This window comes from Camelus bactrianus, chromosome 13, assembly GCF_048773025.1.
Source record: "Camelus bactrianus isolate YW-2024 breed Bactrian camel chromosome 13, ASM4877302v1, whole genome shotgun sequence".
NCBI classification, from domain to species: Eukaryota; Metazoa; Chordata; class Mammalia; order Artiodactyla; family Camelidae; genus Camelus; species Camelus bactrianus.
In genome coordinates this window covers 42,800,595-42,872,683 of record NC_133551.1, presented here as the reverse complement: position 1 = coordinate 42,872,683, position 72,089 = coordinate 42,800,595, and the positions used below count along the sequence as shown (strand labels likewise).

General features: G+C 34.5%; 2 protein-coding genes and 1 pseudogene across 2 annotated transcripts in view; 2 read left to right on the top strand and 1 right to left on the bottom strand.

The window, feature by feature from the left end:
- The window catches only part of FAF1 (Fas associated factor 1), a 376,835-nt gene extending 372,806 nt beyond the window's left edge, over positions 1–4,029 (bottom strand). The window contains exon 1 of the mRNA XM_045514318.2: positions 3,673–4,029. The gene's annotated coding sequence lies outside the window, so the exon portion shown is untranslated. The remainder of the gene's footprint in view (positions 1–3,672) is intronic.
- Positions 4,030–4,340: 311 nt separating this feature from the next.
- CDKN2C (cyclin dependent kinase inhibitor 2C) lies at positions 4,341–10,339 on the top strand. The gene is made up of 3 exons (XM_074376510.1): positions 4,341–5,554; positions 6,010–6,149; positions 9,587–10,339. Exons 2-3 carry the CDS (start codon positions 6,021–6,023, stop codon positions 9,962–9,964), a joined length of 507 nt encoding a protein of 168 aa, XP_074232611.1. The 5' UTR covers positions 4,341–5,554; positions 6,010–6,020; the 3' UTR covers positions 9,965–10,339.
- A 21,348-nt stretch (positions 10,340–31,687) lies between these two features.
- On the top strand, positions 31,688–56,247 carry LOC105066464 (large ribosomal subunit protein uL23 pseudogene; annotated as a pseudogene).
- Positions 56,248–72,089: the final 15,842 nt, after the last annotated feature.

Below are 72,089 nucleotides of genomic sequence, written 5' to 3'. Positions count from 1 at the left end.
ATATGTCAAAGCCCATTCAAATCCAGTGCTGCTCTCCTCCCTTCCTTCTCTCCATCTGGAAATTAAAAGAAATTGATAATATAGAAAGAGGGGAAGAATACCCTAGACATTCAGACATATGGGTTCTAGTATTGCTTTCCCAACCAATTAGCTGGGGGAACTTAAACTCTCTGACTTCAGCTTCTGACATGACTATTTCAGGTGATGAGAAAATTATTTTGAAAATGCATCAAAACATAAAACATTTTTACAAAAAAAGCATAGATTTCATAGTCAGTATTACTAAGCTTGATTTCTAATTCTGCCCCTTGACCAAAAAAAAAAAAAAAACTCTTAGTCTCAATTTCTTTATCTCTAAAACGGCGCTTATAAAACTCAGAGTTATTCTGAAAATTGAGTGATATAATTTAACCCTCCATGCTATACAGTTCCTGAAGAGACTGATTCTTCCCTATGATCTAACTATTTATGGTTGGATACCCAGAATCCAGAGTAATTTCCCACTACGGAGACAGGAATGAAAGAAAAATAAATACTGAATTAAGAGAAAAAATAATTCCCCAGAATATATTCCTTAAGAGAACAATTTCATTCATAAACTGAGAGAATAAGAATGTATAGAGTCTCTGTACATAAGCATGAGTAAAGAAAAATCAATCCATTCTCTTAGTTGGTCTACTGCATTAACTCATGGAGCTCAGTCTAATGCAAATATAGATCTTTTTCCAGAATCTCCATGTTCTTTGATCTTACCATTTCTCTTTTAAAAGGAAATTTTATTTCATATTTTTCAAATATATATAACAAAGCTTATTTGTAGTTATTTTGCTGAATTTTTATTTGGAATAATTTTAGATTTACACATTACCTGCAAACATAGTACAGAATGCTCCTACTTACTTATATCCAGCTTCCTCTAACCATGGTACTACTATCAGAACTAAGAAATTAACATTGGCATAATACTGTTAATTACAGTCTAGAGACCCTATTTGGATTTTTACCTTAAGGTGCTTTTTCTGTTCCAGGGTCCAAACCAGAATACCACATTACTTTTAGTGGTCATGTTTCCTTAGCCTCTTTCAATCTGTGACAATTTCTCGGTCTTGACTTTTGAAGAGTAGTGGTCAGGAACTTTATAGAATGTCCCTTCGTTTGGGTTTGTCTTATGTTTTCTCAGAATTATGCTGAATTTATGGACTTAGGGGAAGAATACCACAAAAGTGATGTGTCCTCATCACATTGTATCAGGAAAACATATAACCAACATGATTTATTACTGGAGGCGCTAACCTTGATTGATTAAGTTAATCAAGATTTTTAACAATACTACTCAATTATGTAATTTGTGAGAACATTAATGCTACTATAGAGTTAGATCCACACTTAAGTAATTAAAAATAGATTCCATATAATGATTTAATGTTCTTTAGGAGACTAGTGCCTGATCCTGGACTCTAAAGTAATGGAAAATGAATAATATTTGGGGACCCAAGATCTGAGTTCAAATCCTATATCCACTACTTACCGGCTTTAAGTCACAATCTCTATAAGCCTCAATTCCTTCACCTGAAAAATGGGGATAGTTATATTTCCCTCACAGAGTTGTTGTACAGATTAAATAATGTGTGCATCATATCTTATAACCATGAAACACTATACAAATATTAACTGTTGCCATTATGTTTAAGCTTTTTAGTTGCTTACTGGGCATTTTTTCTTACTTTCAAGAAGACTTTCATAAGTGGTGTGAGTACCGATATAAAAAAATCTGCTGAGTCTCAGAAATAAAGTGCCAAAGCTACAATAATAAAGTGATAAAAAGGTCCCCTGATGGTACCAGTCTGTTTTCTACCTCTGATGGATCTATAAATACAACAAAACGAAGGCTCTGAGACTATACAAAGAAATTGTAAATACCATATACGCATTTCCGTAAGTTAATCATTCAGAAACTATGCATACTTGAGTCAATGAGGGAAAAGAGCAAAATAATTTCATTATAGTATTTCTATAAACTCTTTAAAATTAGTATGGACTGCTGGGAAATAAAAAGATTTCCATGACTGTTAGTATTTTATATCCAACTAAAAGTCTCTATTTCAGAGACATGTCATTAATGTGTTAAAAGACAAACCACTACTTTCAATATAATAGATGTTGAACTGTGAATTTTTCTTGTAGATCATGTTAGAATGTAAGCTTATTGAGGGCAGGGATACTAATCTTTGAATCTACTACAGCGAACTAGCATGAGATTTTCATTGGATGTCCTTCGTATTGCTTACTTATGCTCTCTGAACTAAGATTGTAACCTCTGTGCTGCCAGATCTGGGGTACACAATAAGCAAACTAACATATGCTTTAGGATACCAGCAAAGCCAGGTTAAAAAAAAAAAAACTTCCTTAAAGAATTTAATATTTCAGCAAGAGCACTGAAGTAGTCATCATGGGAAAAATCAGAACTTCGTTGGACTTCCTTACATTTATTTTTTGGTTTTGTATTATTTTTGTTTTTATTTACATATGAGATGAGTTGGTAGGACGTCAAAATCTTTTCAGTGCTTAGGATCTCCAAAAATCTTAATCCAATTCTGCATGCATCTTAAGTTACCATAGGTTTTATTTACTCAGTTATTCAGCAAAAAGTATTTTATTTCATGAAAATTGTAACACATGTATACCTATACTTTACATAATGAGTAAACTCTAAGATTCTTCCTTATTTTATCTTCCCTTAGCAAGAAACCATAATAAATGCCAGAAAGCAACTCTCATAAGTTGGACTGATACCAGTTATTAGCCAGCAGTGCCACTATATCATCACACCCTCCAGTTGTATTCAAAGATTACATAGTAATTTCCCAAGATAATCATAAGTAAATTACATTATTTATGGTATTTACTGGTATATATGAAATCCTAAATGTTCTACTTGAAACGTCTAAATATATGTAAGAAATGAGCGGAGTTCATTTCTTGGGTTGTAGTTTAGGTTTGATTCACATTTCAAGTTTAGTTACCTAAGAAAAGACCACTGGTTATTTTTTTTCTCAACAATTCAGTTAAAGGAAACACTGTCAGATTCTTCCCAGTTTCAGTTCTCCCTCTACCTACCAGCCAATCTGTTGCTAGATGATTAGCCAGATGTTTTTGGTGTGTTTTGTTGCTAATATTCCCAGTACACTTCAAGGAGCTGGGTACAGATGTTGCTTGAGGATATGCTTGCTAGCGGCTGGTAGTAATTAGACCACCTATCATTTTTTTCTTGGTTTCATTTTGACCACTGGGTGCATCATACAACCGTGTTGCATATTTTTAAGAGCAAGAAATACAGAAAGCAATAGCAGTTAATTAGCCTTACATACCTAAAAGAGGAAGTTAAAAGTACAGAGAACTGGTGTCTCAGATGACTGAAATAAACGATTAGGGAAGGGACTATTCCTTTACATTTAGACATCCTCCTCCCCCTCCCCCAATTCAAGTCCCATCTAAGTAGTCAAAGAGAGAACTTTGACAATAAAGAAATTGCCTTGTTAGAAAACCCTCCCCAAGACTTATTTTTACTTTTGTTTTAAAGTTAATTGCTTTTCTCCCTTTCCCCAAAGAAATGGAATATTTGTTTCAAGTCCCTGGAACATTAAGGCTTCAGGGTTCGTCATGATTTCTTACCTATACTAAGTCTTTAGTTTTCGTAAAAATCAGTCTGTAAAAGACTTTAGCTTTTTCTGGCACTGTTTTGGCTGTCAGTCGGATCTCTCCCTCCACCCCCGCGGCCCCGGGCGTTGATCTGGCAGGTGCGAGGCCGAGGCTCTGGGCTTAGAAAAGGAGGCCGAAATTACACAGCGCGCGCCCCAGAGGAGGAGACGGCTGCCGCAGGCCTGGCCGCCCAAACTTCGACAGCCTAGCAGGGGAGCGCGGAGGCGGGCTGGTCTGACCCGCCAAGGCCGGGAAACAGTCGCTTCGCTCCAGCCTTCAGCAGCCAACGCCGCCGAGCCTCTAAGGCCCTGCGGCTCTCCGCAGCCTTAATTAACAAGCCTCTTTCCCCCACCTTCGCCCCGCCGGGCTCCGAGCAGCTTGGGGTTTCGCGTCTCAGAGTCCATCCCGCTCGCCAGCCGGAGGAGGCCAAGCCCGGCTCCAAGGAGCGAATGCCGCTCCGGCGGGGTCCTGGCAGCGGGTGGGAACCAGCGCAGGAGACTGAGGGACCGAGGAAGGGAGCAAGGAGGCGGGAGAAAGGGCGCGGGGCGAGGGGCGGGGCGAGCCCGGAGGAGAGCTACAGCGCCACCAGGGCGGAGGGCGGGGCGTGGGCGGTGCCCGGCCTTCCCGCTCCCGCCGCGCTGCAACTCCGCGGAGCCTCCTTAAAACTCTGCCGTTAAAATGGGGGCGGGTTTTTCAACTCAAAAAGCGCTCAATTTTTTTCTTTTCAAAAAAAGCTGATGAGGTCGGAAAAAAGGGAGAAGAAACCGGCACCGTCTCTGCAGCAACAACAGAAGCAGCAATTGTTTGAGCGAAAAAAGAAGCAAGAGAGGGAGGCGAGGAAAAGACCAGAAAGGGGCACGACGCACAAGTGTCTGTAGGGGTGAAGGGAGCAGGGACCGGTGATTTGGGGGGGATCAGCTACAAAAGAAACTGTCACTGGGAGCGCTGCGGCTCGGGAGGAAGCCGTGCTGCCCGGCTCCGTTCCAAGGCAATCTGGCTGGCGGCCGCTGCCCTATCGGTGGCACAGGCTGGGGGCACAGGCTAGGGGACTGCGAGAGGTTGGCGAAGTGACACCGGGCGCCGAAGCCGCTGGGTTGTCGCCAAGAGGGCGGCGGGACAGGCTGCGCCCTGAAATTGTGGCAACTACTCACACTGAGAGCTGACCTGAGACTTCCCAGGACCCTCCGATCTCCGGAGGCCCTCAGAAAACCGGGAAAGGAAGGAAAAGAGGCGGCGGCAGTTCAATGAGGATCTACAGTAGGAAGTCTGAACTGGCTCGGTCGTAGGCGGGAAGTTACCGGTGGGCTGCCCTGTGCAGCCGCGATGCTGCAGCGCGCTGCCTCATCAGCCCCGGCCCCCTAGACGCTCGCCGCATCGCTCTCCCCTTTCTTCACGCTGCTGGGAGTCCCGGGACCCGGTGGGGCCGGCATGACCGGCTTGCCGGTGACCCGCCGCGCGCCCGGCCGTCTCCGGAGACGCGCGCCGAGCCTGGCTCCCACGGCCTCTGAGGCTCGGCGGGGCTGCGGTTGCGCGGCGGACGGGCTCCGGAGCCCTCCCGCGCAGCGTTAGCCCGCTGCTCGTCCCGGACGCGAATAAAGACTCCTCGGGAGAAGCCGAGGCCACTGGGGAGTCGTTACGACCTGTAACTTGAGGGCCACGGAACTGCTACTCTCGTTTGCTTTTGGCGATCATCTTTAACCCCCGGAGCACGTCAGCATCCAGCCACCGCGGCGCTCTCCCTGCAGCGGAGGACTCAGGACTAACCCTTCGGCGAGACGGATGGAGACCGAGCCCCTCCGAGGACCTGCTCCTGCGGTTCTGGCTCGCGCGGCTCAAGTCACCACCGTGAACAAGGGTGGGTTAATGCTTTTTCTTCCCCCCAGATGTCTCTTCTTCCGCGGTATTTTCTGCCCTGATCTAGTCCCTTAAATCTCCGTACACATTTCTCACAGAGATCTGTAGTGTAGCTACGTGACAACTCTGCCTACATTTTACGTCCAGAGTAATTTACAAGAAATATATGTGTGTCTGTATATCTCTCTGTTTAATCACCAGAATTCTTCATAGGGGTTAAGCTAAAAAGCGAGGAGCGGAGCCCCTCTCCAATGGCTCAGTTTTGCTGAATAATCACGTGTGAATCGAGGGGCGGGCTTTTGGCAGGCAGATCTTACTAGTATTTACTACCAAGCTCTACTCCAGATTAACCATCCCAGTCCTTCTGTCAGTCTCCGATGCCATCATGCAGCCTGGTTAGGAGCAAAGGAAAGGGGAAAAAGGAAAACAACTAATTCATCTTTTCCTGATCGTCAGGACCCTAAAGAATGGCCGAGCCTTGGGGGAACGAGTTGGCGTCCGCAGCTGCCAGGGGGGACCTAGAGCAACTTACTAGTTTGTTGCAAAATAATGTAAACGTCAATGCACAAAATGGATTTGGAAGGACTGCGCTGCAGGTTGGTATCCAGAGAGGTGGGGAAAACAGGTCAACAATGTTGCCTACGTGATCCGGGTTTCTAGAATAACAGCTTTTAAGCTTTCAGGGGTACAAAATTTCACTGTTTTTAAAACTAGTTGGTTGCCATATTTTATATCTTTAAGTGGATTCAACTCCCCAAAATGACGTACTTTGAACAAACTCGTCAAATTCAGTAACATCCTCGATATCAAGTGGGTTCCAGGTTTGGTCTTAATTTTGGGAATGCTTTTGTGACGGTGGGGATTTTAAAGCAGTCGTAGCAGCGCCGAGTTTTGGGGGTTTTTTTTTTTTAGACAGCTCTGTAAACACATTATTATGATTATTATTTGAAGTAAATACACTGCTATTAGTGGTTTCCGTACTTTGCTCCAATAATTGACTTTAACGTTAATTTTCTTGACTACTGGTGAGAGTGTTTTTCCTTCAAATGCTTCAGGTTTTGACAAACGACCTTTCCTCATTTGGAATGGGTGGCCTGGGCACGGGCATAGGATGTACATTTCACAGTTAATGTAATACCATCCACCCATTCAGGATTGAGGAGGAATAAAAAGTTGAATTTTCTAATCAGAGGTTAGTTTATAGTGTTTTTGTCTCTGTGGTCATGCCGTGTAATGTTATAATTTTTAGTAATTAGATTTACAAGCAACAAATGAAACACGTCCAGCTGCCAAGTATTGTACCTGATAATTTTTTCCCTTCTCTGAACGTTATCATGTAACTTAGTTGAAAGGTTTAGAAACAGAAAAATGACAAAGTAGTCTCAAATAGTTGCTTTATCTGAGTTCTAATGGTTTTTTTATGAGCTATTTGTATTCGAAATGCAACACATAAAGCTGTTTTTGAAAATCCATTGGGCAGACGGTTTTGAGAGTGCTTTGTTTTAAGTGCAAGAATTAGAAATTTAAGTGGCAGAAGATGTACTATTAACAGACGAAGTTCATACAGCCTGTACATTTTAAATCAGAATACACTGACTTTACAAAAATTTCATTATTAAGGAAGCTTATGCAGAGATACTAAATTATTTATCTTGTTATTTCAGGTAGATTAAGTGGGGAAAGGATTTTTTTTCTTTTCCCACCGAGTAGTTTTTTTAAACAAGTTTGGAGATGATAGCAATGCCACAAAGTTAATATATTGAAAAGTTTCCTATTGGAAATTCAAAATATTATATAAATATGAAGAATGAGCAACTTAACCCTGTAAGAATAAGATCTTACGGGACTTTTGACGAGCAGGAAGACTGGGAGATTAATACTGCAAAAAAAAAAAAAAGTTTTGACAAACATTTTAAATTCAACTCTGCAATCTTGTTTATATTAAACATACTTGTCAAGATACTAACACCCACTTATTGTGGCTTAGTCCTAGTACATATAATGAAACACACACAAACAGGAGTCTCAAGGCTTATTTTCAGTATGTATAAGCCTGGCTCTGAAATTGTGTCATAACTCAAGAACTTTCTTTCAAAACAATTTCCAATATTACTATTATTTTCTGTGAAATATGGCAAAATTTCTCCTACAATTATGTTTATTTAACTCAACTGCAAAAGCTTCCCCCCCCACCCCGTCTTAGTGTAAGCTTTTCAATCAGGATGGTGTCAAAGGCCTTAATCGTACATTTGGTTTACAAAGATCCAGGGTGTCTGTCTCTTATTTTTCCCAGTCCAGTTCCTTAAATGTGACTAAATTTTTAGGGGCAGTTATGATCAAAATTAGATTGTATTAATTTTTAATAACAAAAGTATATTTCATTGAAGTTCTTGAAAAATAAATTATGTATCATTTTTAACCTATGCCCTAAAGGAAGGGCTAAAACCCACCAGGGTTTTATCAACAGGGAAGCTTAGCATCTTAGCCATCTATCTAGTTTGCATTTATAAAATATTATTCATTCCAAATATATTTATCATATTACTTAATTTGTGATTTTTAGACAAACATTTTAAAGAGATACATCAGCTTTGTAAGTATTTCCCAATGTATATTTAATTTCACAAACATTTGAGTATCTACTATGTAATTCACTTATTATAAATTTAGGTTATTATGACTATATCTAAAAATAAATTAAAACAATTAAAATGTTGAAATTTTCTTGTATGTAAATGAGACTGTATTTTTCACAACTAAATTTTATGTATTACATAATTGCATGCTGCTCTACAAGATCTTTTATAATTATGAGAGCCTAATAGAGATCTCTTATTAGAGTGAAATATATTCAAACAGCAGTAGATAAGTCTTTGTCATATGAATTATTTGTATGTTGATGGCAAATTTTAATACCAAATTCTGGTTTTAAAAATACTGGCAGTTTACAAATAGCTATTCCTAAATGCCTGATAATAACTGCAAAAGGAAATAAGATGGGATCACCAGATGATTAATAAGTGGCCTGAAATCACAAGACCAAGCTCTCTGTGTCCCAAAATACACATTAAATATATTATTTTATCTTCTTTTGCTCACTTGAAAATTAGGAGGCTAGTTAGAACTTTAGGGAACAATAAGTAATATAGTAGGATGACTGTTTCTTTTCAAGAACAGTTGCCATACAATCATCTCCTATCTAATACAAGACATACCATGAACTCAGTTTTAGATAAATCAGTATCATAGGCAATGTAGAACATTTTTTAACACTTTAATAATCAGTAACATTTTAAATTTTCAAGTGAAGGATTCTAAGCACTAATTACACCTAGTAACCCATATGAAGTAACTGCAAAGAAAAAAAACTATTAAAAAATTTGGAAACTTGGGATTACATCTATTTGGAGAGAACTTGTGAAAATTAATCATTTAAGAAAATACCACGTCTGGATTTTTAAGAGATCATTTTTACACTAGTAAAATCAGACTAGATGGAGTATGATGTGTGTAAACACTTCTTTGAGGATTTGAAGAAAGTCACTTTCCTTATTTCTTTTTAGCCATTTAGGCAATAAATTTTACCCACATTTTAGTTTCTAGAATTAATATCCCCAGGCACATTTTATGACCATGAACAAGCAAACAGAAGGAGACTTATTTAAATCTCAAACTCATTTCATTTATTTTAATAAATTCATGAAATTACACAACACTTCATGGGAGATAGAGAACTGAGTTGTCAGCTGAATTTTATACAAGTTGGACTCATTCTATTTTATTGATCAATTTATCCTACTTTGGGGCCCATTTAAGATGGTCCATCATAGAAGGTCAATTTTTAGAACTTTTCTTCTACTTTTACCTATTAGTACTCATTTCCTGCAACTGAGTCCTTCAAACCTGGTCATCTAGGTCTTCCCCAAGTACACCTTCACCAAAAATAGTACATAAATAGGAGAGATGGATATTTTAAAAATATTCTTGTAGTAGGAACTCTTGAAAGAGTCTACCGTTTTTTCTTCTTTTCTAGGTTATGAAACTTGGAAATCCCGAGATTGCCAGGAGACTACTACTTAGAGGTGCTAATCCCGATTTGAAAGACCGAACTGGTTTCGCTGTCATTCACGATGCAGCCAGAGCAGGTTTCCTGGACACTTTACAGACTTTGCTGGAGTTTCAAGCTGATGTTAACATCGAGGATAATGAAGGGAACCTGCCCTTGCACTTGGCTGCCAAAGAAGGCCACCTCCCGGTGGTGGAGTTCCTTGTGAAGCACACGGCCAGCAAAGTGGGGCACCGGAACCATCAGGGGGACACCGCCTGCGACTTGGCCAGGCTCTACCGGCGAAACGAGGTCGTTAGCCTGTTGGAGGGAAACCGGGCGGAGGGAGCTTCGAATCTGCAATGAATGTGGGGAGGGCTCTCCCACACTGCCTTCTATTTTGTCAGTTAATTGGTTGGCTCTCCTATTTTAATATCATTTGTTAAAATTCACCTTTTTGTCATATTTTAAGCAGCAAGTTAAGTCTTCTGAAAAAGCTAATTGGAAGTCTTATTACAGATTTATGAATATATTTAAGCAACATCTTTTTCACCTGCAAAATCATGAGTTCTAACATGTAATTGCAAATAGCTTTGGCTTTTTTCCTGAATATTTTATCTTTCCTTGACTTTTCTCCTTGCTTCTCCCTTTGCCAGTCTCAATACACAAGTTGGAGACTTTGTTTTAAAAATGATTTGTCCTGATGCTTCTTTTGCCTGATTAAAACACTTTTTCAAAATAGGACAATGTTTTCCTGTGACTTCCACTCCTCTTGTAACTCCCACATAATTTGCCTCTTGATAAAGAGAACTGTACTAAAAGATAATAACGTTTTAAATCTTGACATTAGAAAGAGTAGACCAATTGAAAATTAGCCTCACTGACGATTCAGTTAGTCTTTTCTTCCTCTCCTCATGCCTCCCCCCAAAGATTCTACTTGGTGCCTAATATTTCTGCTTTAGAACAGAATAAGAACAACATTTTTGGACAGCAAATCTGAAATTATTTCAGTGTGAATTTACCGTAAATCGATCTTCTCTTTTCCTCAAAATTAAGTTGAATGGTTGAAAAACAGGTTTCAGAAGTAATGATCTGAAAACAAATATATGTCAGCTCGAAAAGCCACTTTAAAAAGAAAATGCCATCTTAAAAGTGCTTCCTATTTGTTGATTTTTTAAAATCACAAATGAAACAATTAGTTAAGTAATACATTTCCCAAAATTATACCTTATGTATACTAAGTGGAACACTGAGTTTTTTCTCCCTGAATGTCAGAAGTATAAAATTACAAAATGTTTAAGTATTAAAATATCTACAAATACCAATTTTTAGGGGATAAAAAGCTCAGCAGGAACATATATATAACATATAAGGGTCATAACTAATTTAAGGGCTGCAGTACAATAAATATAGAAACTTTTATACTAAATAAATAGGCCACTCCTTCACATAGTACTTGATTCCAACAAAAAGTTTTGGTAAAGGCATATAAAATCTTCCGAATGTGTTTAGCTAAAAATTAAAAAATTTGAATGAAATTGAAATATCAAATTTCCAAGAGAATTTTCCAGCATCTACTACTTACTTTGTCATCTTACTTAAAGATTTCACCAAAGGATTTCAATGCAAATACCGTTTATAAATTTATAAATACTTTATTCAGCATCTCCCACGTGAACAACAATGTTTTATGTAAAAGTTCCCTTCTTCTGCTTCATAAGCTCCCTGCCCTCACTCCAAAAAGAACAAAATGCTTCAAGGTTTATTGAAGGACATGTTTCTGATGCCTGCCCTAACAAGGATTGAAATGGTTGCAGGCAAGTGGTTTTCAAATTTATTTTCCATGATAGTATGAAAGAATATAGAAGAAAAAATGTAATCCTTTTCTTTTGGTATTTAAAGTTCACCTTCCCTATGTCAAGTGCAACAAGAATTCAACTTCTGTCACCTCAAGCCACAAGATACTGAATAAATTTATTTTTGACAGCAACATGAAATTAAACTTAACACATTTATTTTAAAAGTTTAGGAAAATGTAGAAATTGAGATGGTTTCAAAGAAAAAATGTGTATTTTTGGATTTAAAAACTAGACTCAATATACAAAATACACTGCTTGAGTAAGCTGAATATTTTCTAAACACAAGACTATTACTAAAAAGTAAAAATAGCCCTTATTAAAAGTTGCCACTGTAAAGATGGGCGTTTCTTAAAGTCAATTTTAATGGACTTTTCAGTATTCACCAAGTCTAATATCAAAATTGCTCTTTAGATATTTCAAATACAGGACGTTCATTAAAGCTAAAGAGAAATACTTCTGCAATTGCTTTGTTCTCAGGTGGTCGGAGCAAGATGAGAGGAGAAGGAGCTCTCTCTCTCTTCATCAGCCTAAAATTTGCCTAGGCATTAAAACATCGCCACATCTCTCTGGCTCTTCGCAGGAAATAGCTTTGCTAATCTAAGTATTTTAGAAATGAGTTGTGTGGTCCCCTCTAGGAAATATTAAAAGCCATTATTCAATCTCTCAAAAACCTCAACAATATTCAGTAAGACAAATAGACCGAAATGTATAGGATGGAAGAAACGGTGCTGCAGTTTAACAGGGTCTAGTTTGCAGCGAGCTGAGGTGGGGTAGGATCTCATCTTCTTCAGATGCAGAGTAAAGAGGCAAATGCTAATTAATAAGAGTGATCTGAGCCCTAGAGGATGACGCCATAGAAAGGATGGAGGATAGTAAGCGGAGATGCGCTCTCAAATTCAGTTATTCACTGCGTCCGCATCCACGTCGGGAAACTCAGGCTTAGTCTTTGCCCGGTAAACTGAATGCTGGTCTTACACCTGGGGGAAAGCAGGGCCAGGATGGGAGACCACAGTCCAAGTTCTGGTCCCCAAGCCACTAAGCAAACTGAATTTTACCACATTTCGGTAATGAATTAATATTTTTCTGATAAATAACATGCATCTCGTAATGGTGTGTTGAGCTCCTACATACATACCACGTTGGGTAACTAATAAATAGATAAAATAATTTTGTCTCAATTTGATTGGTAACATTATAAATGTCCCTGATTGTGTTGATTAAACAAAAGTTGTGGAATCCGTGGCCCCGGACTGGTTTCGAAATCTCAGTTCCCCAAAAGGTGCTTTCGGCTTTTGCCGGGGGTAGAGGTAATAGTCCAGAAGTGCTGGAAGATCACAGTGCTGGAGCGAGAAAGGGTCGTACTCTGCCTTTCTGACTGCCCTAAGCGACCTTCATCAAAAGGCTACGGGGGAGAAGGGAGGGGAGAAAGTCCGTGTCCTGGTCTCTCGAGACTGTTTTGATTTTACACCACAGTTCCAAAAAACCAGATTCACACAGGGACCTAGTGAGAGGCAGGAGACAATCTTCCAGCCTAAGACCTGGGGTAAATTTCTGCCCATAGCCAATTCAAGTCCTCTATGGAGGGGCTGCAAAGACATCCTTTCTGTCCCTTCGAAATTCTCCAGACTCCAACCGCAGCTCCCGGTTCCCTGGTGAGGAAGCTAGAGTCCAGAGCTCCCTCCGGGCGCGCAGAAAAGCCCGGGGTGGGGGTGGGGAGTTTCAAAACCGTTAGCTCGCGTTGTTTTTTTTTTTTTTTTCCCCTCCCTCGCTAAGGTTTCTTTTCTTTTCTCTTCCTGTCCAAATATTTCAAATTTCCGCGCCTTAAATAACAGTCTCCTTTTATTTAGTTAGTTTCCTCGGCAGGTTTGGCCGCCCGCTAGTCTCTGCCCCCCAGCGGGCTCGGGGCGCCTCGGGTGCCTGGGTGCTGCCTGCAGCCCCTGCGCGCTGCCCCCGGCCCAGCCTGCGCGGCCCAGAGCGCGTCCGCCCGAACCACAGCCCCCTCTCGCCGCGACCTCGCCTGACCCGACTCTCCCGGCACCCAGAGCCAACTAAGGCCGCCCCCCGCCCGGACGCCAGTCGGCCTCTCAACTCGACTTCCCTCCCTGGACTTTGGAGCCTCTTCTGCTTTGGGGTTTGGATCCCGGTCGCCCTGGAGCGGCGGAAGGGCCGCGGCGATAGCAAAGCAGCGGAGAAGGCCAGTGGCCGGAGCCTGCCCCAGCCCCCACCCCGCGGGTAACCTTGGAGGCGCCCTCGGAGTGAGTGTGTGCGCTGCCGCGCCAGCCCGCTGGGGCGAGCGGGCGCACGGTGCAGCAGACAGGAGGCGGGCGCTGGGGGCGGGGAGGGGGAGCGGGCCCCGGTGCCTCACGGCTGCAGCCGCAGCGCCCCGGGAACTGCGGGCTGCCGGGGCGGCCAGGGTCCCCCGGTCTGGCCCTCAGGCAGCGGTCCTTGAGGAGGTGGCGGCCATCCCACTGGATGGTTCCGGCGACCTGTGCCTGAGGACTGGGGCCCGAGGGCGACGTGGGAGCAGGGGCAAGCGGGCCGGTGAGTGCCTAGCTCTCTGCAGAGGTGTGCTGGCGGCGGGACCGGGCGCGGCGGCTGGAGCAACTCGGTGCCCAATGCCAATGCCAGCACTCCCTCCCCCTCCCCCCGTGACAGCTGAGGACAGCCGGGCTCCGAGCCTCGCGTCCCACTGAAAGGAGGCAAATGCCTCTCAGGCTTCCTATCCCCTTCGACTGCTCGGGAAGTTGTCCTGTGGTGTTGCCTTTCCCCCTATTAATTGCCAGACGTCCAGGATTGAAAATGCACGTTCATTCGGAAAGACCCTCAGCGTGAAACACTGAGAATTGCAGGCCCGTCGGGACTTTGGGTGGGGCTGGGGCGCGCAAAACACCTAGAAGTGGTCTTGTTTTTTTCAACCCGGCATAGATCCGAAAAGCGAGTATGGGTCTTCAGCGATGTCTGAAAAGAATAAAAACTCCTCAGATCTGGATAATGGTAAATTAAGGTTCCAGTGAAGTATTTTGCCATCTGCTATAGAAACATCGTGCGAGCTTCAGGTGTTAGGATGTGGGTTTGGAATTTTCTGTACTGTCTGTAATCCTCAAAGACATTAAGTAACAGCATGGCAACACACCCGGCAAGCGAGCAAAGGTTATCCTTACCACCACAGCACCTGCAAAAGCACAAGTGGAGCTCACATATTTTGCTTCCTGAGCTCTAAAATGGCTTCTGAGCCGTCCAGAGGTACCAGCACATACAAGGAGGGGGACGGGGTACTGGAGGAGAGCTTGTACATTAAAAAAAAAAAACAAAACTACACAGATTATTATTATACTTCAACAGTTCCACCTCATCTCTCCTCTTTCCCAGTCCCCGCTGGTCGAGGAAGAATTTAGTGTAGGCCTATTCAATAACTCTATATACAGCCTTTTTTTTCCTTCCCTCATCTCCCTCATCACCACCCCCCTCCCCGCCAAAACACACACACACTCACACACACACACACACACACAGAGAGACACAGACACACACACAGTTAGCCAAAAACATTAGCTCTTTGGGGGAGGAAGTAAAAAAAAAAAAAAAAACAACAACAAAAAAAAACCAATCCTTATCCAAACTACCCGTCATTTCTTTTGAGCACTAAGAAGAAATCCCACATATATATAATCTATTCTATGAAAGAAGAAAAAATTTACCAGAACCTCAAATGCATTCAATTGGTATAAAGTGATATGAATTATCTTTTTAACATTAAAATAATGGGATAGTTTCTGGATTTGATAGGTGAAAAGCTCAAAAATCTCCATTGAAATACTTAGAGACAGAAGCTTTTGCTCTTTTTTATATTTTATCAGTACAGTAGTTACCGAGAAAAAATGATACTTTATCTTGACCATATAAAGCAGTATCATGCTGACTAATTTTTTTTAGTTATATGCCTTTGTTTTTCAGATTAGTTATAATAATAGTGAAAGTTCACATATAAAGCAAAACTGACAACATCTTTTCATGTTAAAATTTTAATTTAGAAATGCAACTGAATTATCACAACCATATTAAAATACAGTCCACTCCCTTGCTTCTTCTAAATGTACAGTTTGCACAACTTGCTGATAAAAAGAAGTCTGCCCTGAGTTTAAAATTTATGCCTTAGAAACCTGATTTCCTAAAATAAAAAATAACTCTCTGTTCTTTATGAATAATTGTTCTATAATTTGGCTATTCTGTGTGGAGCTAATGTAACAGTATCTCCTCCTACATTTTGGAACTATTGTAAAAGCCATTTGGGCCCAAATAGTCCCTGTTCCAAAGTTTTCTCCTTCAGATATTTTTACTAAGAAGTGACTGTCCTCATTGATGCAGCAGCATTCTGATGCCTATTCTGCTAATTCAAGAACTTCAGACCAGACTTATACAGGCCATTGAAAAAGAAACATGCATTTCTTCTCTTGTCCAGGTTCAGAACAGATGTGAATGAACGTTAACATTTGAAAGGCCTGGAGTAATTAATTTGCAAATCAGTTATTGTAGTGTGATAATGATTCAAGATGAGATTTTTAAAACCTCATTTATCAGAAGAATAAATGGGATCAAATTATTAAAATAAGCAGCATTTGCTGATGATTAATAGTATAATATTCAATCAATATTGAATATCTCAATATTCAAATAAACAATAGTGTATATTGTGGTATGTTTTTTAACTGTAAAAGACAATATTACATAATCATCATCATGATATATAAAAGTAATTGATCATTCCAGATTATCTTTTTCAATGTTAAGTAAAATATAATTAAAACACAGTAGTTGTGTTTTTTTAAAATATTTAACTACACTATCACCTATATTGTTGGCTGTCCTCATTTTTCTTTCTTTTTTCTTTTTTCTTTAACTTTTTTTTTACCTTTTTTGTCTCCACATTTTAAGCGATGAACAAAAATAGCATGTCGAAAAAGACTTCCAGTTCTCTTTTATTCTTGCTGCCTCAGCCATCTATTTCTCTATTCACAAACATTACTTTAACTTTAAAAACTATATTTTGTGATGCTAAAAAGTAATTATTATTCCCATTAATTAAAATTTATCATAGGCCTTATGAGTGAAAAAGCATTGTCTATTTTATTTAAAATAACTTAAGTGAAAAAAGTATGGACATTTGGTTGTAGCAAGTGTGTTATTTATGTTTTGAATATAAATTAGTTGAAACCTTAAAACACATTTACTATTTTAACATATGCTAAGATTATCAACTTAGAATCAAAAGCTCAAAAATGTTAAATTTAATTCCTAGTATTTGGGAAATAATTTAACATATTTTTATTTGCTATGTAAGATAAGGCTAATTGTTTTAAGTAATAAAAAGTTAAAATGTTGATACCTATAGGAAAATATGAAGAGAGGACTATGATATCAAATCTAAAGCAATGTTTTTTTTAAATAAATCACTCCTACTGGTAAAGTGTGTATTTTCATTGTAGTGATTATTATTTTATAATTATATTTTGCACTTGGCACATAGACCAAAGCTTTCTATGTTTATCTATAAGCATAAGTTGGATATGCAGTTAATCCAAATAATACTTTGTGGTCCTGTTCTATATGAGTATTTTTACATATGCATATGTATGTTTAGATATTTCTTACTAACGTTTAGTACTAAGTATATAGATATTTTGAACAAATACTACCAATTCACTTCATATTGCTATTTTAATATGTTAATTATGATCTGCTACAGAAATATAAGCTGATTTTTTAGATATAGGTGAGATCATTTTCATTAATGATCCAGGGAGGGATGTAAATTAAAATCTTAGAACTGAAAACATTAATGTGGGTCTTAGTTCTGCCTAGGTTTTTGTTTCAAATTCTTGTCTTGAGGCAAATATATATGAAAGTCACTTAACATCCACAATTAATATAATCAGATTTGAAATATTAGGAATAAATTGTGATGGTGATCAAAGAAGAATGGATATTTTAAGTATTTTAGATAGCTATGCCTGTGGGTTAATTTAATATCAATTACATGATGAGATATTTGCTAAATAATCCAAAAGCAAGTATAAAATAAGACCAGTAAAAGATATTTGCCCAATAATTCAAAAGCAGGGCTAACAAGACCAAACAAAAAATTTTTTTTCATTACACCACCTGGGTAAATATAAACAAATTAATGTTCTTGGTTTTTACAGTGGATAATTTTACAGTTTCCAGTGAAGTTTTCTGCCATATCACTTGGATAATGCTTTTAAAACAGAGTTAGAAAATAACCATTTATTATTTATGGTCATATTTAAAAATTACCTTTAAAATACGTTTTACTTAATTACAACTTACACATATTGTGTCCAAAAATAGCAAGTTCAGCACCATTCTGAAAGGGTGAGTGGATATAGTTGGACATCTGGACTAGACTGAGGGGCTGTTTAATGTGCAGCCGGAATAGGGCCACATGGGAGAGAGCACCGAACTAACTGAATGCTGGCTAATTTGCTTAAAAGTAATCAGAATGGCTCTGAGTTGGTATAAATTGCCTTCAGTTGTTTAAATACACTATGTACCTAATGGAAGAGCAAATCACTTCATACAAAGACAGTTAAAAGAAGAAATATATATACACTTTTGCATCCAGAGGGACATCACAAATATCGTGGGGAAAATAGTAATGCAGCAAAAGAGACCTGTACATAATAACATCAGCTGAAGATAAATGATTTGCTTTCATTTCTTTAAAAAGGACTAATTACTATGTTTTAAAGATTTAAAATGCACAGTTCTTCAAACATATGACTTGCATCTATAAAATACACAACACATACTAACTTATTAATATTCTAATTTTAAAATTTTTCACAAAAAAGTAAACCTAAGTATCTATTGGTTCATCACATCCTATTGAAAGACCATGCAACATACCCTAAAATCAGCAAATAAAGTTTGTGGCTTACCAACATAAAAGAACTGTAAAGATCAGTGCTTTCTAAGGAAAATGTTCTGTCTCAAATTACCAGGATAAAGATCTGGGAACTTTTAATAGCACGTTTTGTCTTCTATGAACAAATAGGTTATATTTAGGATCAATGTAAAATTTCTTTAACATTTCTACAATAAAGTACTATTTTATATGATTGTTTTGAGTTTAAACATGTAGAATTTAAACAACAGAACTCTGTATAGACATTGTGAGGTTTCTCTTTATTTAGCAACAGAATAAACTAAAGAGAAATCAGATCAAAACATAAAATTCAGATATATTCACATTAAAGAACAACAATGATATTACATCAACCAACAGAAAAGTTATCTCACACGAAAATCTTCCATTAATTTGGGGAAAAGGAGTGATAGGAAAAAATATTTAAATCCTTTTCCATTAGATTAAAAGATTACTGGTTTCTTATCTAATATTGTTGAAAATAAAATCCTAAATATTTAGAAAAGGGATATGAACGTCGTAAGAAACAAGTGAGTCTCTGTTTGGGAAGTGTGACAGTACTTGATCTAAGAGGATTCTCTGAAGATGTTTTAATACAGTTATGAATAGATTAGCATATAAAAAGCATTGAATTATATTGAATTTTCTCATCATCTTGTAGGCTGTTAAATTGTGTGTATATACAAAGAAAATAGGGGATATATTAATAATTGTCTTTTCTTTTTGATAATTCTTAATTTATACATATATTAATTCAACTTACACTTCAGTAAAAGAGATAAAAACACAAAATCAAGTAAGTTAATAAATCAATACGTATTATTTAGTATCTGTATTACCTAATTTAATATTCATAATCTTCTCATGGATTGGGCTTTACTCTCCCATTTTTACAACTAGGGAAACTCAGTTTTAATGATGTTGAGTAACTTGCCCATGTCACAGGCTGGTAATTTATAGCATAAGGATACAATCCCATGCCTTTTTTTACTTCATTATAGCCAGATGGAAGGATCTTTCAGGGAAATTACCACAAATCAGTACTCAACAATCACATATTATGGACCTGTCATTATAGTCACTTAATAGGTTTACATCCTTGAATCTAATTATATTGGAAGTTTCCACATCTGCAAAATGGGGGTAATAATACCTAATTTGCCATGTTACTGTAAATAATAAATGAAATGTGATGTGTGTAAATTTCCTGGTACTCAGCAAGTCTTTTATAAATGGGAACTATTATTATGGGGAATATAAAGTAAGAGAAAATCCATTCTTGATCTCAGGGAATTTAAAAACTATTTGGGTAGAGTGGGGAGGGTATAGCTCAGTGGTAGAGAATGTGCTTAGCATGCATGAGGTCCTGGGTTCAATCCCCAGTGCTTCCATTAAATAAATAAATGAATAAATAAATAAATAAATAAATAAATAAATAAATAAATAAATAAATAAAGCTGATTACTTAAAAACTATTTGGGTAAATGAAGTTTACATATGGCATACATATAACAACTGGAAAACAAGCAAGGTATAAGCAAGTACATGGTAGTAGGTGTTATGGGTTATAAAAAAAAAGCAAACTTAATACAGAAAATCTTATTAGAAGGCTTATGATATTGATTTAAATATCCTATAGTGGAAAAGAAAACTTACTTTAAGAGGAGAAGAAGGGAAAGCCACCTCAAAATAATTGAGTTTTTCTATCATGTACTCTCTGAAGGTGTCTATATCTAACAAATACATCATGTGAACAATGGAGAGTGACAGAGTGGACATAAAATAAATTATAAAAAACATACATAAGCAGGTATTCTGAAAGATACCTTTCATTATTTTGGAATAAATGACAATGATATTCTGATTTAAATGGGAATAGAAAAATACTTGGAGTTTCATAATCAATACATAAGGGATCCATACTAAGTAGTCAGTATGGAATAATGAGTGAATGATTTTAGGGCCAAATAAACTTTATTTCTAACTCTGGTACTTACCATGTATCTCATCTTGGAATAGACACTTAACCTTTCTGATCCTCATTTCCTCATGTGTAAAATGGGTATAATAATATTTACTTTACAGGGTTGTAATTATTGGGAATAATATTTATTAATAAGTCATTTCATACTTTAATATAGGAAACTTGGAAGGCTATAAACCAAAGGTTTCCTGAGATTTAGATTTAGTTATATTAATCAGAAAGAAAAGAAAATCCCTTAGGTGAACATAACCTTGAGTAACACAGACAATTGTGGATTAAGAATTAAAACTTTGAATTAAGACTTAAAGTCATCATTCCAAGAAACTTTATACACCTATGCATGTGACCAATATACAAGTACATTCAGTTTTATAACTACACTTATTAAAAACCTACTGTATGTGAAGTATTTTTCTATGTGCTGAGTATATGAAGGTAAGACATCATATCAACATTTAAGGAACCAGCAATTTAGTGAGAGAAACAAAATACCTTATACAGAGTTTAGTTGGATATTAGGCATAACGAAGGCACAAAATAAATAGTAAATTAGACTTGAAAAGTAATAAGTACCTAAGAGAAACCAAACTCCATTTTCAGAAAGTTACTCTAGAAGAGTCAAGTAGACTTTCTTTTCCAGCAAAATGAAGACTAGATTTCCTTAAAAAATCTTCCCAAATCAAAATAAATTAATTATGGATAAAATACTTTTTAAAATATAATTTGGAATTCAGAGTTGTACTGTTAGAAAGTAAGGGAAATCTACAGATACCAAAACTGAGGGAAAGTGCGTCCTGATGCCAGCTGCTCTGGGGGGCATCCACTGATTCCCTAGTATGTTAATTTCCTGGGGCTGCTAAAACAAAGTGTCACAAGCTGAGTGGCTTAAACAACAGAAATTTATTGTCTTACACTTTAAAGGCTACAAGTCTGAAATCAGGTTAGTTCCTTCTGAGGGCTGAGGGAGAATCTATTTCATTCCTTTCTCCTAGTTTCTGGTAACGTCAGGCGTAACTTGGCTTATAGATGGTGTTCTCCTTGTTTTCACATCGTCTTCTCTTTATGTCTTCCTCTGTGTCCAAATTTCCCCCTTTTATAAGAATAACAGTCATAGTGAATTAGGGCCCACCTTAATAATCTCATTTTATCTTGATCATCTGCTAAGCTTCTATTTGCAAACAAGATCACGTTCATAGGTACTGGGGGTTAGAATTTCAACATAATTTAGGGAAACGCAATTCAACCAATAACACCTGGTAATCTAAATTTTTAGTTTTCAAGATTCAAAGAGAGAGGACAGAAGACAATGCTTAGGGCAGTTGTGAGGTAGGAAGACTGACAGAAGACCCCTTTATAAAGCTAGAACCCTCAAAGTGTAATACACTAAAGGAAAAGTTAAACTAAATATCAAAATATTTTGCCCATTTTTATCATTTATTTTCTTATTACTGAGTTTTGAAAGTCCTTTGTATATCTGGGTACAAGTCTTTTATCAGATATGTGTTTTGTAAATATTGTCTCCTACCCTGTCTTTTCACTTAACTGTGTCTTTTGAAGAGAAGTTTTTAATTTAATGAAGTACAATTTATCCATTTTTTTCTTTTCTGGTTCATGCTTTATGTGATCCAAGAAATCTTTGCCTAAACCAGGAAAATAAAGTTTTTCTTCTAGAAATTTCATAGTTTTAGAATTTACATTTAGATCTGTGATATATTTCAAGTAAATTTTTATATATGGTGTGAGGTAAGGGTTAATGTTTTTTTTCTTGCATATGTACATCCAGCTATTCCAGGATCAGTTGTTGAAAATACTGTCCATAACCATTGAATTATCTCAACATCTTGATGGCAAAAATCAATTGACCACTTATATGTAGGTCTAATTCTGAGTTTCTATTCTGTGCCATTAATCTATATGTCTATCATTATACAAATGTTATAGTCTTAATTACTATAGCTTTATAGTAAGTCTTGAAACCAAGTAGTGTGGGTCCTGCAACTATTCTTTTTCAAATTTAATTTTGATATTCCAAGTCCTTTTTTTGTATATAGATTTTTAAATTTTAAATTTAGCATGTCAAATTCTCAAAAAGCGACTGGTATTATGTTGAATTTATAAATCAGTTTGGGGGAAATTGACATCTCAACAGTTTTGAGTCCTTTGACTATAAATACTTCTCTACTTATTTAGGTTTAAACATTTCTTTCATTAATATTTGCCACTTTTAGTATACAGATCTTACATACATTTTACTAGACTTGCTCCTAAGTATTTCACATTTTTATGCTGTTTACATTTGAATTTGCAATTGTTCATTGCTAGTATATAGAAATACAATGACTTTTGTATAGTGACCTTATATCCTGCAATCTTGCTAAACTCACTAATTATTCTAGTTTCTTTGTTTTGTAGAAACTTTTTGATTTTCAACATAGATAACTATGTGATCTATAAATAGACAGGGTTTTTTTTCCTTCCTTTTCAATCTGTACGCCTTTTCTTTCTTTTTCTTACCTATACTACACTTGCTATAATCTCAAAAACAATGTTGACTAGGAGTGGTGAGAGTGCACATTCTTGCCTCATTCCTGATCTTAGGGGGAAAGCACTCAGTTTTTCACCATGATGCTAGATCTAGATTTTTCAGAGATGCCTTTTTATCAGGTTAAGGAAGTTTCCTTTTATTCCTAGTTGCTTACAGTTTTTTTTTTTTTAATCATAAATGAATGTGGAATATGTCAAACATTTTCCTATTTTTATTGAGGTGATTATTATTATCTTTAGCCTGTTAAAAAGGTGAATTACACTGATTTTCAAATACTGAATGAACCTTGCATCCCTTGGAGAAATCTCACTTGGTTATGATGTATCATACTTCTTACATATTGCTAGATTTAATATGCTAATATTTTGTTAAATATTTTTATGTGTATGTTCATGAGTATCATTGGTTTATAGTTTTGTTTCCTCTTAATATAGTGCTATAGATGGAATATTTGTCTTCCCCCAAAATTCGTATGTTGAAACCTAATGCTCAATGTGATGGTTTTATGAGATTGGGCCTGTGGGAGGTGCTTAGATCATGAGAGTAGACCCCTCATGAATGGGATTAATGCTCTTATAAAAGAGACACTCCCCTCTCCCAAAGCTCCCTAGTCCCTTCCACCTATGAACCAGAAGGCAGGCCTTCAGCAGACACTGAATCTGCCAGAACCTTGATCTTGGACTTCCCAGCCTCCAGAATTCTGAGAAATAAATTTCTATGACTTATAAATCACCCAGTCTATGGTATTTTGTTATAGCAGCCTTAATAGACTAAGACACATCTTTCTCTGCATTGGGTACTAGAGTAATGTTGACCTCATAAAATGAGTTGGGAAATGCTCCCTCTTATTTTTGTGAAAGAATTTATATAGAATTGTTAATATAACTTTCTAAAATGTTAGGTAGAATTCAACAGTGAAGCCTTTTGGGCCTGGAATCTTCTTCATGGCAAAGTTTTTAACTACAAATTCAAATTTTAGAATAAATATAGGGCTACTCAGGTAATTTATTTATTATTTAGTAAGCTTTGGTAGTTTGTGTTTGTCAAGGAATTTGCCCATTTTGCCCATTTTATTTTTGTTGTTAAATTTGTTGAAATAAGTTGGTCATAAAATTGCCTTTTTAAATATCTGTAGTATAGTTAGTTACATCCCCTCTTACATTCCTAATATTGGCAATTAATATCTTCTCTTTCATTCATTCATTTTGATCAGTTGAAGATATCATTGTATTAAACTTTTTAAAGTAAGAGCTTTTAGCTTCATTGATTTTCTTTATTGTTTTTCTCCTTTCAGTTTCACTGATTTCTGTTCTTACCTTTAGTATTTCCTTCTTTCTGCTTGCTTTCAGTTTAATTTGCTTTTATTTCTTTTTAAATTGAAATATAGTTGATTTACAATAATATGTTACTTTTTGGTATACAACACAGTGATTCAGTGTTTTTGCAGATTATACTCCACTATAGGTTATTATAGAAAAATGTATATAATTCCCTGTGCTATACAGTATATCCTTGTTACTTATCTATTTTATATATAGTAGTTTGTATCTGTTAGTTCCATACTACTAATTTGTCCCTCCTTCCTTCCCTCTCCCTTTGGTAACTGCAAGTTTGTTTTCTATTTCTGTGAGTCTGCTTATGTTTTGTGTATACATTCATTTATTCATTTGTATTATTTTTTAGATTCCATATATAAGTGATATAATACAGTATTTGTCATACCCTGCCTTATTTCAATAAACTTAGTATTCTCTAGGTCCATCCACATTGCTGCAAATGACAGCACTTCATTCCTTTGTATGGCTGAGTAATATTCCATTACATATATACATACCCCATCTTCTTAATCTTGTTATCTCTTGGTGGGCACCCAGGATGCTTCCATGTCTTAGCTATTTAAGTAGTGCTGCTATGAACATTGGGGTCTATGTATCTTTTCAAATTAGGCTTTTGTTGTTTTTTTTTTCTGAATACATACCCAGCAGTGGAACTGATGGATCACATGGTATTCTATTTTTAGTTTTTAAGGAACATCCATACTGTTTTCCATAGTGGTTGCACAAATTTACATTCCCACTAACAATATACAAGGGCTCCCTTTTCTCCACATTGTTGCCAACATTTGTTCTTTGTAGACTTTTTGATGATAGCCATTTTGACCAGTGTGAGGTGATACCTCATTGTAGTTTTGATTTGCATTTCTCTAATAATTAGCGATGTTGAGCTTCTTTCCATGTGCCTATTGGCCATTTATATGTCTTCTTTGGAAAAAATGTCTGTTCAGGTCTTCTGCCCATTTTTTGCTTGGGTTTTTTGGGTTTTTTTGATATTGAGTTGTATGAGTTCCTTGTATATTTTGGATATTAACTCCTGTTGGTCATATCACTTGCATAATTTGCTTTTATTTCCTTAAAGTGGAATATTAGATTATTGATTTGACTTATTTTTTGTTTTCTCAAAGTTTCTATTTGTTTTTCAAATTTTCCTGCATCCCACAAATTCTGACACATTGTGTTTTCATTTTCAGACAATTAAAAATATTTCTAATTTCTCTTGTGACTTTCTCTTTGATGCATGGGCTATATCCACTGTGGTCAGAAAATATATTTTGTGTTATTTCAGTTGAGATCAAATACATAGGTCATACCAACAAATGTAAATGAGCTTGATTCACCTATTAAAAGAAAAAGATTTTCAGATTTCAGGACAAAAGTCAATCTATGCTTTATTTAAGATACATACCTAAAGTTGGGGGAGGGTGTAGCTCAAGTGGTAGAACACATGCTTAGCATGCACAATGTCCTGGGTTCAATCCCCAGTACCACCTCTAAAAATAAATACCTCCCCTCACCACCCCTCAAAAAAGCCCTAAAAAAATAATTAATCAATTAAATGCCTAGAAAATGTGAAGAAAAAATAAATATAAAAAATAAATTTAAAAAAATAATAAAAAAGATACATACCTAAAATTAAGTGAGCCATAAAGCCAATACATAAAAGGATGGAGCAATGATATACCAGGTAAATACAAACAATAAGAAAGCAAGTTTAAAGATTCTAATATCAGACAAGGTAGAATTCATGCCAAAAAACATCTAAATGAGACAGAGAAAGAAATTTTATATTACTAAAAATTATAATGCACAGTGAAGATATAAAAGTTATGAACTACATGAACCAGTAACACAGGAACCTTATAAATAATTTACCTTCGTAAGTTAGTACCTATACAAGGTGCAAGGAGAAATAGACAGAAACACATTAAGTGTTTGAATCTATAACATGATTCTTAACCTAACACATGTCAATTTTAATAAAACATGTAAATATTAAAAAGTCCTAAACAACATAATCATTATGGTAGCCCTAATGTATATATTAAATCTTACACTCTGATAATGGAAAATATACCTGTTTCTCAAATGCACATGAAAATTTTATGAAAATGTCACATACTGAGCTAATAAAAAACTCGACAGATACCATAAAGTAGATGTATTAAAAACAAGATTCTCTTATTCAAATTTAAGAAAACTAGAAATCAAGAGTAAAATTTTAAAAACTAAAATAAAAACTTCTTCAATCTACATATTTTGAAACTTTCTACCAAACAACTCTTGGCTGAAAAGAAAAATACAAATGAAAATCCCAGAATTTCTCAAAAAATAACAATAATGTCTAGATGTCAGAATCTCAGTGACATAATTAATCAGAGGAAAATTTATTCTTAAACACATATCAATTAAATTTAAGAATGAAAGTATATGAATTAATTTTTCAACTCAAGTAGCTAGAAGAAGAAAAATCAAAGGAAATCAGAGGGAAGACATAATAAACAAAAGCAAATATTATTGAGGTAGAACTCAGAGATAACTATATGATAAATAAATTAAAATTTGTTTCTTTAGAGAAAGTCAATAAAATAGAAAAACCGTTAGCCCAAGTGGGAGAAAGCACACATATACAAAGTAAGAAATGACAAATGGGAAATAAACATTGATATCAAAGAGAATATCAAAACAAATAATGAAAAACTACTTTGCACAACTCTATGAAAACACATTTGAGTATAGTTTAAAATACATAATTGCTAGTAAAATAAATTTACTCACATTGACTCCAGAGTATATAGAAAGTCTAAACAGGCCAATTTCCATAGAAAAAAATAGAGAAAATTATCAAAGAAGCATATCACCAAAAGCATCAGTTCATATATTGTACAGGCAAATTCTACCAACCTCTCAAACACAAATTATCCCAAGGTTACTTAAATTATTCCAGGATATCATAAAAGAAGGAAAACTTTAAAATGCTAAATTTAATAAAGATAGGAAAAAGAAAAATACTGTGGTAAATTGAGTTTTAGGACCAATTAGTTACTGCTCCCTGTATCTATATCCTCTGCCAGGTGAATTTACTATTCTTCTCACAAGAGGCAGATCATACTTTCCAGCCCCTTGTATTTAGGCTCAGTCATATGATTAATGTTGGGTAATGGGATTATGAGTTAGCTTTTGCTATGTCATCATCAACCACCCAAGAACTCAGGGATTTAAAGTAACAAGACTTCATATTTGTTACGGATCTGTGTGTCGGCTAGAGGGTTCTTCTCATCTAGGCCAGGTCACATGAGGCTGGATTGTCTAGGATGGTCTTTAAACATTTGCAAAAATGTTCAGCTTCATTCAAAATTAGATAAATGCAAAGTAAAAATATAATTCTCACTGATAACCTTGGTAGAAAAATTTTAATTTGGTAATTAATGTACAGTGCACTCTGTTAGTAAGGCCATGGGGAAACAGGCATTTTATTCATTGCTCGTGGGAATAAAATAATGGTACCACCTCTGTGAAGTGAATCTGGCAACACACAACCAAACTACATATGCATTCATGTTTTAACCCTACAATCTTCATTCTAGGAATTTAATCTGAAACTACACATTCAAAATAGGAAGAATATATACAAAGGAGTTCATTATGTGTAAGTATTTGTAATAGCATTTCAAATAAACATTATCTGTAAGAGGAAAATATTGTAACTATCCTAAGGGTCCAACAACAGGAGATTGGTTAGAAAAAACTGTGGCATATTTATACAACGGAGAACTATGCAGACATTTTAAAAGATAGGAAGAGCTATATAAACTTATATGAAGTGATAATGGATAAACAAAATATGATATATTCATAAAATGGAGTATTTTCATACATAAAAAGAATGAAGTACTGCTAGATGGTACAATATGGATGATCTCTGAAAACATTATGCTAAGTGAAAGAAACCAGACAAAAGATTTCATATTGTATGATTCCATTAGTATAACACATCCAGAAAAGGCTATATACACAGAAAGTAGACTAATTGTTCTCAGAGGCTATTGGAGGGAAAAAATAGGGAATGACCGTTAATGAGTACAAAGTTTCTTTTAGGGGTGATAAAAAATATTCTTGAACTAGATAGTGCTGATTGCTGCACAGCTTTGTAAATATACCAAAATCACTGAATTGTACTCTTTACTAAAAGGTTGAATTTTATGGTATATGAATTATATGTAAATTCTTTTATAAGAGAAAGAGAGTCAAAACAAAAAACAAATAACAAAAACCACCAAAACCCAGATGTGTGTCTATTGTCTTTATTTGATACAAAGATGATGATTCCAAGTAGGACATGTTCTCTAGGTAGCTCCTTCTTTGAGTGCTGAGAAGAGGCTGTTTAAGTATTTATTTCCTTCCGTGGGAATGAGAAAACGTGTTTCTTTTAGTCACTTTACTATCCCCAATTCATACCATGGTGCCTAGCATATGGTTGACACCCAGTGTTGAATGAAAAAGGAAAAAAAACAGTGAATAACAGAATTAAGAAATCCTATTTTGTAGCCACCAATGTAATAGTATTTAGTTAAAAATCATTATATGAAAGTTGGCTAGGTAACAAGATATTTATATGATCTCAAAGTATCACCCCTAAGGTTACTTATTAATCACAAAGGGGAAAAGGTATTATTACAGTGAAGAGAGATTTTTGGATATCACTTTAATTAACTGATCAAACTTAGTGTGACTAAAATGGAATGAATTGACATTACGTACCTCCTGATATGATACGGTGTGAAATATGCAGTATTAATTATGAAATTTCTTGCCAGGAATGTTTAACCTGAGTCTAATTTTGAAAACAAAATCATACAAAAATATATTATGAGATAGTAGATGAGACAATTGTCAAGGTCCCTTAAAAATATCAATATTATTAAAGGGAAAAAGCAGATGGGACTCTTACAGATTAAAAGTGACTACAGATATGATACATGCAGCAACAACGCATGGTCTTAGCTTGGATCCTTTATTGAATAAAAGACAGCTTTAAAGGACATTTTTAGACAACTAGGGAAATATTAATGTGGACTGTATATTGGATAAGATTAACATATCAATGCTAAATTTCCTGTGTGAGATAATGGCATTGTAATTATTTAGGAGAATATCCTTGTTAGAATATAACAAGAGCTAATTCTTTGTAAAGATTAAAAGTATTTATAAACCCTTTAGCTTGATTGATCAAAAATTAATCACTACAGATTTTTAAAGGGTAAAAGAAAATATTATGAACAAATTTATGTTAATAAATTCAACAACTTAAATGAAAAGGACACATTTTCTTCTTGAAGACAATAAGTAAATTATTACAATTGAATCAAGAAGAAATAAAAATCTGATCAGCTGCATAGCCCTATAACTATTAAAGAAATTGAATTCTTAGTTTAAAACATTTATGCAAAGGAAACTCCTGACATAAATGACCTCATTGGTTTGACTTCATCAAACTTTTAAGGAAGTACCAATGTTAATCCTACAGAAACTCTTTCAGAAGATAAAGGAAGTAGAAATACTTTCCAATCCATTTTATGACATCAGCAATACCCTGATACCACAACTGGTATCACAAGAAAATAAAACTATAGAATATCTCTCATAAACAAGGATGAAACACTTCTTAACAAAATATTAGCAAGTAGAATTCAGTAATATGTAATATAGCTTAAGGCAGTAACATTTAGCCCAGAATTGCAAGGTTGGTTTAATATTCACAGGTCAATCAATTTAATTCACTACATTAGCAGAATTCAGGAGAAAACTCATATAATCATTTTAATAGATGCAGAAAAAGCATTTGCAGAACTCAATATACATACATGATGAAAAGTAAAAAATAGTAATAAAATGGAATGTCTCTAACTTCAACAGGGCATCTTTGCAAAAGTTACAGCTAACCCCATGCCTACTTATCAGATTGAATGTTTTCCCTCTCAGATCAGGAACAAGGCAAGGAGTCACACTCTAATACTTCAAGTTAATATTGTATTGGTTATGCTAGCCAGTGAAATAGGCAAGAAAAAGAAATAAAAGGTATTGACATTAGAAAGGAAGTTACTTATTAATACCATAAATAACTTAATGATAAACTTAACAAAATATGTATGTGCACAACTTACACATTTATTACTATTTTTTTTAATAGAGGTACTGGGGAGTGAACCTAGGACCTCGTGCATGCTAACCATGTGCTCTACCACTGAGCTATACCATTCCCACCCCACAATATATACATTTAAAACCACAAGTACTGCCAATAAAATTTAAAAATAAATGAAGCGATACATTAGGCTCAAGGATTGGCAAACTCAATACCACTAAGTTGTTAACCTTCTTAAATTAATAAATGGATTCAACAGAATTACATTCAAATGCCTAGAGGATATTTTTTGTTAGAAATTGACAAGCTGATTCTATAATTTGTGTGAAAATGCAAAGTTCCTAGAAGAATCAAAATAATTTTGAAGAGAACAATAAAATTGGAGAACTAACTCTACCTGATTTCAAGATGTACTATAAAACTTCACAAATAAAAGATACACAAATTGGAAAGGGAGAAGTAAAACTATCTCTGTCTGCAGGTGATGTGATCCTATATGTAGAAAACCCTAAAAATTCTACATATACACATGCTCATAAACTTTAGAGCTAATAAATCAATTTGAAAAAGTACCAAAGTTGCAGGATAGAAAATCAACACACAAAAAGCAGTTGCATTTTTATACATTATCAATGAGCAATTCAAAAAAATTGAAACAGTTTCATTAACAATAGCACCAAAAAGAATAAAATACTTAGGAATAGTTATCCAGTCTTGTCCATTGAAAATCACAAACACTAATGAAAGGAATTTAAAAAGGAAAGGAATTAAAGAAGACATAAATAAATGGAAAGACATCCCATGTTCATGGGTTGGAAGACTTAATATTGTTAAGATGAAAATACCCAGAGTAATCTGCCAATTTGATGCAATCCCTAACAAAATCCCAACTATATTTTTGCTTTTGTGTTGTTTGTGTGTTTTTCAGAAAAAGAAAAACTTATTCTAAAACCCACATGGAATCTCAGGGGACTCCAAATAGCCTAAATAACTTTGAAAAATAAGAACAAAGTTATATAAAACTCAAATGTCCATTACCTGATGAATGAATAAACAAAAATGTGATATACCTATTCAATAAGCAGAAGTTTTAAATTGTGATGAAGCCTTATTATCAATCTTTTCTCCCATGATTTTCAGAGTCCTCTCTGCAAAAACTTTGCCTAATTCACGATCACGAACACATTCTCTTTTTTTTCTTCTAATAGCTTTAGCTTTTGTATTTAAATATGTTATCTCTTATCCAATCTATCAATTGTTGTTAGATGGGTATCAAAGTCTTGCTACAATTGTGGATTTGTCTATTTGCCTTTTTAGTTCTTTCAGTTTTTACTTCACATGTTTTGCAGATCTGTTGTTTGATGCATATATATTTAGTCTCTGGTAATTTTTTGAGCAGGGAGGTAATTAGATTTCTTTATTTAATATTATTATTTTTAATAGAGGTACTTGGAGATTGAACCCAGGACCTCCTGCATGCTAAGCATACATTCTACCACTGAGTTATACCCTCCCCTCTGTCTCTGGTAATTTTCTTTGCTCTGAACTATTCTTTATCTGATATTAATATAGCCATTACTACTGTCTTTTAGTGAATGTCTCTTTTGCCATTCTTTTACTGTCAATCTGCCTAAATCATTATATTTGAAGTTCCTTTTAGACAGCATATAGTTGGATCGTATTTTTAAACTCACACTGCCAATTTCTGTCTATTAATTGGTATTTAGATCATTTTCATTTTAGGTAATTGTTGATCTGTTAAGTTGCCATTTGATTTTTTATTTTCTGTTTGTTCTGTTTTTCATTTTTCTATTTTCCTTTCCTGCCTTCCTTTGGGTTACTTGAATATTTTTAGAATTCTGTCTTGATTTATTTATAATATTTTTAAGTGCATCTCTTTGTATAGTCTTTCTAGAGATTGTTCTAGGTAGACATCATATATGTAACTTATCACAGTCTACTGATGTTATCAGTTGAGAGGAGTACCTTCCTTTGTGTTCCTCTACACTCCACCCTTCATAATTGCTTTAAATATTTCCTCTGCAGATATTTACAATGGCATCACTGTAACAATTTTTGCTTTAGCTGTCAAACATATTTTAGAAACCTTGAAAAAGAAGGAAAATCTATCATATTTAACCATATTTTGCTTACTATACTGTTTCATGCTTACTGATGCTCCAAGTTTGCTTCTTTTAGTTCCTTCTTTTCTGTTTAGAGAACTTCCTTTAACCATTTTTTTTAGCATAGGTCTGCTAGTAACAACTTTTTAGTTTCCCTTCATTTAAGAATATCTTGATTTTCCCTTTGTTCCTGTAGGTTATTTTGCTGGATAGAGGATTCTGGATTCAGAGTTCTTTTCTGAATTTGAAAAGTGTTGTACCACTTCTTTTTGGCCTCCATGGCTTTCCATGAGAAAACCACTGTCATTTAAATTATTTTTCTGTGAAGGCAAGGTGTTTCTCCTCTCTCTTCTTGCTTTCAAGATTTTTAATTTGTCAAAAGTTTTACTATGTGTTTTGGTTTGGATTTCTTAAAGTTTACTCAGATTTTTTAATACGTACGTTTATGTCTTTTGCCACATTTGGTAAGTTTTCAGCCATTATTTCTTCAAGTACTTTTTCAGCCATACTTTTACTCTCTTTTCTTTCTGGGACTCTTACGACATAAATATTAGATCTTCTGTTTTAGTCTCACAGATTCCTGAGGCTCTGTTCACTTTTAAAGTCTGTTTTCTCTTTGTTGTTCAGATTGAGTAATTTCTATTATTCTATCTTGCAGTTCACTGATTCTTTCCTCTGATCCCTCTATTCTGCTTTTGAACCCATCCATTGAGTTTTCATTTTGGTTATCACATATTTCAATTCCAAAATTTCCATTTGGTTCATCATTACATTTTCTATTTATTTTCCAAGACATTCTATTTTTTTTTTATTTGTTTCAAGTATGTTTGTCAGTGTCCAGTAAAGATTTTTACAATGACTTTAAAAATCTTTGTCAGATAAGTCAAACATCTCTGTCATTAAGTTGGCAGCTACTGATTGTCTTCCTTCTTTCCTTCCTTTCTTTCTTTTCTTCCTTCCTTCCTTCTTCTTTTTTTTTTTTTTCCCTGTAATTCAGTTTGAGACATTCTTGGTTCTGGGTATGATGTGTGATTTTTTAATTGAAACTTGGACATTTTGAATTTTGTGTTATGGATCTTATTTAAATCTTCTGTTTTAGCCAGATTTCTCTGACATTGCTATGGCAGGAGAGGAGAGGGGCATATTATCTTCCCACTGCCAGGCTGGAGTAGAAATTCAGGTTTCTGATTTGGACTCTGTTGACAGAGTAAGGGCTATTCATTACTGCTGGGCAAGGATGGGAGTTTTGGCTCCCTACTAGTATTCAAACTGATACCTCCCTGCCTGGGAAAGGTAAGAGTGCCTCATTACTGTTCCCCATGTGAGCTCCACTGACTCTATTGGAGAGGAGGAAAAAAGTAGCCCCATCACTGCTAGGTAGTGGTAAATGTCCTGACTCTCTACGAGGCTTTGTCTGACACTGCTCCCATTGTCATTTTTAAAATGTTACATATTTAATTTAAGTTTACATACTTTAATTTTTAAATGCTTATTTCTGACAACTGGCTCACAAAGTTTTTCTTTTTAATATTGAAAGTCATTTTTTATTGAACAAAATATTCTTTAAATTCTATAGTGCTCTACAATTTTCAAAAGTTTCACACAAATGATTTCATACACTCTCATGATAACTCCTTCCTCCCCACTCCTATATCGCCCCTCGGAAGTTCCCACTTCCCCCAGTAACCACTAGTTTCTTCTCTGTATCTGAAAGTTTACTTTTTTAATTTTATTCACTAGTTTTTTGTATTTTTTTAGATTCCACATATAAGTGATATCATACAGTATTTGTCTTTCTCTGTCTGACTTAACTTCACTTAGCATAATGCCCTCCAAGACTATCCAAGTTGTTGAAAATGGCAAAATTTCATTCTTCTTTATGGCTGAATAGTATCTCATTGTACAAATATACTATGTCTTCTTTATCCATATACCTTTTATGGACACTTAGATTACTTCCATACTTTGGCAACTGTAGAACTACTTTATTGTAGTTTTGATATGCATTTCTTTAATAATTAGTGTTATTGAGCATTTCTCTCATGTACCTGTTGGCTATCTGTCTTCTTTGGCAAAATGTCTATTTAAGTTTTATGCTCATTTTTGGATTGGGTTTTTTGGTTTTTTGATATTAAGCTGTATGAGCTGTTTGTATCTTCCGGAAATTAATCCCTTGTTAGTCATATAATTTGCAAATATTTTCTCCCATTCAGTAGGTTGTCTTTTAAGTTTGTTTATGGCTTCCTTTGGTGTACAAAAGCTTTTAAGTTTAATTAGGTCCTATTTGTGTGTTTTTGCTTATATTTCCATTACTCTAGGAGATAGATCAAAAAATATTGTTGCAATTTATGTTAAGGAATTGTTCTGCCTATGTTTTCCTCCAGAAATTTTAGAGTATCTGGTCTTACATTTAGGTCTTTAACGCATTTTGAGTTTATTTTTTCATATTGTGTTAGAGAAAGTTTTAATTTTATCCTTTTACATGTAGCTGTCCAGTTTTCAAGCACCACTTATTGAAGAGACTGTCTTTTCTCCATTGTATATTATTTCCCTGCTTTGTCATAGATTAATTGACCATAAGTGTGTGGGTTTATTTCTGGGCATTCTGCCCTGTTCCACTGATCTATATGTCAGTACAGTAGTTTGATGCCAGTACAGTAGTGTTTTGATTTCTGTAGCTTTATAGTATAGTCTGAAGTCAGGGAGCCTGATTCTTCCAGCTCATTCTTCTTTCTCACGATTATTTTGTCTATTTGGGGTCTTTTGTGTTTCCATACAAATTTTAAAATTTTTGTTCCAGTATTGTGAAAAATGCCATTTGGTCGACATTGCATTGAAACTGTAGACTGCTTTGGATAGTACGGTCATTTTAACAATAACAATTCTCTCAATCCAAGAACACAGAATATCTTTCCATCTCTTTGTGTTCTTCTCAATTTCTTTCATTAATGCCTTATAGTTTTCAGAGCATAGATCTTATGCCTCCTTAGGTAAGTTTATTTCTAGCTATTTTGTTCTTTTCATGTGATGGTAAATGGGATTCTTTCCTTCATTTTGATTAGTTTGTTGTTAGTGTATAGAAATGCAATAGATTTCTGTATATTCACTTTGTATCCTGCAACTTTCCTGAGCTCAAATAGATTCCTGGCAGTGTCTTTAGGATTTTCCATGTACAATATCATGTCATTTGCAAACAGTGACAGTTTTACTTCTTCCTCTCCAATCTGTATTCCTTTCATTTTTCTCATCTGATTGCTGTGGCTAGGACTTCCAAAACTACGTTGAATAAAAGTGGTGAGAGTTGGCATCCTTGACTTGTTCCTGATATTAGAGGAAATTCTTTCAACTTTTCACTGTTGAGTATGATGTTAGCTGTGGCCTTGTCATATATGGTCTTTATTATTTTGAGATGTAGTCCCTCTATGCCAACTTTCTGAACAATTTTTATCATACATAAATGTTGAATTTTATCAAAGGCTTTTTCTGCATCTATTGAGATGATCATATGGTTTTTAAAAACATTTTTACTGATTTATAGTCATTTTACAGTGTTGTGTCATATTCCAGTGTAGAGCACAATTTTTCAGTTATACATGAACATACATATACTCATTGTCACATTTTTTTTCACTGGGAGCTATCACAAGATCTTATATATATTTCCCTGTGCTATACAGTATAATCTTGTTTATCTATTCTGCATATGCCTGTCAGTATCTACAAATTTTGAACTCCCAGGCTGTCCCTTCCCTCACCCCTCCTCCTTGGCAACCACAAGTTTGTATTCTATGTCTATGAGTCTGTTTCTGTTTTGTATTTATTTTATTTTTTTTTAGATTCCACATATGTGCAATCTCATATGGTATTTTTCTTTCTCTTTCTGGCTTACTTCGCTTAGAATGACATTCTCCAGGGACATCCCTGTTACTGCAAATGGTGTTATGTTGTCGGTTTTTATGGCTGAATAGTATTCCATTGTATAAATACACCACATCTTCTTTATCCAGTCATCTGTTGATGGACATTTAAGCTGTTTCCATGTCTTGGCTATTGTAAGTAGTGCTGCTATGAACACTGGGGTGCAGGTGTCTTTTTCAAGTAGGGTTCCTTCTGGATAGATGCCCAGGAGCGGTATTACTGGGTCATGTGGTAAGTCTATTCCTAGTCTTTTGAGGAATCTCCACACTGTTTTCTACAGTGGCTGCACCAAACTGCATTCCCACCAGCAGTGTAGGAGGGTTCCCTTTTCTCCACAGCCTCTCCAGCATTTGTCATTTGTGGATTTTTGAATGATGGCCATCCTGACTGGTGTGAGGTGATACCTCATTGTAGTTTTGATTTGCATTTCTCTGATAACTAGTGATATTGAGCTTTTTTTCATGTGCCTATTGATCATTTGTATGTGTTCCTCAGAGAATTGCTTGTTTAGGTCTTCTGCTCATTTTTGGATTCAGTTTTTTTTTTTCTTCCTTATTAAGTCATATGAGCTTCTTATATATTCTGGAGATCAAGCCTTTGTCAGTTTCATCATTTGCAAAAATTTTCTCCCATTCTGTAGGTTGTCGTTTTGTTTTACTTATGGTTTCCTTTGCTATGCAGAAGCTTGTAAGTTTAATTAGGTCCCATCTGTTTATTCTTGCTTTTATTTCTATTGCTTGGGTAGACTGTTCTAGCAGAACATTTTTTGAGATGTATGTCAGATAATGTTTTGCCTATATTTTCTTCTAGGAGGTTTATTGTATCTTGTCTTATGTTTAAGTCTTATTTTTGTGTATGGTGTAAGAGAATGTTCCAGGTTCATTGCTTTACATGCTTCTGTCCAGTTTTCCCAACACCATTTGCTGAAGAGACTGTCTTTATTCCATTGTATATTCTTGCCTCCTTTGTCGAAGATTAGTTGACTGAAAGTTTGTGGGTTCATTTCTGGGCTCTCTATTCTGTTCCATTGGTCCATATTTCTGTTTTTATATCAAATACCATGCTGTCTTGATGACTGTAGCTCTATAGTATTGTCTGAAGTCTGAGAGAGTTATTCCTCCAGCCTCTTTTTCTTCAGTAATGCTTTGTCAATTCTAGGTCTTTTGTGGTTCCATATAAATTTTATTTATGATTTGTTCTTGTTCTGTGAAACATGTCCTGGGTAATTTGATAGGGATTGCATTAAATCTGTAGATTGCCTTGGGCAGTATGACCATTTTAACAATATTGATTCTTCCATTCCAGGAGCATGGGATATATTTCCATTTTTTAAGTCTTCTTTAATTTCCTTCATCAATGGTTTATAGTTTTCTGTGTATAAGTCTTTCTCCTCCTTGGTTAGATTTATTCCTGGGTATTTTATTACTTTGGGTGCTATTTTAAAGGGGATTGTTTCTTTACTTTCTTTTTCTGTTGGTTCATCGTTAGTGTAAGGAAATGCAACTGATTTTTGTACATTAATCTTGTAACCTAATATCTTGCTGAATTCTTCAATTAGTTCTAGTATTTTTTGTGTGGACCTTTTAGGGTTTTCTATATATAGTATCATGTCATCTGCATATAGTGACACTTTTACCTCTTCTTTTCCAATTTGGATCCCTTTTATTTCTGTCTCTTCCCTTTTTAAAAATTGAATAATCAGCTCTCATAAGCCAGCAGGAGCTAGCACAAGCACAACTCTGTAAAAATGCACATAACCTTTGATCCAGCAACTCTACTACTAGCAATCTACCCTAAGGAATTCAAAATCTCTTTTAAATTCATCTGTACAACTGTTTATTTGATATCTCTTGTTGTGTGTCTAATAGACATCTCAAGTTTATTTTTCTCAAAACTAAACTCTTAATTTTTATTCTACAAAACTTCTTTCTTCTCCTGTGTTTCCTAAGTAAGTGGTCTATCATTACCCAAATGCTCAGGTTAATCAGTCTTGACCCTTCTCTTTCTTTTACACCATCTAAACTATTAGAAAACCTTGTTGATTGCATCACCAATATATATTATGTATCTGAACCTGATGATTTCTTACCTTCCTCATCATTGTCTCATTGGTTCTAATCAGTTGGTGTATCAGTCTCTGAAGTAATCACTGTGGCTTTGTCTGGCCAAAACTGAGTTACCATCTCTGGGGGCATTGAATCAACTCCACCCAAAGCACCTGTATGAACTGATTCTGGCAAAAAGATGATTTTGTCTATAATGTTGCAGCGTAATCATTGAATTGCTTATGTTTTGCATTATAAACATTAAATAATTCTATGCATATATAGTAGACTAAGTAGGAAAAAAGGAAAGAAAAAAAAGCTCAGTATTTAGTGTTTATAATGCTCTACAAAATATTTTCATGTGTAGCAAGTTTTCAAATGTGAATTAATTTCTGTGGCCTAAACAAATCCTATTTTTTAAAAACTAGATACTTTAATTATCTAGTCGATTTGTTCTTTTAAAGAGCCCATTAGTGCTTAACTTATTTTTTTCACATAGGCTGTAACAATGCAATGGTATATGCAGATTTATTAAATAAATAAATAAATAAATAAATTCTGCTATATAGCAAAATACTTTTTTTCTAAAATGCTCTGTAATTCACTGCTAAGACACTAAAGAGTAAATATAAAAGAGATCTGTTTTACACCTTTATGCCAGTATCCTTTTAAACTGCTGTTCAGTGTATTGCTTCTTTCTCTGATTTCTTCACTAGACTCATGAGAGAATAGTTTTCTTCATTTGAAATATATAATTGCCAAATAGGACATAGTTCTAAACTTGAAATGTTCAACGTCTTATAAAAGTTACTCTGACTTTTTAATTGCAGTAACTACTTTTCATGCAAAATTTAAGAAGAATTATAACTCTTTAAAGGAGATAAGTTATTTCCATTTAAACACTTGTGACTAATGCTATTCAAGAAATTTATGTCTGTTGGATGCAATTTATACTCACTACATGTGAGTACTGTGATAGGTGCTGAGACAATCAAGGCAAACTTGGTTTTTTGGCTATATGGAAGCACAGTTTTGGACGATTTATATAGATATTATTTGTACTGCCTGCATATGACCTGGATGCTTAACTATTCTTTTCAGTTAAATCCCCAAAGCCTTACTTCCACTGACTCCCCTGTCCTTCAGGTCTAAGAGTGATAATGACTTCTGACTGTTTTTGCTTCTTAATATCCTCTTCTTCCCTTGTTTCTTCCCTTAACCTTGTCCACATATCTGTAAATATGAAGCTCTCTTAATTTAAGTCATTTTGAACATGCCATCCATTTAATGCAAGGACTTTGATTAATATAAATTATTTCAACATGCATAATGAATGAAGGTTGATGTTAGAAATATTCAGATTCTGGTTAACTTTTGACTTGTTTGAGCAAATGCTTTGAAAGGCTAGCTGCTAATCTTCTAAAGTTTCATTCCTGTATGCTATTTTATTCTCCATTTCAACATTGCTATTGTGTCCATAATAACTTATATCTAAAGTATAATTTTTTGCTTGCTTATTTACAATCTTCTCCAGACTAAGTTACATAGGGCAGGAACCATGTTTATTTTCCTACATTGTGTTGCTAGTGATTGACATATAGTAGATGCTCATAAATATTTGCTTATCCATTTATTTAACAAACATTAGTTGAATTCCTACTATGTGCCAGGCCCTGTTTCAAATTCTGAAAAAAGAAAAATAAACCAAGTTCCTTCTCATATGAAATAAATAAATAATTGCATTCCAAATATAGATCCATGGGATATTAATAACACTTACATGAAAAAGGCATTCTATGTAAAAATAAATTTGGGAAACAGTTACTCAACGGTTGAATTGATTTTTTGTTGCAGGTTTTTTCAGTTACTTTAATTAGCAAATATGAATTTGCAGGAGGGTATTGATATGAATGCAGTGTTTTTTAAGCTCTTTTATCACAGAGTTCCCTTTTCAATAAACAGTCAAAGATAAAGAGTTTAAAGTAGGCCATAATGGAGGTGGGGAAGGCATGGTTGTTGTTTTAGATTTTTAAGTGGATCAGGAAAAATCTGACTAGAGGTGCAATTTCCCTATCTAATCCACTCCTGTTTCTTATCCTTTAATCAATTGATTTTAAAATGTGTAACACAAAATGAGCATTATGATTTAAGAGCAAAGCATGCCTCTTTTAGAAGATATAAAGTTTAAGCAGTTTTGCAGGTGACTTGTGGAATGGTGTGTAAATAATAACAAATTTTCAGTATAACTATTTGCTCCTCAAAGAGATGTACACAACACTGAAACAACTGGCATAATTTCAAATTCATCCATGTTTAATTCAGGACCATACCAACAAAACCTTAATCCATTTTACCAGTTGACAGGATATCCTACTGAAAAAACCATATATCTTCTAATTTCCATGCCTTAAATGTTCTTTTTCTTTCAGAAGAAGTCCTAGGTTGCACCTCTTAATCACTGTCTGAAAAAAAAGTGTCTCTGAGCCTCAGTTTCCTCATTTGCAAAATGAGATAATAATGGCTATCTCATTGGATTAAACAAGATTAAATACATATATTCCTTTCATGACTTGTGGGTAACAGAAAAGAAAAGTCACAGGAACAGACTAGAATGATGAATGTGGTAATAGATTCAAGTTGGAGACATTAGTGAGAATGCATGTTTGGTTAGTATAAATACAGATGGATAAATACAGCCTGGATCATCTTGTGGTGTCAGAAAGTAAGGATTGTTACACACACACACACACACACACACACACACACACACACGATATGTCAATGGGGCACAGAAGCCAAATGAAAGAATTCCCAATGGCCAGAGCCAGAACAATTTGAGCATTGTTCAAATAAAAGTAGCACTGGATCATAACCCAAAGTATAAAATAAATATCAATGAGTCCATACTGATATAAATGAATAAATTAATAAATGGGGAGAACAGACAAACCTCACCTGCAGAAGAATTCTGAAAAAATTATGCAGATATTACAACTTAAAGGAAGTGAGCATAAGTTCCCAGTCGAGTGTGGGCTGCACATATTGACTTTCTTCCAAAGAGTACAATATGGAAAGGAGGGAGGAAGAGTAGCTTTACAGTGGAAAAGCCTGACAAACACTCCTTCAGTCAAGTGATCAAAGTCAATATCAACAGTCATAGGTCATAGCTCTAACTTTGTGTGTGTGTAATCTTTAGTGTTTTCTAGATATAAGATCATGTCACCTGTGAATAGAGACAATTTTATTTCTTCCTTTCTAACTTGGATGCCTTTTATATCTTTTTTCCCCCTACTGCTCTGGTCAGAACTTCTGATATAATAATGACTAGGAGTGGCAAAAGTGGACATTGTTCTTGACTGTAAGGGAAAAGTTTTCAGTCTTTCACCATTGAGCATGTTGTTAACTGTGGGTTTTTCATATATGGCTTTTATCATGGTGAAGAAGTTTCCTTCTATTTCTAGCTTATTAAGAGTTTTTATCATGAAAGATGTTGAATTTTGTCAAATTCATTTATTGCATCAATTGAGATGATTTTGGTTTTTTCCCTTCATTCTATTAATATGACATATTACATTGATTTATTTTTGTCTGTTGACTCATTCTCAAATTCCAGAAGTAAATCCCACTTAGTCATAGTGTATAACCCTTTAAATGCACTGCTTTGTTTTGCTAGTATGTTGTTCAGGATTTTTATGTCAATATTCATACATGATATTTGTAATTTAAAAAGACAGTCATAGGTTATGTTGGTGGTATGTAACCTTGATATGATATAATAAAAATGGCACTTTACATTTGCACTTCCTCCAAAAAACCCATAATTCATACCATTACACATCTATTAGAATGGCCAAAATCCAGAACTCTGACAACACCAAATTCAGGCGAAGTCTCTAATTCATTGCTGGTGGGAATGCAAAATGGTATAATCACGTTGGAAGTTTGGCAGTTTCTTACATAACTAAATATATTCTTACTATTTGATCCAGCAACTGTATTCCTTGGTATTTACCCCTAAAAGCTGAAAGATGACATTCATGCAAAAACCTGCCCACGAATGTTTATAGTACCTTTACTCATGATTGCCGAAACTTGAAAGCAACCACGATATCCTTCAGTAGGTGAATGGGTAAATAAAGCGTGACACACCCACCAAGGGAATATTATTCACAGATAAAAAGAAATGAGCTATTAAGCCATGAAAAGACAAGGAGGAGCCTTAAATGCATGTTACTAAGTGCAAGAAGCTGATCTGAAAAGGCTATATATTGTATGATTCCAACTGTGTGACATTCTGGGAAAGGCAAAATTATGGAAACAGTAAAAAGATCAGTGGTTTCTGGGGGTTGGGTGCTTGGAAAGATAAACAGACAGAGCACAGAGGATTTTTGGGGCAGTGAAAATACTCCGTATGACACTAAAATGATGGATACGTGTCATTATATATTTGTCCAAACCTGTAGACTGTACAACACCAAGAGTTAACCACAAAGTAAACTATGGGTTTAGGGTGGTTAAGATGTGTCAATGTACATTCATCAATTGTTAACAAATGTACCACTCAAAGGAGGGATGTTGATAATGGAGAGACTATGCATGTATATGGGGCAAGGTGTATATGAGAAGTCACTGTACCTTCCTCTAAATTTTGCTATGAATCTAAAACTGCTCTAAAGAAATAAAGAAAAACTGTGTTCTACACTAGAATTTGACACAACATTGTAAAATGGCTATAACTCAATAAAAATGTTAAAAAAAAAGAAGTAAAGTGTTTTTAAAAATTAACAAAATAAACCATAACAAGTCTAAGCATGAGAAAAAACATGAGACAAATTCTAATAAAGGGACAACCTTACAGTCTACCTGACCAGTACTCCTCAAAATTGTCAAGGCTTTCAAAAGCAAAGTCTGAGAAAATGTCATAGCCAAGAGGAGCCTAAGGAGATAAGACAAGTAACATGGGATCCTGGATGGGATCCTGGAACAGAATAAGGACATTAGGTAAAAACTAAGAAAATATGAATAAACTATGGACTTGAGTTAGTAATAATGCAACTATTGGTTCATTAATTATAACAATGTATCATACTAATTACAGAAGATATTAATAAGAAGGGAAACTTTGTGGGTAAGGGGGTAAACGAGAACTCTCTGTACTATCTGTTCAACTTTTCTGTAAATCTGAAACTGTTCTAAATGATAAAGTCTACTAATAAGAAAGAAAAGGCCTCACATGATGCCTGATATGTGAAAGCTGTTCAATAAGTGGTCTGTATAATCATTGTTATCATCATTGTTATTAATAACAATGGAACTAGTACATCCAGCTTGCACTAGTTTATGGTCACAAATATAATCTTATTTATGATGATCACCCTTCTTTTGATAGAAGCTCTTTATAGCATAGAGGGGAAACATTTGAGCTTTAGAGAAAAGGAGACAGATTAAAAGCCCAGCTCTGAAATTTTACATTCTTTGTTATTTACTGTGCCTCTCTAATTTCCTCATTTTTATGATGGGGCTAAAAATAGCACCTACAGTAATTGTCAGAATGAAATGAGGCAATGTAAATATTCATTCATTCATTAGTTCTACTGATTTTTATTGAGTGCCTAGTTTGAGGAAAACCAAGGAAAAAATAGGTTTTTGGAGGGAGGAGGAGCAGGGAATAGAAGTTCAGTTTTGGATATGTTCAATTTGAGACGCTTATTTGAGATATACAAATGGAAAAGTCAAATTAATGGTTATACATGAGTGTCTTGAATAAAGGGAAGAGGTGAAGACTGGAGGTGAAATGTAGCCTTACAGTTTGAAGACTGAATAAATTGATCTGTACCTGAGATAGTTAGCACTCAGGTACAAGAAGAATCTGGGGGGGGGGGGCTAAGCAGGAGGAACCAGAGAGGTAGGGGAAAAAAATCAAGATACTGTGATGTCAGAGATAGAAAAAAAAGGGTTTAAGAAGAAAAGTGTTGAATACTGCAGAGAGGTCAAGAAAAATGAAGAAAGAATGCAACTACTCATTGCAGTTGGTAATGCTAAAGTTGTTGATAACACTGATAAGAGTAGTTTAAGTGAAGTGATAAAAGCAGAAGCTGGAATGAAGTGGGATGAAGGGTAGTAAATGGGAGATGAGAGAGAATGGACAATAGGTGTGACAAGTTAGAAAATTTTGCTATGAAAGGATCAAAGAAATGAGATGGTGACTGAAGGTGAATTTAGTGTCAAGGGAGGGTTTTTAAAGATGGAATACTAGAGCATGTTTGTAGAATTGGAATGATTCTATGGGGGGAAAAAGAAATTTTACATATACATAGGTCCTAAAATTTTTTTAAATTTTATTTTTTATTATTATTTTATTATTATTATTATTATTATTATTATTATTATTATTATTATTATTATTATTATTATTATTATTATATCTCCAATCTTTCACCTCTAAAATCTCACTGAGTTATGCCTAGAAGTCTGAGAGTATCTCATATAAGATCATGAAGAGTCCTTCTGCTACCATCTGTCATGTCATACTCTCCTGCCCAACTCCCTTCAGTGAAATCTCTTAACTTCCAACTGCCTATGAAATTATTTAATGATGCCTCTGCACTGCCTCTAGTCCTGAGCCTCATCTTGAATATTCTGATGTCCATTTTACAGGCACTATTTCCTGATGCTCCCAAAGCTGCTAGTGCCAGTACACTAAAATCCCTTAGGTGCCAAAATACTGGGTAATAATGGGCAATATTTAGGGCAGAAGAGAAGAGAATGCCCCTCTTCCTCACTTTATATACCTGGGAACCAAGCAATGATGATTGTGACCCAAGATCTCCTGGAGTATTTTCTAAAAATAGCCTGTTCCGTATCTGGTTAGAATACCTAAGGGCTTCAAACTTAAGTCCATTAATTGGACCAATTCTCTTGGTCAGACTCCATGTTGTATTCCCAATTTTTCTTTTTAACCTACTGCTTTTATAACTTCTTTCTCTCTCCAAACTTCCTGCAAAGAAATTCATGCAAATTCCTAGTTGGCCTAACACACTAGTTTTTAAAGTCTAAATCCCAGAAGTAGGGATATATTTTAGGTTAAAATTTAAAACCTATCTAAAGTTAGTGGAGTACCAAGGATAGGGCAGTAGGAGTAGTCTGCTCTGAATGAAGACAATAAGGAAGCAAACTAAGTGTAAAGAATTAAAACCAATAATAAAACTGACTAAAGGTAGATATGCTTTTTATTATCACCATGCAACAGCACTTCTAAACCATATCAGTGATAAAATACTCCCTTCCCCAAATCTTTTGTTAGTCTAAGTTCTAAACAATTGTGAATTTTAATAATATATACATAAGCTTCCAATTAGCATGTTTAAAAGTCATTTAAACATTGTATTCTACATGGAAGTTAATTTGGAATCAGCTTCCAACACACTCAGACTCAGCTACACATTTGTTTTTAGAGTAAGTTAATAATGGTTTAGAATTTGAGTTCACAACAGATGCTATTCTTGTCTCCAACCTCTGTGCTTCTACATATATCTGCACTTAAACAGTAACTTTGATATAAATAATGGTAACACAGAGATTGTAAAGATGAAGAAAGGAATGTGAATTTCTTCAATTCTGTCATTTTACACAATTATATGCAGTTCTTATTTGTGTTTAAAATTTCAAATTCAAATGCAGAAATATTTGAAAGCTGCTAAAGATCAATCATGAAATTTATTTTTGTAAATCTCTGCCAAGCTTTTCCTTTTGTTCAAGACTTTTCTTAACTATTTGTAGATATATTGCTTCACTTGAAGAAAAAATTTCAAAATTAAAGTCAATAAAAAATTCTAAATCAATGAGTAAAGATAGATTGACAAATCTTGATATATTCTCTATTGAACATGAGTATGTGAAGATAACCAGTTTTGATGAAGTAATGGACAAATATGCAGACATTAAGGCTCAAAAACAAAATGTTATTCATCATTGCAAAAGACCATTATGTAAGTATAAGTTTCTTTCCCCTTTAAAAAATAAATTAATTAAAAAATTAATCCTTTATTTTTCTTTTCCTGTACTATAATATTTATTTATTATTTTTATTTTTTGTTTTCAATAAAAGATTTTCAACCCATGCATATATGATCAATTAATTTACAACAAAGGATCCAAGAATATACAATGGGAAAAGGACTCTCTTCAATAACTGGTGTTGAGAAAACTGGACAGCTACATGCAAAAAAATGAAACTGGACCACTATCTTATACCATCCACAAAAATCAACTAAAAGTTGATTTTTTTCAAGTATTTAAATCAATTAAAGACTTGAACATAAGACTTGAAACCGTGAAACTCCTAAAAGAAAATATGTGGTAAACTCCTTGACATCAGTCCTGACAAAGATTTTTTGGATCTGACACCAAAAGCAAGTCAACAAAAGCAAAAATAAACAAATTAGACTACATCAAACCAGAAAGTTTCTGCACAGCAAAGGAAATCATAAATAAAAAAAAAGGCAACCTATGGAATAGGAGAAAATATTTGCAAATCATATATCTAACAAGGGGTTAATACTCAAAACACATAAAGAACTCATACAACTCAAGAACAAAAAACCAACAACCTGATTAAAACACGAACAGAGGATTTGAGTAGACATTCTTCCAAAGAAGACACACAGATGGCCAACAGGCATACAAAAATGTGTCCAATGTTACTAATCATCAGGAAAATGCAAATAAAACCACAGTGAGATACTATCTCACTCCTGTTAGAATGGCTGTTATCAAAAAGACAAGAAGTAGCAAGTGTTGGCGAGGATGTAGAGAAAAGGGAACCCTGTGCATTGTCGGTGGGAATGTAAATTGGTGCAGCCACTACGGAAAACAGTATGAAGATTCCTCAGAAAATTAAAAATAGAACTACAATGTGATCCAGCAATTCCACTTCTGGGTATTTATCTGAAGGGAATAAAAATACTAACTCAAAGACATACATGCCCCCTACATTTATTGCAGCATTATTTACAATAGCCACAATGTGGAAACAATCCTAGATTCCACTGATAGATGAATGGATAAATAAAATATAATATATATATGCAATGGAATATTATTCAGTCATAAAAAGAAGGAAATCTTGCCATTTTCAACAACATGGATAGACCCCGACAGCATTATGCTGATTGAAATAGGTCAGACAGAGAAAGACAAATACGATCTGATCTCACTTATATGTGGAATCTAAACAAATGAACAAACATACAAAAAAATGAACTCTTAGATACAGAGAACAGATTGGTGGCTGCCAGAAGCAGGGGGTAGGGGATATGTAAAATAAGTGAAGGTGCTCAAAAGTAACTTTAAACTTCCAGTTATAAAATAAGTAAGTCATGGGGACGCAATATACAGCATGGTAACTATAGTTAATGCTGTATTTTTATATTTGAAAGTTGCTAAGAGAGTAGATCTTAAAAGTTCTCATTATAAAAAAAATTTTAACTCTGTGTGGTGATGGATGTTAACTAGACTTATTGTGGTAATCACTCCACAAAATATACAAATATTGAATCATTATGTTGTACACCTGAAACTAATATGATGCTAGATGTCCATTATATCTTAATAAAAAAAGGAGATTTTCACTGTCTGCAGTTATTTGCTGGCCAATATGATTATTAATTTCATTTTCTGATTTTCACTAAAAATAATTTTGTCATCCAGAGGAGGAACATATTAGCAAAATGATCCAATTCTGGTATCAAATACACAAAATACCCCACTTACTATAGTAATAACAATTTAATATTTTAAGAATGAGGTTAAGAACGTTCTCCCGTTCTGAACACTCCATGTCTCTAAATTTGAGGCACTTTATTTTGTATATTTTATTGTTGAATCACTCACCAATTGGTACATCTTACAAAATTGTCTTATCTTCCCAAATAAACTGTAAATTCCACGAGGGCAGTTCATGTAATAGGCAATCAACAAATATGAATGTAATAAAAATTCTCATTGAATCCTAACTAGACCAAAAACTGAATTTAATTTTCAGAAGGAAAAAAGTTAAGTACTGAAATGTAATGATTCAAATTTAGCTGTTCATGTTCCAAGGCAATTCCATTCTTAATTTAAAATAGTAATTATTATAGCAATGGCACTCTCCCCTCTTGTAGCAGATACCTCTGGTATCACCCATATCACATATTTGCAGTTCATCTTTGATTTTATCTATATCTGTGTTAGTTCATTCCAATTCACTTCACACTGCCTATGTCCTATTCATGTAAGTCTGTGTTCTATTCTTAGGCCTTCTCTAGACACCATGGGAGCTTGCTCAGCCCATTTGGCAAGCATAGTCCCAGTGAGTGGGGGATTTAACCTCTATCTGGGGCAACTCTCAATTGATAGAATGTGCGGTTTGTGGATAAATGCTGAAGTCTCTTTAGAGTGGATTACAAAAAAACTCAATAACACATCCTTATATTTGATTTCCTCTTTCTATTTTACTCTACTCCCCTTTTCCCTCTAGTTCCTGGGATTACCTCCTAAATAAACTACTTGCCCCCTAAATAAACTACCTGCATCCAAGACTGTGTCTACAACTGCTTTCAGAGAAACACAAATTGAAAATACTCTCAACCACTATATTCCAACAGCATTAGGGATTTTGTAGTTCTGTGAAAAGGGCAAGCTTTTTCTTCCCTCAGGGCTTTTGTATATGCTATTCCTTCTACTTGTTATACTTTGTTATCTCATCAGCCAGGTATCAACTTAAATATCATTTCATAAGGGAAACCTTTCCTGACTCCCTAGAACAGGTTAGATGGCCCCTTGTTTAATGCCCTTATACCAACCAGTACTTTTATTTAATAGTGCTTACTATAACTGTAGTTGAATATGTATTTGGATAATTTTGTGTTTAAAGTTAGTTTCCTGAACTAGGCTGTATGCTCCATGAGGACAGGAATGATGTCTGTCACAGTAATAACCTCAACATCTAGTAAAAAGTCTAGCATTCCACGGGTAGTCAACAAATATGTTCTTGGTGCCTATCATTTGTTCAGCACTTTTCTAGACTCTAGAGATACAGTAAAGAACAAATCAGACAAAAATTCTACCCTCATAGATCTTATATTCTAGTAGAGAGAATCAAGATAACACTCAAAGTGTATGAATAAAATATATGGTATGCTAGAAGATAGTAAGTGCTTTGAGGAAAATAAAACAGCAAAGGGAAAAAGAGTGTTAACAGAGTTTTAATTTTAACTAGGGCGATCATGGAAGACCTCAATGAGGTAAAGTTTAAGGAAACTCTAAAATATATGAACCAATATTGATACACGGGTTAAGTAAAGGCAAAGGCCTTTAGGCAAAAGAATGCCTTTCATGGGCATATTCAAAGAGCACTGAAGCTAGTATAGTAGGATTAATAGACTGAGTGAGAGAAAATAGGAAGAGATGAAATCGTAGGTGGGATAGTGAGACAGAGAATGTATGACCTTGGAGAGTATTGCCAGGACTCTTTTTACCCTGAATGAGATGAAAAGAAACCATTGAGTTTTCAGCAGAAAGGTTGTATGATCTGACTTCTATTTTAACACTATGACTGTGGCTGCCATGCTAAGCAGGAAAACAAAGACAAGGACAGAAACAGAGAGATCAATTAGGATGTCATTACAATAATCTGGATAGGTGATTAAAATAACTTGAACTAGGATGGTAGCAGTGGAAGTAGTAATTAATAATCAAATTCTAAATATATTTTAAAGAAAGATCCAGTAGGATTTGCCTCCAAGGTTTTAGATTTGAACAAACAGAACTGAGATTAGAAACACTGTAGAAGAAGTAGGTGTTGGGGGTAAGATATAAAATATGAAATGTCTATTATATATCCAGATGGAGATGATGGGTAGGCAGCTGGATATACATAAGACTGGAGTTCAGAGGAGAAGGCTTGGCCAGAGATATAAATTTGGAGTTTGTCAGTACATACATGATATTTAAAGCTATTAGATTGGCTAAGATGCCTGAGAGCATCAGGTTAGATAGAAAATTGAGGAAGTAAAAGGTTTAATTCCTGGGACATTTCAATATTTGAGGACAGGGAAATGAAGAGGAACAAGCAAAGGAGAATGAGAAGGAGTAGTCAGAGAGAAACCGGGAGAGTGTGATGGGAGTTGTGGAAGTTCTCTTCTGATTATTTCAACTTATGCAGTAAAATAGGAAGTAAAGTTACTAGCTGAAAGTGTGAAAGGGGGAGGAGGAGTTGGAGATCTCAAGAACAGAAGGTATGAACAGTTTTCTAGGAGAGTAAAAGAGTAAAAACGCTAGGGTAATATAGTATGATTTTTGAATAGCTTCAAGGGCCCACTTAAGATTAGTGATTATGAACTGAAAGTAAGAACAGTCAGTACAGTTATGTGTTTTTTCTCCAATCACATTTAGCAGTGTGAGTGTAGTCAAAGGGTAAAAACAGAGTTGAATTTAACCAGTTTTGCCACAGAAATATGACAAATGAGACAAGCAAATGGGTTGAAGATATGTGGAAGGAAATAATTACAATCATTGGCCATGGAGTTTAAATTAGGTAAGAATGTTTTGAGGTCATAAGTGGGATAAAGGACAATTAAAAGGTCATAGGAGCAATAGATTAAAATTCTCAGGAGGCTTTGAGAATTGTTGGAGTTAGGATTCCAGAAGGAGTGAGTGGAAAGGCAGATGATGGTTGGAGAGCAGAATGCTTGAAATCAGGATAATAGGAAGGTTATAGCTATAGGTAAGACAAAGTCTAGGGTGTTATTATGGTAGTGAGCGGCAGAGGTAGGTTGGAAAAAAGTCAGGAAACGAAATGTACATAGTCTAATGGAGATTATACTCAGGGGTAAGAGGGATGATCTAAGAGATCTGGGATTTTTGTAGTGATTGATATAAACTGGAACAATGGCATCACAAGATTACTCCTGATGGTCCCAAGGAAGATTTTTGTGGTAAAATAGTGAGTTTTGCAAGAGAGAGGAAATAATCCCAAAAGCTGAGAGCTTTGTGCCACACCCTGAATTCTGGTATAGGTATTGAGGAATTCAGAGGGTCCCTGAATAATGAAATTTAACATTTAATGACCTCAACAGGTAGGTGGAATGTCAAAAACTAAGGTTAAGGGAAGTTGTAATCAGTAAGCTGCAAGAGACATTATTATAAAGAGAATTGGAAAGAAGGGTCTTTGAAAAAAGCCCACCAAAATGCTCTATGAAAGACAGAGCCAATGGTTGTGTAACAGCCATAAGGAAGACCCTGAAGGCAGAATATAACTATATCAGTTAAGTGAGCTTTTTCTGCTTCTTATCTCTCCTCCCTCTCCCTTTTTCCAGTCTAGATATAGTCTAGTGAATGGGGAAGGGGGAGTGAAAGTGCAAGTGGTAAAGTAGAAAAAATTCAGTTACGTTAGTTACTCTCTTCATCACAAAGTTTTACATCTGACAGAGGTCAAGCTGGGTAAAAGAGAAGTTTTAAATTGTATGAGAGTTTGAAGTAGGAGAATTTGACCTGGACTTTTTTTTAGTTTCAAAAAAGAGGCTTTATTTATTTGACTTAGGGATTTGTTTTTTAATTACTAAAAGTGACCTGCAATGCTACAAAACCTCCTGAGGTATCATCCAGGGATAGGGAAGAAAAAGTTGAGAGAGCAGTCTTGAAGGAATCAATGGGAAAGGATAAAGTTACTTTCTTTTAGCACTGTACCAGGTTCGGTTTGTTTAGTTAAAAGGCTACCATTAGATTGTAAGGTAGAAAATGATAAGTATCATAAAAAAGGAAGGGGAAAAGTTCTTTGAGAGTTGAGTGAGAGAAAGAATCCAGGAAGTAAAATAGATGAGGCAGCATTTTAACATGACCTGAAAATGACATTGGATACTTTAGAGTGCATAAAGGTGAGAAGAAAAGGCTACTAACAGGCTGTGCCTGAGTTCTCTGGAAAACAAATCCTGAGGCAAAGCTGAAGTGCTAATGAAAGAGTGAGGAGAAAGGGCAGTGAGGTAGGGAAAAGTTAGTAGCAAATATAATATGGGACATTACTAAACTGACCATAACTTCTCAAAATTATATAGCCAGAAACTTACCCAAACAGGGTGGAACACCGTGCCTCAGAAAAGTCTATTGGAGAAGGATAAAGGGAGAATTTACTGGCTGGCCACTCCTGTGTCCTGTCTCCCATTGTCAAGGTTTGTCCCTCACAGAGTTAATTACCCTACTTTCCAGAATTTGGCCTCTCCTATACATTCTGGATAAGCAAGATATCATACCCTGTGGCATGCTCCTTCATCTGAGTCTGGAATTTGTGGGAGGAGCCAGAGACTTCAAGATTCAGTTGTGAAACCACTTGGATAATTGGAGTCTGTACAGTTGCTCATGGAGGCAGTAGCTGGGGCTGAGAAAGTAGCCAAGGGCCAGGAAGACTAGTGGAAAATCAGAGAAAATGCATGCCAAGTGTCAAATATACTCCGAAATCTATACCTGTGGCCTAGACAGTCCCACTTGGATGGTCCACAGTCATCTTTTTTTTTTTTTTAACATTTTTTATTGATTAATAATCATTTTATAATGTTGTGTCAAATTCCAGTGTTCAGCACAATTTTTCAGTTATACATGAACATATATATATTCATTGTCACATTTTTTTCTCTATGAGTTACCATAAGATTTTGTATATATTTCTCTGTGCTATACAGTATTATCTTGTTTATCTATTCTACAATTTTGAAATCCCATCTATCCCTTCCTACCCTCTGCCCCCTTGGCAACCACAAGTTTGTATTCTATGTCTATGAGTCTATTTCTGTTTTGTATTTACGCTTTGTTTTTTGTTTGTTTGTGTTTGTTTTTGTTGTTTTTGTTTTTGTTTTTTAGATTCCATATATGAGTGATCTCATATGGTATTTTTCTTTCTCTTTCTGGCTTATTTCACTTAGAATGACATTCTCCAGGAGCATCCATGTTGCTGCAAATGGCGTTATGTTGTCAGTTTTTATGGCTGAGTAGTATTCCATTGTATAAATATACCACATCTTCTTTATCCAGTCACCTGTTGATGGACATTTAGGCTGTTTCCATGTTTTGGCTATTGTAAATAGTGCTGCTATGAACATTGGGGTGCAGGTGTCATCCTGAAGTAGGGTTCCTTCTGGATATAAGCCCAGAAGCAGGATTCCTGGGTCATATGGTAAGTCTATTCCTGTCTTTTGAGGAATCTCCACACTGTTTTCCATAGTGGCTGCACCAAACTGCATTCCCACCAGCAGTGTAGGAGAGTTCCCCTTTCTGCACAGCCTCTCCAGCATTTGTCATTTGCTCCACAGTCATCTTAATCTCAGTATTTCTAAAATAATTCAAACCTTTTTTATTATGATATATCACAAATTCACAGAAAAGTAAAAAAAGAAAAAAAATCTACGGAGGAAGGGAATATACCTGTAATACATAAAACTCACAATCATACAAGAGACTACACAGCAATTAGTAGTACATGCATTAACATGCATGAATCTTGAGTGAAAGAAACATCTAGTACTACATTAATTAACATGGATGAATCTCAGAAATATTATATTGAATGAAAGAAGAGGGTCTAAATAGAGTACAAGAATAGGCAAAACTAATCCATGATAATATATATTAGAATATCGGTTACCCTGGTGAGAGGTGGTTATAGAAAGAGAAGAAGCATGAGAGAAGCTGAGGTGCTATAAATGTTCTACATCCTAATCTGGATGATTGAAAAATAAAAGTTGTAGAGTTGTACATAATGTATATTGCTATATGTATGTTATAGTTCAATGAAAAACGGTAGTATAGCTACCATTTAACAGCTTGACCATGTGTCATATTCAGAATAAAACCTTAAACGATAGGATCTTATTGAAGACACTTCTTAACCTGGATCTTGCCTTTCCAGAAATGTTTCTTCATCCTACCAATAGACTCCTGTTTACTTGTCATATCTAAATATTTAGTGTTTTTTTATAATATACCACACACTCTTGAAACTCTGCCCTTGCAAATGCTATTCTCTGACTGAAATAAACCTTTTATCCTCTTATCCTACCCCAGTTTCTCCTACTAATTTACACAAAATTTTAAGTCTGAATTCAATCAGTGTCTCATCTAAAAAAACTTCCCAGGCCATCTCAAGCACAAATAGGTACCTCTCAGCTATTTTCTTTTAGTACCCTACCACAGTATTTTAAACAAACTATATTTCAAATCTCACTAAATTGTAAAATCCTTGAGAGCAACCATTTTTGTTTTTTTAATTATTAATACATAGCATAGAGTCTGACATAAATTAGGCACAATAAAAATTTCTGTAACTAATTGAATAAGAGAACAATTAGGGAAAACACTAGTAGGCTACAGTATTGAGTTTCTTCTACATGTTTAGTGGTAGACTCTGGGGCTTTTTTATGGTCCAGGCTTAAATTACACAACTCCATAATTTCTGACTTGAACACTACAAGGATGGCACTAAATTTACTTCCTTCAGGGAGACATTCAAACATAAAAAGTTGTTAATATTTCCAGAAACAATTTTAGTAGCTAAGTGATTTAAATAGGGGACAAATGATTTTGCCCAAGGCAGACCCAACAATCAGTAGATCTACAATCCTTCCTTAAGAGAAACCAAGAGAGAAATAAAAATGGGCAAATCAGGCTAGCATAGCTCATTCATATGGTCATTCATCAGGAATACAATGGCATTAAACATCAGAAAGTGTAGAACTGACTGTCTTTATAGCACTTTTAAAGTTCATTTCTCATAATGAAAATTTTGAAAACAACCATCTTCATTTATTCATTAACAAAAGAGTGTTTTCCTAAAATATCAGAGTTATACAGGATTAATGATCTTGTATCAAAATGATGGGCATTTAATTGACAGTCTGTGCAGGTGTACCTAAAAATTCAGCCTCAGTATTATTGCAGTACAAAACATACTTTGTCTTTAAATCCACAAAAGATATTTTCAGTATCACACGAAAGCTCACTGGAAACCATGTTTTTGGTCCTTATATTCATTTTTAAAATAACTTTTAAATTGTAAAAAATTAATTTACAAAGGTATAATCAAATGCATTTTCAGGACATGGTATTGCATGTATTTCATTGCAAACCTTTTTCTTTTTAAATTAGAAACTGAAGCTAAAATACACAAAAGATACAATTTGGCCACCAACCTGTCAAAAATCAATGTACCAGATTACATATTAAAATCTGTAACAGTTCCTTTTCATGAAGATGGCTCCAAAAGTGAAGAAGGAAGCTCCTGCCTCTCCCAAAGCCCAAGCCAAAGCAAAGGCTTTGAAGGCCAAGAAAGCAGTGCCGAACAGTGTCCACAGTTACAAAAAAAAAAAAAGAAAATCCGGATGTCACCCGCCTTCCGAGGCCCAAAACACTGGGGCTCAGAAGGCAGCCCAAATATCCTTGGAAGAGTGCCCCTAGGAGAAACAATCTTGACCACTACGCCATCATCAAGTTCCCCCTGACCACTGAGTCAGCCATGAAGAAGACAGAAGACAACAACATAACTTGTGTTCATTGTGGATGTTGAGGCCAACAAGCACCAGATCAAACAAGCTGTGAAGAAGCTCTATGACAGTGACATGGCTAAGGTCAACACCCTGATCAGGCCTGATGGAGAGAAGAAGGCATAGGTACAACTGGCACCTGACTATGATGCTTTGGATGTTGCCAATAAAATTGGAATCATCTAAACTGAGGCCAGCTGGCTATTTCTAAATATAAATTTTTTCACTATAAAAAATAAAATAAAATCTGTAACAGTTGATTATTTTGGTGTAATTTATATTTGAGATTGCCTCATCCATTACATTCTAACTGGTTTTGATAGTGATCTGATATAAAATTCTTAGCAGAAAATTTAGAGAACAGGTTATAAAATCCGGTATAGTTTAGTCTAAATAACTTATGATGTTTTAATAGCCAGAAATCCTGCTGCTGAATTTGCTAATATTCATCTACTTCTACTAGGATTTTAATGGTAATTTGCTCTTGTAAATACAAGGTCAAAAGTATTATTTGGGAATGTGTATGCAAAACTAAATTTGGAAGAAAATGCACTACAGTAAGCTTTTAACAGAAATGCAATTTGAGGATTTAGAAATTTATCATTTTAATGACACAAGAAATAAGCATTTTTCCTGAGAAGCCACCTGTAACACATTAAATATAAATCATAGTTTCTCATGTGCTGTTTTGGGACCTTTATGTTGCAATTCCAGATGCATAAGTTAAGTTGATTAAGCAAGGGTATCATCGTATTTGGGGTGAGCAAAAAGAAAGTGATGAAAGGCAGGCTTTAAAATAAGTTAGAAAAGAAACACTGTGGAATTTAAACTTAATGTAGAGTAAATGTGGGGGGAAAATAATATAAAGTAATTAAGATTTTAATTTATAAACACTACATAGCAGAGGATCATTAGTTTACTGATCTTGTTAGATTTATTATTTTAAAACTGTGGCTTAAAAAGATTCCTTCTTATTTAAAATATAACAAAATGACACCAAAAGTTCTAAATTAAAAGAAAAACTGTATTTTAACATGAAAATGCACCACATAAAATACAGAGTTCAGTCTTAACCCTAGAGCCTCTTAAAACTTGCACTAAAAATCCTCCTTATTTTTTAACAACACTTTTATAATGCTTACAAAGTAGCAGTTACTATTATAAGCACTTTACAAATATGAAGTTATTAAATCCTTATAATAATCTCATGAGGTAGGTACTATTATCCTTATTTTACAGATAAGAAAAAACATGTCGCTTTAGACTGGGTAAAACCTCCAGCACACTGAAGTTAAGCAGCTTGCCCCAGGTCATAAAGCTAGTAAGTGGGAGAACCAGACCTGAACCCAGATAATTACTCTAAAAGCAATGTATGATCTTATCCATTGTATGCTATGCTGCTTCCCTAATGCCTAATGTGAAGTCTTTAGAAGATTAACTGGTATCAGAAAATAATAATTATTTTGAAAGTTTTTAATGGAATGAAATGTCAAAAAAAAAAAAATAAAGGCAAAGAGCATTAACTACATTTTTCTAAAAATCCCTATAAATACTTGAATTCCTGATGAAATCTTCAACAAATTATCAGAGATTATACTTGAATACCTCCAGTGACAGGGAACTCACATTGAGACAATTTTATTTTCAGAAATTAAGTTTTTTTTCTGATATCTGTCTCCTTCAAGCTTCTATTCTATTTCTAGCCTATCTTTTGAAGTCACACAAAATTAATCTCATTTTTCTTTTACATTGCTACTCTTCAAATATGTGAAGAAACCAATTATATTCTAATTTCCCCTCACTCAAGTTAAACATTCCATTTCCTTCAAAATTTCTTCATGTACACAGTGGAGTTTCCTCACATTTCTACTTTTTCTCCTCTAGACATGCTCCAATCTGTCTTGTATATTTTAAAGAGCATCACTCCCAAACCAAACTCTATATTCAATGACTATTTTGGCTATAATAGAGTAGAAACATTACTTTTCATTGTAGACACTGTTAATGTAGATGAATATTGACTTTTTCTACAGCAAAAATTTACAGATTCACATCAGGTTTATCATAAAATAAAGTCTCTAAGTTTTTTTTTTTTTCACATACGCTGCAGGTAACAAACATAATGTACTTATGCAATTGATTTTTGGACATAAATTCAAAATAACTTAACCTAGTGAAATGCATTTTATTGAAGGTGAGTCTACCATTCCAGTCTGTTGGATCTTTTAAAATCCTGATTATCTTTTTAAACAAGTTAGCTATGTCTTCTCATTTTTCTTAGTCAAACTTGACTGGAACACTATCAATGATTGTCCAAGAAAGTCATTTATATACTAAATGTAAAAGAAACAAAGTCCTACTATTAGCTTTTTAGAAATTTATTAAATAACTATTCATTATATAACAGTTTTAGATATACAGAATTATTACAAAGATAGTAGAGAGAGATATATATCTCACTCCCAGTTTCCCCTATTACTAACATCTTAAATTATTAGTATGGTACATTTGTCATAATTAATGAGACAATATTGATACATTATTATTAAGTAAAGTCCATAGTTTACTCAGGTTTTCTCCATTTTCCCCTAATGTCTTCTTTCTGTTCCAGGATCTTATCCAGGATACCACATTATATTTAGTTATCATGTCTCCTTGGACTCCTCTTGGTTGTGATGGTTTCTCAGAATTTGCTGTTTTTTAAGGCCTGACTTAATTATCAAGTCAACATGCCCATGTTATCCACTATATATTGTCAAAAGAGATTATGTGCAGAGAGTGTTAGCTAAAATCCATACACAATATATAATGGTTTCCTTCTTCTATAAAGGTCTAGTAATACTTTATACAAAGAAAAGAAGAGGTCCTTCTTATTGAACACAACTTATATGCAATTATGACTGAAAAGGTTTAAAGAACAAAGTATCACAACCTGAAAATAAATCAAATGAATTAAGGCTGCTAAAATGCAAATAAAATACTAGCATCCAAAAGTATAAGGCAATATGTGGCAAACAATTTGTAATTATCCCTCTTTACAGTGGGCAGATACTTATTAGACCAATTGTGAGCTAACAATAACCTCCATAACCTCAGAAAAACAGGGCTTTTAGAGAAAGCTTACAGGATAGTAATGAAAATGATGAAAGGGTTGGGAAATAGGAATTAATTATAAAGGTTAAAGAACACCACATTACTCTAGAGAAAAGAAATATACAGAGTTACTTAACAGTGCTCTTGAAAATGAAGACACCCCTTTCAGTGCATAAAAGAGACTTAGACATTACTGAAAACATTAAAATCATTTGACATGGTGCATTTTTTTTGATATTGTGCATTTTTGAGTAAAGAATAGGATACTTTTTTGAGATTCCAACTCATGAGACTCTCTAGATATCAAATTCAGGATGCAACTAATTTACTCACTTGGAAGATGGGTCCAAAAATAAAACAAATCTAAAAACAACTTGTAGGCATAGCATGCCCTTCTAATAGCATCTAAAGTACTAAAACACATACTCACAGATAATTTTAGTCAGTTGTTTTATTCCCAATATTAATATATGCTACATAGATATATCTTGGAAAGTTTTGGTGCAAGAACATGAAGGTTTGTGATAGTCATAGCTAATGAGTGAATTCTGACAAAAGAAAAGTACAACATAAAAGGTACTAATGTGGAAAGGAAGAGGCAAAAGTATTATTATTTGCAGATAATATGATTGACTATCTAAGAGAAGCACCTGAAGATTTTTAGAAACAAGCAACTTTACTAAGGTAGTTGGTTTCAAAATAAATATGCACAATTACAAAGTTTTACTGTATGTAATAATAAAACCATTATGATGACAATCACCATAAAAAATGGATTAAAGAAAATCAATCTGATAAAGAAGTTGTGGTATATATACACAATGGAATACCACTCAGCCATAAAAAAGAATTAAACAATGCCATTTGCAGCAACATGGATGGATCTGAAGATTGTCATACTAAATGAAGTAAGCCAGAAAGAGAAAGAAAATATCATATGATATCACTTATATGTGGAATCTAAAAAGTGACACAAATGAACTTATTTACAAAACAGAGACAGACCACAGACATAGAAAATGAACTTATGGTTACTGGGGGTGGGAATTAGTGGAGGGATAAATTGGGAGTTCAGGATTTGCAGATACCAACTACTATATAAAAAACATAAACAACCAGGTCCTACTGTACAGCACAAGGAACTATATTCAGGATCTTGTAATAGCCTATAATGAAAAAGAATATGAAAAGGAACATATATGTATATATGTATAACTGAATCAGTATGCTGTAAACCAGGAATTAACACATTGTAAACCAACTATACTTCAATTAAAAAAAGAAGCTTCATGAGGAAAAAAAAATCCAAAAAACGTCTAGTTATGAACTTGATGAGAAATGTAAGAATTATGTTGAAAAGCATAAACCAGATGGATATAAAAGAAACTGATTCAAAGGAAAAAATATCTTATATAAGCATAGAAAAATGCTATTTCTCCTTTTATTAACTTGTACATTTAATATATTCACAATCAAAATAAAAATTTTTGGAATGAAATACATCATTCAATTCTTCTGAAAAAATGAATACATGAAAGATCTGCTTCCAGCAAAATTTTGGATTATACACTCTAAAGGGCTTTCCTACTACATTATAATGGCAACCTAGATAAAACACAACCAGCATTCTTTTTGAAGCTTTGCTGGACATTCAGTAAAGTGAAAGAAATTTCCAAGAGCCAAAATACAGACACAGTAATGTGAAACCTGAATTGTGAGGGGTTAGTAAATTCTGAAGTGGAGGTTCCACTGGAGTTAAATGCCAATACCAACACTACTATTGGAAGGCAAAATGTGGATCCTGTCCCAAAGTAAAACAGCTGAATTTGAGACTGTGATAATTAAACAGAGTTGATGAATGGGGCTAAAAAATGGTCTCACACTTATACCATCCCTGGCTATTATTAGAAGTAAGTAGAAATCCTTTTCGGAGGAAAGCAAAACTAATTTAGACCTTCGTGATTCTATATATTGCATTCAATAAATTATATGAACTCACAATACCAAACACACAAGGAAAAAAGGTACTATGAGTAAGAGTCAGCAAAATGGCAACAAATTTAGACCTCCAGGAACTTCATATACTAGAAGATCAGATAAAGAATAAAAAAAAAGTAAATTAGTGACATGATATTTAAAAATTATCAATAAACAAAAGACAGTCAAAATGATCAGGCAAATTCAAAAGTAAATAAAACTTCTAGAAATGAAAGAAAAGAAGTTTTAAAATATTAGTTGATGAATTAAACAACAGATTTTGCTACAGAAAAATGTAGACAATAGTCATGAAATAGAAAGATGGATATAGGGCAATTTCTAACGATGAGGCACAAAGAGAATAAGAAAGAAAATAGGAAGAAGAGTTTAAGAGCTGGTATATGTCTAAGAAGATTTCAGGAAAGAATGGAGGATGTGTAATATTCAAAGAGACTATAGCTTGGAATATTCCAGAATTAATAAACTACATGAATAGCTAGATATAAGAACCATAACATGTACCACACAGGATAAGCAAAATCTAAACAAAAACAAAAAATCCACTCCGAGGTATATTGCTGAGACACTTGAAAAACAACATAAATAAAAAAAACAAATCTTAAAATTAACCAGAAAAAAAGATAAGTCACTTATAAAGGAGTAATACATAGATCCAGAGAGAAGACCTCTCAGTAGCAATCATGGAAGAGAAGAAATGGAATAACACCTTCAAAGTGCTTAGAAAAAATAATCTTCTAAAATTGTATAGCAAAATTACATTTCAACAATAGTGGTCTTTTTTTTAAAAAAACATGTTTTTAGATTAGCAAAATTTATAAGAGTTTATTACCAAGAAACTTAAACTAAAAATCTCCTCGAGGAGTAATTTTAGGAATAGAGAAAATGTCCCAGGAGGGTAATCTACAAAACATAAAGAAATAGCGAATATATATAAACATGTGGAGAAATCTAAACAAAAATTGCCTGATAGCAGTAATAACAACATATACTTAGTGTTGAAAATATAGAATTAAGAAGGAAGGATTTCTAGCTGTAGCAAAATGAAAATTTTGACAAATCCTTTCACCACAAAACAACGATAAAACTGCACAAAACTGCAAAGAATAATATTCACAGCTGTGGAAACAGACCAGAGGGAATCAACAAAGTGAGAAGTGTTTGTGAAAACCTGCTAAATAGTAAGGAGTATATGGAATTCTTGCCTGTGGCTGCTTGCATTCTCATACAAACACGAAAGTCTGACCCATACTCAGGAAAAATGCAGCCTACAAAAACTAATTTTAGGTGTGTTAGTTGCATTTAGCATAAAATGACTTCAAAGCAGGTATTTTATAAGTTCAAAGAATTAAAGGGACCCATGTTTAAAGATAAAAGGAAAATGTGATGATGATGAGTGAACAAATAGGGAATATCAATATAAGGACAAATTATTTATAAGAAGCAAATGATAAATGGTAATTTTAGAAATAACCAAAATGAAAAATTCATTTTGCTGAACTGCATATTTAAGTGCCTCCAAAAATCAGTAAACTTGAGCTAGATCCATTTTAAAAAATACAAAATTAAGAACACAGAGTAAAATATTTAGTAAAGATGAACAGGGCCCCAGTGACCTGTGAAAAAACATCAAGTGTAGTAATATACATGGAGTCAAAGTCTTGGAAGGAGAGGAGAGGGAGAAAGGGATAGAACAATTATTTAAAAAATAATGGCTGAAACCTTTCCAAATTTGATTAAAAGGAGAAAACACTGATTTAGATTTTCAAGAAGCTGGAAAAACTACAGGTGTAAGAGAAAATCTTGAAAGGAGTAAGAGAAAAAAAGATTCATCAAGGACAGGCATACTTAAGTGATGTTGTGGGTTTGGTTCCAGACCACCACAATAAAGCAAATATCACAATAAAGCCAGTCACACAGATTTTTGTTTTGTTTCCCAGTGCACACAAGTTATGTTTACACTATACTGTAGTTTATTAAGTGTGCAACAGCACTATGTGTAAACCTCCCCCCAATGTTCCTACCTTGATTTAACAATATTGCTAAAAAATGCCAACCATCATCTGAGTCTTCAGAGAGTTGTGATCTTGTCTTGCTTGATGTTGATGCTGCTGACTGATCAAGGTAGTGGTTCCTGAAGGTTGGAGCACCTGTGATAATTTCTTAAAATAAGACAACAATAAAGTTTGCTGCATAGATTGACTCGTTTCATAAACAGTTTCTCTCACATAGCATTTTACTCACAGTAGAACTTCTTTCAAATTTGCAGTCAATCCTCTCAAACCCCACTGATGCCTTATCAACTAAATTTATGTAATATTCTAAACCCTTTCTGGTCATTTAAGCAGCCTTCACCGGGAATAGATATGAGATATGCATTCAAGTTTTATCATGAGATTGCAGAAATTTGGTCAAATCTTCAGGCTCTACTTCTGCTTCTAGTTCTCTTGCTATTTATACAACATCTGCAGTTACTTCTGCCACTAAGGTTTTGAAACCCTCAAAGTCATCCATGAGGGTTGGAATCGATTTCTTCCAAATTCCTATTAATGCTAATATTTTGACCTCATCCCATAAATCATGGCTGTTCTTAATGGCATCTAGAATGGTGAATCCTTTCCAGAACCTTTTCAATTTACTTCTCCCAGATCCATCAGAATAATCACCATCTATGGCAGCTATAGACTTATGAAATGTATTTCTTAAATAATAAGACTTGGAAGTTGAAATGACTCCTTGATCCATGGGCTGCACAAAAGATGTTGGGTTAGCTGGCATAAAAACAACGTGAATCTCACTGTACATCTCTATCAGAGCTCTCGAGTGATCAGGTGTATCATCATCAAGCAGTAATATTTTGGAAGGAATCTTTTTTTTCCTGAGCAATAGGTCTCAAGAGCTGGCTTAATATATTCAGTAAACTATGTTGTTAACAGATGTGCTATCATCCAGGCTTTGTTGTTCCATTTTTAGAGCACAGGCAGAGTAGATTTAAGCATAATTCTTAAGGACTTGAGGATTTTCAGGATGGTAAATGAGCACTGGCTTCAACTTAAAGTCATCAACAGCATTAGCCCCTAAGATGTGAGTCAGCCTGACCTTTGAAACTTTGACATCAGGCATTGACTTCTCCTCTCTAGCTATGAAATCCTAGATAGAATTTTATCCCAATATAGGGCTGTTTCATCTACATTGAAAATCACTTGTTTAGGGTAGCCACCTTCATTAATTTTTCCTAGCTAGATCTTCTGGCTGACTTGCAGCTTCTACAACAGGACTTGCTGCTTCACCTTGCACTTTTATGTTATGGAGATGGCTTCTTTCCTTCACCTCAAGAACCAACCTCTGTTAGCTTCAAACTTTTCTTCCACAGCTTCTTCACCCCTCTCTTGAAGAGAGTTAGGGACTTGCTTTGGACTGGTTTAAGGAAATGTTGTAGTCAGCTTCATCTATGTAGACCCCTAAACTTTCTCCATATCAGCAACGTCTGTTTTGCTTTCTTACCAGTAGTGTGCTCATTGGAGTAGCACCTTTAGTTTTCTTCAAGAACTTTTCCTTCACATTCACAATTTGAATGTTTGGTGCAAGGGCCTAGCTTTTGGCCTATCTTAGTTTTCAATGTGCTGTTCCCCTTCACTTGAACACTTAACAGCCACTTTATAGTCATTAACTGACCTAATTTCAATATTGTTGTGTCTCAGGGAATAGAGAGGCCTGAGAAGAGGGAGAGAGAAGGGTCAACAGCTGGTTGGTGGTGTATTCAGAATATACACAACATATATCAATTAATTTTGCCATCTTATATGAGCATGGTACCCCCAAAACAACCACAACAGTAACATCAAAGATCACTAATTATAGATCACCATAAAAAATACAGTAATAGTGGAAAGGCTTGAAATATTATAAGAATTACCAAAATGTGACACAGAGACACAAAGTACATGAATGCTTTTGGGAAAATGTTGCCAATAGACTTGCTCAATGCAGGGTTGTCAAAAATGTTCAATTTGTAAAAAATGCAATATTTGCAAAGTGCAATAAAGCAAAGCACAATAAAACAAGGCATGCCTGTAAATCTAACCACATCATGGCTAATTAAATGTGAATGGACAAATGCCTTAATTAAAAGGCAAAGAATTTAAGACTGTCCAAAAGGCAAGATTAAACTATATGCCATACACTATTGTGCTATACACAAGGGACACGTTTTAGATTTTTTTTTTACATTTTAGATTTAAACACACAAATAGTTTAAAGCACAATGATGGGAAAAGATGTATCATCAAAAGAGTAACCATAAGAGAGTTAGAGTGACTATGTTAAAAATCAGATAAAGTATATTTTACGACAGAGGCACATTTCATAATGTTAAAAAGTTCATCATATTAAGATAATATAATAATTTAAAATGTATATACAGCTAACAACGGAGGCATAAAATTTATGAAGCAAAAACTGACAGAATTAAAGAGAGAAATTGACAATTTAGCAGTTTGGGGTTGAGATTTCAATATGCCATTCTCAATAAGCTGGCAGAAAATCAACAAGGAAAGGGAAAACTTGAACAACACCATCTATGAACTTGTCCTAAGAAATTTTTAGAACAGTCGACCAAACAACAGTAGAATATATCTTTTTTCAAGATTGTATACCAGCATTTCCCAGAACTGGCCATCTACAAGGTCGTACAGTCATATGAAACAAGTCTCAGTAAATTCAAAAGGACTGACATCATCAAAAGTATGCTTGTCAATCTAGGGATTTAAATTATAGCTCAACAACAGAAAGAAATTTGGGAAATCCTCAAATATTCACAAATTAAACAACATAGTTTTAAATAATCCATGGGCTATTAAACCTATGGGTTTCTTCACTAACAAATCATAAGAGAAATTAGAAAACATTTTGAAAGGAGTGAAAATAAAAACACAACATAGCAAAATTTATGAGAAAAAATTGGGACCTAGATGAAAATATATAGCTTTAAATGAATATATTAGAACAAAATAACGATTTCTAGCTCATATCTGAGCTATAACCTTAATAAGCAAACAAAAAAGACTTTAAACATGAAGCAAGCAAAAGGAAGAAAGTAATGAAAATCAGAGAGGAAATGAATAAAATAGAAAACAGAAACCAATTTTAAAAATCAATGACACCAAAAGTTAATTCTTTAAGAAAATCAACAAAATTGCTAAACCTTTAGATAGACTGACAAAGAAAAAACAGAGAAAACAGAAATTATCAAAATCAGGACTGAAGGGATATGCCAATCCTACAGAAAAACAGAGGATTAAAGGGATTATTTTGAACAACTTCATGCCAAATTAGACACTTTAGATGACAAGGAAAAAGTCCTAGAAAAACAAAAATTACCAAAATTGAATTGAAATAATAAAAAATTGGAATATACATATAAAAATAAATTGAATTAGTAACACACACAAACACATGCATACATATGAATGCTTCCAGGCTCAGGTAGCTTCACAGATAAATTCTATCAAATATTTAAAGAAGCAATAATGCCAATTCTAAATAAACTATTTCAGAAAGTAGAGGAATACTTTCCAACTCAATTTATAAGGCCAGTATTACCCTGATACCAAAGCCAGATAAGGACATCATGATGAAACATAACTACAAGCTAATACCTCTCATGAACTCAGATACAAAATCTGTTTTTAAAAATTCCTGAATTTAGCAGGAAAGTTTTCAGCTTTTTACCATTGAGTATTATGTTGGCTGTGGGTTTGCTGTAAATGACTTTTATTATGCTGAGATATGTTCCCTCTATACTCACTTTGGTGAGATTTCTTTTTTTTTTTTATCATGTGTAGATGTTGAATTTTGTCAGATGCTTTTCCTTCATCTATTGAGATGATCATGTGGTTTTTTTCTTTCCTTTTGTTAATATGATATATCACATTCATTGACTGATTTGCATATGGTGAACTATCCTTGCAATTCTGGAATGAATCTAACCTGATGCTCCTTTTTACATATTGTTGGATTTGGTTTGCTAATATTTGGTTGAAGATTTTTGCATCTATATTCATCAATGATATAAGCCTGTAATTTTCTTTCTTTCATTTTTGTTTTTTTCTGGGGGGGGGGGGTTGGTGGGAGGAGGTAAGTAGGTTTATTTATTTATTTATTCTTAGAGGAGGTACTGGGGAATTGAACCCAGAACCTCATGCATGCTAGGCATGTGCTCTATCACTTGAGCTATACCTTCCCCTCCTCTTTCTTTTTTTGTAGTGTCTTTGTCTTCTTCTGGTATCAGGGTGATGGTGGCTTCACAGAATGAATCTGAGAGTGTTCTCTCCTCTTCAGTCTTTTGGAATAGTTTGAGAAATATACGTGTAAGTTATTCTTTGTATGTTTGGTAGTATTCCCGAGTGAAGCCGTCTGGTCCTAGACTTTTGTTTGCAGGGATTTTTAAAGAAAATAACATCTTAATATTTAACTTTTAGTGAATGGTGTGTTCAAATTATCTTTTTCTTGTTGACTTAATTTTAGCAGGCTATAGGTTTCTAGAGGTCCATTTTTTCTAGGTTGTCCAATTTGTTGGCACAGAGCTGTTCATAGTATCCTCATGATTTTTTTTGTATTTCTGTGATATCAGTTGTTATTTCTCCTCTTTCATTTCTTATTTTGTTTATTTGGGTTCTCTTTTTTACTTGGTGAGGCTGACTAGAGGTTTGTTGATCTTTTTAATTTTTTCAAAAAGTCAGCTCTTGGTTTTATTGATACTTTCTATTGTTTTTATCTCTATTTATTTTCTATTTGATCTTTATTATTTCCTTCCTTCTACTGACTTTGATTTTGTTCATTCTTTTTCTAACTCTTTTAGGTGGTAGGTTGGGTTAATATTTTTCTTATTTCATGAGGAAGGCCAATATTGCTCTGAACTTCCATCTTAGAACTGCTTTTGCTACATCCCATATATCTTGTAAGATTGTGTTTTCATTTTTTTCTTAAGATATTTTCTGATTTCTCCTTCAAATTCACTGTTGACTCATTGGTTTTTAATAGTATGTTGTTTAATTTCCATGTGCTCACTCTTTCCCCATTTTTCTTTCTGTGGTTGATCTCTAGATATGTGGTTTCATACCACTGTGGTCAGAAAACATGCTTGAAGTAATTTCTATCCTTTAAATTTGTTGAGGTTTGTTTTGTGACCTAGTATGTGGTCTATCCTAGAGAATGTCCCATGTGTGCTTGAAAAGAATGTGTATTTTTTTGCGGGGAAGATGTAGTGTCCTGTAGATATCAGTTAAGTCCAACTGGTTCATTGTATCTTTTAGGACCTCTGTTGCAATATTGATTTTCTGTCTGGAAGATCTCACCATTGATGTCACTGGCATGTTAAAGTTTCCTCTTATTATTGTATTCCTGTCAATTTTTCCCTTTATATCTGTTAGTGTTTGTTTTATATATTTAGGTGCTCCTATATTGGGTGTATGTATGTTAAAGAGTGTATAATCCTATTTTTTTACTGATCCCTTTACCATTATATAATGTCCTTTATCTTTCTCTATGGCCTTTGTTTTAAAGTCTATTTTGTCTGATATGAATATTGCTATCCCAGCTCTCCTGTCATTTCCATTTGCATGGAACATCTTTTCCTAGCCCCTCCCTTTTAATCTTATGTATATCTTTCACTCTGAATTGAGTTTCTTTTAGGCAGAATATCATAGGTTCCTGGGTTTTTTTAATCTAATATTCCATTACATATCTTTTGATCAGAGCATTTAGTCCATTGACATTTAAAGTAATCATTGATAGGTATGTACTATTGCCATCTTAAACCTTCTTTTCCAATTGATTTTGTAGTTCTTCTCTGTTCATTCTTCTTTTTTTCTTTTCCTTTTCTGCGTTGATAATTTTCTTTCGTATTATGCTTGAGTTCCTTTCTTTCTGGTTTTTGTGAATCTATCGTATGTTTTTGATTAATGGTTACCCTGGTTTTCAAGTATGTTGACCCATAACTGTATCTAGTTGGATCAAGCTGATGTCATACAAGTGCAAACACATTCTAGAAGATCTAAATTTTTATACTCCCCTCCCCTACATTTTGTGATTTTGATGTCCTATTTTACATCTTCATGTTTATCCTTTTGCTGTAAATTGTAGTTATATTTGCTTTCACAAATTTTTAAAAAAAATTTTTAATCTATATACTGGCTTATTGAGTGATCTTCAATCGTTTTACATATTTGCCTTTCCCACTGTGACTTTCCCTTTTCTATAGATTCTTGCTTCTTTTCTATTTAGAGAAGACTTCTCAATATTTCTTTTAGGGTGAGTTTAGTATGGCTGAGTTCTTTTGGTTTTTGCTTGTCTGAGAAATTCTTTAACATACATAAAATCTTTAACAAAATAGTATCAAATAGAAACCAGCAGCATATAGGAAGGAATATACACCACAAGTAAGTGAGATTTATCCCAGGAATTTATGTAACATCTGAAAATTCATTAGTGTGACATATCATACTAATAGAATAATGACAAAAACATTTGACAGAATGCAACACTTTCTCATGCTATAATCTTTCAACAAACTAAGAATAAAAGAGAACTTCCTCAAAGTGATAAAGGTCAGCTGACAAAACCTTACACATTTAACATCATATTTTAATGGTGCAAGACCAAATTCTTCCTCCTAATATCATGTCAAAGAAGTCATCTTTCACTACGTTCTATTTATCATTTTACATAAAGTTCTAGCCAGTGTAATAAAGCAAGAAAAAGAAATAAAAGGCATACTGATTTAAAATTTACTTTGTTTCTATTTAGTGTTTGTACTGATTATATTTATTGAGATATAATTTTGTATCTGTTGATCTAATAATAAGAAATTTGACTTGATTTTTGTATATCCTTTAAATAAACTATTTCATTTTTTAAAGCAATATTTTTTTAAAAAAAAGTATTGGTATGTGATACATGGTGACTGATTAAAACTTTGATCTTTCTCCATAAGAAATCTGAGAAGTACTCTGCTCTAGACTAGTTTTCATCCTTTCCAAAACAAAGATTCTGGAACTATTTGTGCAGACTCTTAAGTTTCTTTTCAGGAGGCGGAACTAGTGCTATAAAAACAAAAGCTGTTAGACCATTTAGACATTACTTATTAAATTTATTAATGAATCTAAAAGAATAAAATTTGAAAAGCAGTTTTTCATCCAAGAGCATTGAAAAAGAGTAGTAAAACCATAAATTAGCAATGCTCATTAAACAATATCCAAGAGAAATGGTAGGTAGCCACATTCTTTGTTTATTCCAATTATATCTGCACAGCCATACATACAAGACAGATTGATACAACGAACTGAAATATTTTCATTATTTTACAATTATCCTTCTTTGTATGAAATCTTAACAGTGGAAATAACCATTACATTCAGACTCTGAATTTGTGATTTCACACAGGATGGTGAAATAGCAGTAGTTGGCTGGCTATCTTAGTTATTACGTTGCTGTCCCTGAGCTCCAAACCCACCCTTCTATACTCTGCCTTGTGAGGGTATAGCTGGAACTTTGCAAACTCTAGCTGGGTAGCTGGTAAATTTCAGACAATTCACAGCAACTAACACTGAAACTGAGAAAATTTCCAGGAGATTGAAAGTGGCTCTGCCAATAGGTGGTTATTGAGAGAGACTGCAAGGCTCGAGGAGAAAGAAACTTGCTCTTTTATATTTGTACCATGTGGACTTCTGCAAGCTTCCTGTCTACTTGCAGTTCCTATAAGTGGAATCCTAACAATTCTTCACCTGTGGCAAGAGCTCCTTCTTACCACATCAACTAAATCCAGGCTATAGTTATTCCAACACTTGTAGAGTCAGCTTTATTGTTTCCCTACTCCCCTCATAGGCACCAGCTTCAGCCTGTGGTGACCCCTCCTAAAAAGTTTTTGTTCCAGGCCCATGAAGCCCCGATTCAAACTTATTGCCATCAGCAGTAGTCAGGTAGGACTGCCTCCTGAGATGCCCGAGTTTCATCTCTGACACCCTTTCTTTGACTTTCCAAATTTTAGTAATTCAAATCTCTTCCCTGTGTTCTGTCAGCCCTAGGGATGTTAGCTGCTTTCTGCAATGGATACTTCTGAAATACCTTACTTTTTTGTTTACCTTTTCAGATACCTAATTTAAAATATTTACATAAAACTATCTATATATTTTATAGTTATTTTAAACAACTAATATGTTTGTTGTCTCTTGACAGACTCTGATTCATCCATGGACCTCCACCAATGAATGCTTTACTAGAGAGGCTACAGGGAAGAGGGATTTATAGATTTCAGATTCATTCTCATCAGCTAACTCAAGAACTGCAAGAAAACTTTATGAAGATTGAAGGTTTCAGGGACAAAGTGTAGGAGAAAGAGTGTCCTGGAGTTCAAGAGTGCTGGATATCACAGACAAATATTTCTAATTTCACTCTTTTCTCTTTTCTATGTTGCTTTTTACAAGTCTGACAACAACAACAATGATGATGATAACAACAACATAAGTGCAATCTAAGTTGAGAATATTGAGCTTTTGCTGGTTGGTGACTCCCTATTGCTTTAGTATATTGAGAACACAAATGAAATAGCACAGTCAGGCAGAACTAATCAAGAGTAAAGAAAAAGACCAATAAAATGATGAAGAGAGAAAAGGAGAGAGAAAATACAGAAATAAAATCAGAAAACAGTAATAGGTATAATCAAGATTTTAAATTCATGTAAGAAATAGAAACTATACACCAAAATATTTTAAATCTTAGATAAATTCCTGAATGGGAAAAATAGCACAGCATGCAGTAGAAAATGTTCAGAAATAACATATAAAGAAGAAACACATAAAGAAAGATGAAATTAGAATCAATTTCCCATTCCCTTCTCTACTTACCCTCTCCAAATGCCAATGTCAAACAGTAGTTTTATTAAA

Bases quoted from the DNA above. Each gene is read 5' to 3' on its own strand.
- CDKN2C (XM_074376510.1), top strand. From the start codon at position 6,021: ATGGCCGAGCCTTGGGGGAACGAGTTGGCGTCCGCAGCTGCCAGGGGG. The intron at 6,150-9,586 runs GTTGGTATCCAG...CTTCTTTTCTAG, and splicing joins TTGGAAGGACTGCGCTGCAG to GTTATGAAACTTGGAAATCC.